The following is a 72,089-nucleotide window of genomic DNA, read 5'->3' as shown; positions in this document are numbered from 1 at the left end:
GGCATTGAGGGGCTGTTACGCCGAGGAGTGAAATTACTCTGAAATGGTGAGTTTCACAAAGTAATTAAGTGAGTGTTTGTCTAAACTTGTTTTTCGCTGTATAATTCAGAATTGACAACCAAGTGCATTTGCTCGAATACAAGGATAACTTCACATTCACGCAGCGGAACCTGACAGAAAACACACACTTTCGACTCCGCACACCCACCCAGGGAAGTTTAAGAGTTAATTCCGGTGCAGCTTTCCAATCTCAAGATTCAGTGGATGGGTAAAACAGGGCCTGAATTATAAATCAAGGGAATTTAAATGCTTATGTAGATTACCATGCTGTCGTGTTTGGTGTCCTCAATAATTAATTACTTGTTTGTACCGGAGTGGACCTTGCTCTGTTTTTTTGTATGGCCCAGTGTGTCTATAAACATATACACTCAGTGGCATACAGTTTAGAACTGTTAGGGGTTTGAACAGGGCTCCTGAAGAAAGAGCACACACACACACACACACACACACACACACACACACACACACACACACACACACACACACACACACACTAATGAAAGGTCACAGATGGAGGTGGGCATGCTCATCAGGTGATACCGTGTTTATTTTCAAACTTCTGAGAATCAAATATCTCAGAAAATTCAGACAAAGAGATGATTTACTTTTCCACTTTTCTAATTTTGCTCGTCATCAGCATAAATTTATGGTTTTAATTAGGAATAGTTAGGGATCCCATCAATAGTTGAGATTTGAGAAAGAGATTTGTGAAATGAACAACAAATATTTATGCCAATATTTAGAAAGAAGTGATTTTTTTGGCAGGAATAATGCAACTTTTTGTATTGCTGATTCATGCTTCGTTTTGTGACTTCTCAAATTGTGTGGTAATTACGCACCAAGATCATTTTATTGTTTCTTTTTCAGTGCTGTTTTATTGTTTCTTTTTCAGTGCTGTTCTGATGAGTCTTTAAAAAGAAAAAAAGGTGTCCCTTTGATGATTCACTCATTACAGTTTCACAGGATTTTGAAATTAATTTATTGAGGAAGGAAAATGTTGGGATGTAGAAAGCCAAATCATGTGTCACAGTTTATACAGGGCTCAGCCGTAAGCACTCACATATTAGCAGAAATAAATGCTAAATGAGTTCCATCACTTTCTGAGCATGTGGCTCGCTCTCACTCCACAGCAGCCTGACACAACACAGCATCCAGCACCACCTCTCATTTGGCTCCTGTAAACAATGCTTTAGTCGATGTTCTCCCCTTAGGTCGGCCCCCTTGCCATCTCTCCATGATTGCCCTAAAAATGCCCTGTAAGCAGGCTAAAGACAAGTGGGAGGATGGAATAGCATCTCCTTCTCCCATGTGAGCAAGCAAAATGATGAATTGTGTAAAATCATAGTTGACACCTCATATTAAAGATGTCAGAGATTAAGCCCGGCAAAGCAAAAGATAGAAAAGAGCTGATGCAGACAGAGAAGAGGAAGGTCCATTAGAGAGAGGCTCTGGTCGGTCTTTCTGTCCGACTGTGTGATACCTCTCTCCTTAATGAGCTGTCTGAAGTCAAACAAGTGAAATACCAACAAAATAAATTACCAGGCTCATTGCTTCCTGTTTGCCTCGGCTCTGATACGGCTGAGTAATCTTTCTATCTGGTCTCATAGCGTCCAGAATGAGATTCTGTCAAATCACATTCTTCTATTCTTGGGTCAATTTGCATAACTACATTCGATGTTTCCAGGCAAATTGGTGACATGTTTTTTTTTTTCTGAAGTCAATTAAATTCTGGAATTAGTTCTCAAAAAAAAACACATCTACCAAAAAAAGCCAAGATGGTTTCTACTCTGCTCAGTCTTTTATTCTCATTTAGAAGTGACAAGATAAATTTGTGCATAAGGGTAATTGTGTGGCAGTGTCGGAATTAGAACTGGGGATAGAAAGTATTCTTGGTGTTACAACGTTAATACTCTTTTCCAATTTCAGTCTGTTTAGCATGCAGGCTCTGAACTGCTCCCTCTGACATGGCAAACCTCATTAAGATAGAGCAAACTCATTCACTTGAGAACGAAAGCTAATTCTTCATATCTTTTTCTCACTTAGAGATATAGAGACAACCCTAAATTGGGTCTTAGGGGATAGACACATATGAAGGTGGAGCTCACTTCTGGCCCTTATCATTATATATTTACGGTGAATTAAAGTGAAGAAGGGCAAACAACTCCGTCTTAACTGGAGCGATCACAGATGGAGGGAGGGCTGAAACTGCACCGGACAAACAGTCGGGTTGCAAAGATGTCGAAGCATTTGTAATCACTCTTTTGAGTCAATTTTCGCTGATGAAAGCACAAGTGACCTTTCTGAGGATAGAGCAGAAGATAGGGTCGATAGAAAAAAAAAAAAAACAGCAAGGAGAGAATGTCTGAGCGAAAAAACGGAAGGATAGGTTGTGGGCCTGCTATGAGCCGGCATCCATTAACTGAGAGCTCAGCATGGGATATGGCATTTAGGTATAACAGTCAAATGTCATGGCAATTAATCAGGGTCGTGAATGCCAGCCATATCAATAGCCCTGGTTCACTGGCAACAGCACGCGCCAACGTGCAAAGTGAAACACACACAAACACATACACACACGCACACGTGTGCTTTCCAGGGTAAAACACAATATACATAAGTGTTTTAGTTCATCTCTCACCTTAATTCAATTTCTGCATCTCAAAGCTGGACCTGCATATGGTATGAGCCACATTCAGAGATTAAGGCCTTTGAAAAGCATATATTTTACTCTACAGGGAGCTGGGAATTGCTTTTGAATAACCCGGGTCTAATTGACAGGGAAAAAATGTGCTGTCACTTAGCTAGCGTGACTGTCATTAACACATTTTTCATTTTGTTCCTGCTCCAAGGCTTATTGTTCTGTTGGCCTCAATCCATCCCCGGTGCAGTGAATATGTTTTAAAATGGTTGTGAGGATAATATTGTTAGCTACACAACACTCCCGGAGGAGGAAGGAAAAAAAAAAAACAACAAAACAACAACTCAAGAACAATTGGCTCATTAGGAGCAGAAACACTTCAAACCACAATATTGCTGGAACACACTCCGAGGAGAGACAAAATCATGAAGGGAGAGTACAGATGGAAGGATATAAGAGCTTGGGAGAGAGACAAAGGCACATCAGCAGAGGAGACACAACCTTCTGCTCAAGGCAGTGAGCTCAAATAACATGGGAGAACTCCACTGCCGGGAGGAGATGAACTTAAAAAACATATATTAGGAGGCTGGAAAAGAAGGTAGTGCACATAATTTGATTACAGTAATCTGATCATTTTTCTACCAGCAAAGTTACATTGTACACTTTGAACAAGTTTACTGTGCTGAAGTAATCACATTACAGATATGGACATATGTTTGCAAATTTCATTGCTACATTGTGAAAAGTTGATCATTTTGATACGGGATAAAGGATGCAAGACAGCAACAAATTTCTTTATCGAGGTCACGTTTTCAGGTAATTGAAAGGTACAACCACTAAATTACACTCTGGTGAATTTCTACTGAAAATATTTTAGTTCAGCATTTTGTGATCACTGCTCTGTTCCTTCCATTTAAAGCTTAATCACAATATCAAGCTGCTGCTTCTATTTGGAAAATAAGCATGAGACTCTCCTCACACTGACCGCTGTAATGTCTACATTTGTAATATGCCTCATTTTGGATGCAAACCTTTTAAGATAAGATAAGATAAACTATATCGAACCCCATAAGGGAAATTCCTTGTCACAGCAGCGTAACAGTGATAGCATCAAAAAAAAGGAATAAATGTGAATATAAATATAAATAGAGAGACAGACGACGAAAGCTTATATTGCACTATTTTCCTGCAGCACATATAATGAAAAGAGTCAAGTATCCTGCCTTGCTCCTGCTCGACGTGAACAGCTCAGTCACTCTTTACGGTGCCGTAAAATATCTGACAGGACATTCATAAGACCAGTGTATTCAATGAAAGACTTGTGCATGTCTGTGTGTGTGTGTGTGTGTGTGTGTGTGTGTGTGTGTGTGTGTGTGTGTGTGTGTGTCAGAAACATTTTATGACAGGCACATCTTTTTTGAAATGCCTGAGATTACAGTGATATATTCCAAGATATATCATCTATAATTCACTCGGCCGGCTGAATCGCAAAACAGTCACAGTCTGTTAATATCGCAGCCTGATGGCATTGCTCCCTGATGACAACTTGGCTGACAAAGTCATGAAATAGGCAAAGACATAAGAGATAAAGAGGAAAGTGTTTTTTTTCCACCTGACCTCAATGATCCCCAACACTTACCCCAGAATTCCTTCAATTGTCTCGTATGGCAAATATTCATGGGGGACTTGAACACTCGAATGACACAGAGTTCCATACCCGTATTAAAAAAAAAAAAAAGGACGTTTTATTTATTTATTTATTTTTACCTATGAAAACACTTTTCGGGGGAGGGGTCAAGAAAAGATAACAGAGAGAGGCTGAATTTCGCCTGAGGCGTGTTCAGAATAGCCCACATGGGGCTCCATCATTTAATCGCCAGTTGTTTTCTCGCAGCGCCATCTAGTGACACTTTAGTGAGCAACCACTGGTGCTTAAACCCTAGTAATTAAAAAGAGCTTCGACTTACCCTTAAAGGAACACCTAATTTAAGCTTTTATTATCTACTTTCTTTCATTTTATTTTTCACTTTAGCAATATTTTAAATGTATTTTCCACTGCAAGGTCACAGTCGGATGATTTGATAAACTCAAACGAGGTCACTGGTGTTCATTATACAAATTAAGGGCATCCGGTTACGGAAACCGGTCGCCCGGAAGTACAGATATAAGAATAAGAATAAGAATAAGAACAACTTTATTAATCCCGAAGGAAATTGCAGTGCCAGAGTTACAGAATATAAAACAGTAATAAATAATAAAAGAAAGGCAGAATTAGAAATAAAAATAAACTATAAACTATAAAGTGTTTCAGTGAAACTATAAAGTGTCTTAGTTAGCAGTGATAAACCTATAAGTGTCTTAACATTATAATGTAGCAGTTATGAGATGAGATGAAATATTGCACAGTGTAGCTGTTATGAGATGAAATAATGCACAGTTCCGAATATTGCACAGAAATGAGATATTGCACATATTATAATTTTTCTATCGCGTTAAAAACACAGATAGTGACATTTGAAAATACTCCATAGGCTACAGCAGATTGAAAAAAACTCTCGACTGTGAAATAACTTAATGTATTTGAGCTAAATTATTTTCAAACTCCACGCCGTTGTCATGTAGCACCATTTTCGACGCAAGAGGGCGCCACTCGTTCAGCTAATTCTTACAGTTAGCATCTACGCTGATTCTGGGTCAGTCATACTGTATCTGGTAAAAAAAGACTTGCACTGTCCTGGATCGTGTAACAGTTACAGTGAGTATTTATACATTCAAAATCGATGTTAAATGTTAAACATACCATTTTATGTGGTCAGTGAATGGTACCATACTGATAGCCATTCATATTCATACATACATATAGATACCTACCTACCTACCTACCTACCTACCTACCTACCTACCTACCTACATACATACATACATACATACATACATACATACCATTCTGTAAATGCCTTTGGGCTAGCAATATGTTTCTTTCTTATATATTATGGGTTACAATTCTCATTGTCCTTGGATTAAAGTACAGTACTGCCTTAATATGACCACATTATCATTCACGGGGCCCTGAAGCGACCAAACACAGATACAACAGCCAGCTACAACATTTCAGTGAGTTTTAATCCCTTCAGATCTTTCTTTTGTGTGCAAGAAGTAAAAAAACAAAGGAAATTCATGCATATTCAAAAAATCTGGTTGTGACTATAATGAATTCATGAAGATTTTAGGATTTCTTTCAATCTGATTAGACCAGTAGACCCCAACCTTAATAAATGACCTCAGCTCAGAAAGATTGGTATCATAAACAGCCTTGTTCTATCTATTACAGCTGCGTAGCAAATGGTGTAAATGAGAAATGACAGCGGCATCTGACATCTATTGCCCCAAGGCCGAAGGGGGTGTATTCACGGAGGGGGTGATGGGGAACAATCTGCTTAGATTAGATAAACTCATCCCAGAGTCATGGGAGAGCAATGGGGATAGGAGTGCTGCAATAACCTGCGGATCACTTCTCCCCCAGTCCACTTCAAAGCTTTGTGTTTATTTTTCATTATTTCCTAAACCACGGAAGCCCTGGAAATGAGGACTGATACATGTGAATAGCAACTCATCCTTACAATAAACTCTTCCCCGGTGCACCTATTTTTAGTCCAAAAACAGTAACCTTTGGAACTAACCTGAGATTCTAACTGTGTTTTACGCAAAATGTGATCAAGTCTTTGTAGATGAAACAACAGCCTCCCACTCTAACGCTGAAAAGCCCTTAATCTTTTTAAATATGTCTTTAACAGTTGCTGTTGTGATTACCAATAGAGTTATTACAGGCCTTACAGTGAGCTTGACAAGTATGCCTTGGCAATAGTTTAGCTTACTGTTATAGGCAAAGTGAGATCACCGACAGCAGCACGAGCTAGATGATAGACTGATATGTAGTGAGAAGTGGGATTCTTCCAGGGTTCCATCAAAGTGAGGAAATCAAAAGTATGATGACACACACTGTTGGGAGACAAGAAGGAAAGAGAGGTTGAGTTAAAAGGTTAAGTGACACCTGCAGACCTCTGGACCACTTGGAACGTCATAACAGAGTCGTAAAAATCCTCTTAAGGCAGCTTGTTACAAACCAAGTTAACACACTTGGAGTAGTTTACGGCTGCAGCTCATACACAGTAAAACACTTTACACAGTCACTGTGACTGACAGTTTTGCAGATGCCAACAAAGATGTGCTACCACAATTGTAACCATGCGGAAATATAGACTTTGGCCTTAATTTAATATTTAGTACCATAAATGTACGTGGTTTTATGTGGCTAGTCAAATCACAGAGGCTACCTTCAGTATCTCCATTAATGTTAATGTTATTTGCAATTTGTGAAACTAATCATCCTAATGTTAAAACTGGAAAAAAAAATCCTTTTCTTTATCTGTCACTGACCATATTAGGTCAACCTCTGAGCAGAAATAATGAACAGATTAGCCATGTTGTTTCATTCAGCCGCATGAGCAGAACAGTAAACCTGGACTTGATGTTTTACCAAATTTCCTGTGAGGGAGTACAAGTTTCATGCATCACTGCCAAGAACAGGCGCAAGAGCTGCTAACATTACGGAAGGTAAAACATTATTTAATTTTGGGTCCAGATCTCTGCTTTTGTTGCGATGTAATTCTTCTTGGATATTTCCAACACAATTCGATCATTGAGACAAGAAATTACGTTACATTGATTGTTGCTTAGCCGGGGTCATTAAAGAATACAGCAAAGTAGCAAGTAAGACGTCCATTACTTAAATATTCTTGTCAGAATCCTCTTGTCGTGGCAACTGGACTTCATTTTCTTCATCTTTTTTCCCTTCCATCCAGTTGGCCCGACAAGAAGATTTTGACATTAATTCACCATGACCTGGATGACTAGAGCCCCCACAAACTTCAAGCAAATTAAAAAAAAAATCTAGGTGCCCATAACCTGATACATATCAGTGACACAGAGAACACTGAAAGTCTACTGAAGGTACAATGAAGATGGCCTCCCAACATGGGAATTGCTTGTGGAATTAAAAGTTGCAGGAAAGAACTTTTGTAGACAGAATTTGTTTGACATCAATGGATATTTCACCGGTTTGAATTTTTATATCCTTTCAGCCCTCAACTATTAGGTTGTTTTGGAATTTTGGACCCCAACTGATCAAAAGCAGGAAATCCCGGGCCGGCGATGTGCATTTTTGAGAGTTACGGAGCAAAAGAGGCAGGGGCACTCAAAGCAGGAGGGATGGAGAACTCTGGAGGAAAATGGCGGTGATTGAAATGAAAGTAGGTCTCTTCAAGAGGACAAAACCTCAAAAACGTGACAACAAAGAGCTGCCCCTAAGAACACTTGTGTTGCAGACGCAAAGAGGATTCACCCATGGAAGCCCTTTGGGGCCAGGAGGATGGATGGATGACAACTTGCTCCGACTGAGATGGCCATAGAGCTACATAAACACGATCGGCCTTCCAGAGGGTTGTGACTCCAACCCCCAGCCTGCATAGGAGGTATAACTTTGTTGTTATTAAAAGCACACAGAATCGCTTCCACTTCAAATTTGGTTTCTAATGGATATATTATATATTTAAGCATGCAATATGAGATTGAGAGACGCAGAATTTAAAAACCTATATACTTTTCAGTGGGTGTAGTGAATTACCAATTTGGCGTTCTAGTTAAGATGTTATATGGCGCCCCCTCCCATCTGTGATTTACATAGGCTTTCAACAGAAATCAAATAGTGTTGTTTTTACCAGTGTATTTAATCTATAAGTCAACATGTTGCCCTATATACATGCTTAACAAATCACAAATAACAAAAGAAAAATCTGGAATACTACATAAACAAAATAAAAGTCCTGTAATATTTAAGTACATAATAATAATATTAATAATAATAAAAATATTTTTTATTATTATTATTATAAATCTAATAAGGGTTCGCGTCAATAACCTGGAGGAGAAGGGGTGGGTGGGCAAGTGGAGACTTCTTTGGTATTATCATTTGTAGTAATATTGATTATGGCATCACTTTATATTTGAATCAATGTGAATCAATTTTAAGAGCTAATACTAATAACTAGTTTTAAAATAATTACATTGACAGTGACTTTTTTCCTAATTTGCCAATTTGTGGTGCCCCCTGGAGGCCCCCCTACATTGCCTACATTGCCTAACAGGCCAGCCAGCTATGAGAAATCATAATCTAATTACCTGAAAAATAGATTATGACTTTGTCAGCAGAGCTGTTGCTTAAACCCGGTAGAACTTATTTAAAGGCGCTTGGATAAACGGTTAAGCCCATGTTTACCCATGTTTTACTCTCGGTGTCCAATAATGGTTATTATCAGTCTGGTCGAGCCTCACCCTTTAGGATGTGGTGCTGTTTTATTTTGCTGCAACGCCCGAGAGTCCGATGATTCCCTTACACTTGTGCCAATCTGCAGGTCTTGACGAACAGCAGTGATAAACACACCCAGCCCACCAGCTGGTGGCTAATTATGCAATGAAATGACACCAGAAACATTTCTTCATCTCTTAATTCATACGGATGGAGGATGACTGAACTTTTCATTGCGAAAAATGAATGAGTTGCACTCGGACAGTATGATTCAGCGACATGAATCATGATGGAAATAACAAGACTTATCAAGCTCCGTCCCAACCTCAGTTCGCCAAGATTTAAATGTGGCTGTCGGTCGTTTGAGTTGTTGCAAGGGGTCGAAAATGTCAAGAAGATCGGTTATTTCAATTCGGGTCATTAAAATAGCAAAACACAGTGATGCCAAAGACTAGTGAAAGCCTGTCATCTCGACCTTTCCCATGTGTGATACATAAACACGAAACTCACCCGGCGCCGTCCGGACAGTCAGAGCCTGCGATCTGTAAGCCGAGAACATCTCTGGCCCTCAGAGAATACTCGCCCTTTCTCCCGCAACACAATCCCTATTCTCTGTTGTGTTTGTTACCTTTCCCCCACGCCTTCGTTCACACTTCATATCTGTCCTTCCTTGTTTTCGGCAACAGAAAAACACTGGTGGAAACTCAAGTTGATACAGGTGGCGAGAGGATGTGCGAGGTTCAACTGGAGTTAAACGTGAGATTGAGAGAAAACCATTCAAACCGGGATCTCGGTGCGTTCTAATGGCTTCCAGAGAAGGCAAACACCAACTGGTGCAATCCAGATGTTTTTTTTTCTTTTTTTTGTCGTCCTTTCTAAAATGAATATCGCCTATTTTACCCAAGTCGCGGGATAATTTCTTCCATTTGAGGGGTGGGGCGGGGAGTCTTGCGACAGTCAGGCGAGAAGCCGCACAGGTTCGGGCCTTGTTGGGGAGTATCACGTAGCCGTCTTTTATGGCCTGTTTAACACCCGAAAGCTGAACGAAGCCATTTATCCTTCGGTGTATGACACAGTGTGAATGCGATAGGGTGAACACAGTGGTAGAAAAAAAAAAAAACATGTTCACTACCAGGAGAAGAAGTTAGGCAACATGGAAAGAAAGAGAGGTCTCTGTTTGCCTGCAGTAACTTACAGTGACGCTCTTGACAGAGTTTATTTCTGCGACAACTTTCCACTGTTTAAAAGAAGGCATTATTGTGATCTAAGCAGTGTGCCAAAGGGAAACCCTGATGTGAGCTGTTTGTTGTAGACACGGCAATAAAAACTTGAAACAGCCACTGGGACGAGATTGCCCTACTGTGCGATTCCGTCTGACCAACCAAGTGTTATGCTGTAAGGTAAAGCATAAAAAACAGCTTCTGTGTGAGAAGATGCGTGTTTGTATTTGTGAAGCAATAGCAACCCGGAGAACGGATTGGAATACGTGCGTGAAGATTGCAGAAAAAAAGTGGACAATGCTGACGGCGACTCGGAATAAGGACTAAAAGTGTCAAACGGGACAGCCGGCTTTATCTTTACAAGCTCCTCAGCTAAACAAGGGACATTTGTTCTAACGGCAACCAACAGAGAAAGGGATAGAGGGGGAGAGAGAGAGAGAAAGAGGTAGAGAGAGTAAATATTTGAGATATAATGTTAATCACACCGCTGTTTATTATGTATGTCAGAGCCAATATGTTTATATGACCGATCTTTGGCTCACAAGCCTGATCCTCAATTCCTTGAAAGATCACTGGAGGGTCCCCCTGTGAACACTTAAGCTCCAGCTTTCAGAGGGAGAGGAATAACAATCTCCACTATGATTTCTTCCACATGGGCTTCATGACACACACTTATTTTTTTCTGATCATTGCGTCCTTCATCAGAATGTGTTAGAAATCGGGCGAGAGAAAGAGGGGAAACGCCGAAGGAAAATGAGTGGCGCGAGGAAAAAGTGAGTGCCGATCTTATGTTTCAATTGCACTCCGGCAGCTACACAAACAGTGCATGGAGGTGGCGGGGTTGAGGGAGTGGGGGGGTGGAGGGGGGTGAGACAGCAGCTGAGGCAGAGGGATGGATGGATAGATGTGGATGTGGAGAGGGAAGAAGGGAGGGAGCGAGGCGCTCAGCAGAGCCACTCAGTCTAGACTCCAGATGTTCAGGCAGCAGTGGAGTGGCTGTTTTGGCCCCCACCAGGCTGCTCTGGGAGTATCCCCGGCACATGTCCCCACGCCGCCTGTAAATCAGTCCAGCAAGGCCTAAGGCAGCACCGCAGCCACAAAATCCCTCTGCCCGGACCCCCTAAATGGGCTGGCCGGCGACAGGCGGACGCCAAAGAGCCCGCTGTGCTTCATTCTGTATGTAATAGACTCCCTTGCTCCCTATATGAGATAAACTGGGCTCCAAGTTTTTAAGTATTGCCACCCTTTTCCATGTCAAACTTTTTCAACAGTTTTTTGTATGCGTGTGGCCGCATGTTTACACACATGTGCAAGTGTTCTTCTAATTGAAGATGTTGCCCATCGGGGTGCCGCCGCCTATAGATCAGAGAAGAATGCTGCACGGTGTCATAAACGCTGCCTTTTTTCTCCTCATTTAGCTCCGCCGCGGTTCGTCTGCCGCATTGCTCCCCAGTCTCGCTGGCACCAGGGATTCCTTCAATAGAACACTGCTTCCCATGCTTCACGTGTGCTCCAACATCTACAGACTGCATTCACACAATTACAGATTATTGCTGGATGTTAGTGTGTGTCTGTGTGTCTGTGGAATCCTTTCCCATCAGTGCTCAACGCATAATTAGATGTTGGACTGGGAGGCATAGACCATATATAGTAAGCAATGCAGACCACAAACACGCACTTAAAAACCAGATTTCTTATTGTACTCAATCAGACCATAGTGAGCTATTTTAAAGGGGGAAGAAGAAAAAAAAAGCTTATTTCAGTGGGTTAGCATTAAAACACATCCAAGTCCATGCAAGTTTGAGGAGATGAAGAGGAGGAGGCCACTCCACACTGTTTGTGTGTGTGTGTATGTGTGTGTGTCCTAACCCATCCTGTGCTATTGTGCAAAGTGCTAAAGTCAACGCTTCACTCAGCTGTTCAAACAGGTAGCGTGGAAACATTGGAGCTGTGTTTAAGTTGATCAAGCTGCAGACATCCTCTGAACAAACAGGTGATCGCAGGGAAAAAAATGTGGAGGCCAGGATGCTGTGTGTGTGTGTGTGTGTGTGTGTGTGTGTGTGTTTGTGTGTGTGTGTGTGTGTTTGTGTGCGTTTGTGTGCTTGTTTGTGTGTTCACTACTCAGCCGTGACTGTGGCCTCGGGAAAAGAGGCGTCTTTCTGTCGTCTGTGTGTCTATGGGTGTGTGTGTGTGTGCGTGTGTGTGTGTGTGTGTGTGTGTGTGTGTGTGTGTCTGTGCATGGGCACATGTATTTATGTGTGTGTGTGTGTGTGTGTGTGAACAGGTGAGCAAGCCACCATTTCTTACCAACAGACTCATACATAGCCAATGAAACACACAAATACACTTATTTGCATTCACACAAACCCCCAGGTGATACTCTTAAACCAACAATTCCCACATTTTTCCGAAGACACTTAAAAACCTGCAGTCTCTACGTGAGCATGTGTGTGCACCTTGTGATTGGTCAAAAAACTTTGTGTTCCTATCGCAGAGACACACACACATAAATTTCCCTGCGTCAAGGCCCTGACCCTTGACGGGAGGAGCTAGGAAAAAAGAGTTAAGACATAAGATTAACTTGTTTTAACCTCTGCACTGCGTGAGGGGAGCATTGCGAATGTCCACCGGGAACCGTCACTAGAAGCTTTTGGCTCGAGCAAAAAAGTCAAGACAATTATATCATGAAAAGATAACCAAGAAACATTTGCAATTTATTCTGATATAAGTTTTCAGTGGGAGAAGGTTTTGCACAACACGACTTACTTCCACAACAACTGCATTTTTTATGAAAGCACATTTAAGGACGATATAGTAATGTTATTGCCAAAGTGTTTTTTTTTGTTCATTCCTTTTGTAGCAGTTTCTAAAAGTGTTCACTGTGGACATAGAGTGCAGTAATTGTGAAATCCTTGAGCAATAATAAAAACCAGGGTTTACAATAACAACTGGGCAGACAAGAAATGCTTGTAACACTGGTTTATTTGATTTGTTTAATCAGTAATTGTGGTTTCTTTATCTTTTTCTTCAAATAAAACCATTTGATGTTAATGATAAAACAAACAGCATCCTTAAGCGTTTTAACCCCTCGTCTCACTAAGGTGAATCGAGTAAAGCTATCGGAAAGTCTCAGATGTGGAGTTACACATTGACATCTCCGGGTGCTGTCATTGGTTGAGACAATTTTGCAGTATTTGCAGTTGAGCCAATGGCTTTCAACAAGATAAACATCTGCCAGTATCTTTGAAACATTCTTGTTTTGGTGCATACCTTATATTTACACCTTTGACCCTCATCGACTATCTGTCACTCGAATGATATGTGAAATTCGTCCGTGGTGCGCTTGGCTTGCGACTTGTTAAAAAAAGAAGGTGTCTGGTTCAATTCTGCCTCTCTGTGAGAAGTTCACCCCCCCTCAGGCCTGCGCTTGTTTTCTTCTGGTTCTCTGGTTTCCTCCCACAACCCAAAAACACGCAATAGGTTAATTGAAGGCTCCAATGGCCCAGACGTGTGGATGAGAGACGGAATGGTTGTATGTCTCCATGTGGCTCTGTGATCGACTGGTGACTGAGTCCAGGGTTTTCCCCAACCTCTTGCCCAGCGTCAACACTCTCCAGCCCCGGCTGTGACCCTGCGTGCAGAAAAAGCAGTATAGACACCGAATGAGTAGCAGCACCAGCTTCGCAACGATCGGGAACTTTTTGTGTGCAAACTTCAAGTAAAGTATGTATGCTCAAGTCAAGATAATAACAAAATTGCGTTGTTACCTTTGACACACATCTCTCCATCAGGGGCGATTTAGGATGGGTGTGATGAGGCGTCCCTGAAAAACATCCACTTCATCTGGCCCACTTCAAACACGCCGCATTGTGGAAAAGCAACATTTTATATGTAACCTTAAGTCAGTCGTGGATCATTATATCTAGGTTGTTACTGGCCCGTTGGCAAGTTATAAAACCAGAATCAGGTCTGGCTTGTCACGTCTGGACCCAAGGAGGCTGAAGCAACATTTCAGTGTCATTAATGCCCAAACTGAAAAACTATATTGTGACAATGTTACGAGGGCATAATGCCACCTTTCTGTCTCTGAAGTGGAGGTATATAATGACTAGGCTCATCCTTGACAGGCAGTTTTATCTTCTTGAACTGCTCTTGTTGGAACCTGAACTGGACCTATCACGACGCCTTTTCTCGGGTTCAGTGGGGGAAACACAGGGGTTCAAAAGTTCAAAAATACAATTCAGTGGAGGGAGATCTATAATAATCTCCATGAGGCGCTTTGTACCACAAGAGGGCCACCTACACCATTCAAGATCCTCTCAGGCTTTTCAACAGATGGAGAGTTGGTGTGTGGATATGTGTGTTTCTGCGAGTGTCTGTTGTCATGCATGCATGAGCAATCCTGAGTTGGGGGGATTGCGAGAGACAAGGCAGTCAGTCAGGGCTCTGGGCTCTCCCTGATAATTAGTAGCAGAGGCTAGGCCGCAAATAAGCCAGAAGCAGACGCCTGGCCAGCAGTCGTCATGTGAAACGGCTGGAGGGGGAGAACGTCTCCCTGACACTGCAGATAGAGCCGTTCAAAGAGCTTATCTGAGGCTGTCTGGCCTTGCTTTATCTGATCTGACCCCGGCTCATACGCCTCCTGTTACACGATGTTTCATCTGCTCTGCACGTTCCCGTCTGTGTTAATTCGAGGGCTGAATGTGACTTTAATCAGGTTATAATGTTATTTTGCGTGATTTTCGGATGACGACCGGGCGCGAGCTGCGAGGTCGATACCAGTTGTGACGTGGTAAGGAAAAAAAAGCAGATAGTGGAAGGGGGGGGCCCTGCACATGAAGTCATCTCCAGGTAACCATTGGGAGGGAGGTCTGAAATCAATTAAATGTTCACCGGTGCTGTGATTTACGAAGCCCTTTATGAAGAGTTACTGTAAAGCTGCTGGATACATTCGGGAGCTCTTTTTTTCAACGTGTGGAGCCACGCGGAGTAGACAGATATAGAAAATGTGTGGCAGCCACCCAGCGATCTGCGCGAAAACACATTCTCCGAATGACCACCTGAGCACGGAGTTTGTACTCGTTGCATAGGCGATCAATTATTTTCTATTTCTGTGTTGTATTTCTCAAAACATGCGTCTGCCAGATAATTAGGTAGTGACTCCGGGCCCATCCCTCCTGGCACCAGCGGGTTGTGGGCCGGGACCAACAATTTATCCACAATGCCGCGGTAATTGTTGTTGCCCACTGTCTCCCCCCCTTCTCCTCTGGGGTGACCCTCGCTTCCCGAAGCACAAACACACACACAGATACAGATGCACATACTCACACACATTAACACACAATGTTGACACAGCTTCAGCAGGGACACCCCCTCTATGACCTCCCCCCTCCTACTCCCCCCTTTTTGCCTTCTTGATCCCTCATCCCATCATACCTCCCCACACACACACGAACACATGCATTCACACATGTGGATGCGCACGCACACATGTGCGCGCACACACACACACAAAACGCTGTGTTTGGTGGAGATCAGAAGCCCAGCTCGGAGGCCCCACACCTGGGCATGTTTGTGGAGGAAGCGGGCCCTGGGCGGGCTGCGCTCCATGCGCCTGTCGACTGGCTCCACCAAGTCTGGCCAGCTGTGCTCCTGGCCTGGCCTCGTGCTGTGGGGGCTGTGCAGCTGGGAAAGGCATGTTTCCCAAAAGAGGAGAAAAAAGGACAGGGAGGGGAGGAGGGAGGGAGGACACAGAAAAGAGAGAAAAAAAGGAGCTCTTTGGTTATTTCAAGCTCATTACACATTCATCCCTGAGCTTTTCTAAGGCATCTCCTTTTCTATGAAAAAAACATACTTCAACGGAATCTTAGTTAGGCTAGTTCATAGTTTGGAATTGTAAAATATACTGTTGGATTTTTTTTTATCAGAATGATCAAGCATATTCCGAGCAAATAAACAGATGTTTTATCTTAAGTATAACTAAGTATATCTAAACGTTCAGATTTTCGTAATACTGGGTAACATGTGATGTATATATTTAAAAAATGAAGACTGTTACCACATTCTAAGAAAATTTAAAGAAATCTCAATTTTATGTGTTGCAAAGCATCCTCTCATAAAAACTAGATTTAAATTTTCAAAGTCACATATACTTCTGTGTGTGTATGTGTATGTGTGTGTGTGTGTGTGTGTGTGTGCGTGTGTGTGTATCTCCCAGGGGGCAGCTGTATCTCAGGAAGTGGAGGACACGTGGAGAGGCCACCGTGTTCTCCTGTCACTCAGCACTCTGAGGAACGGCAAGTCAAGCCGAGCCACACAGACCAGAGCCAAATCTTGTCAGAGCATCCAGTCAGAACATGCCCACGGCACAGGCCTCATTCCCGGGCGATCACCCTTTACCTCTTTCGTTCATCCCTCAGGATAAATCCCAAAATCTACATAGCCTTAATCATGATTGATTGAGATTGTATTGTCTGTTTGTTATCTCTGCAGAACCTTCACTCGTTCGCGAGCCCTTTGCGTCTGTTTGCATTGTTCAGATTTTTAGATATCTCCATGCTATCCCTTCTAGCTGTTAACTGAGGCAATAAAATCCGCACTGAGCCGTCCCTCCGGCTTGCTAGACTCCAGATTCGCTGTTCAGGTGAAACAATTCAAGCTATTCGGCCCAAACTATTTACTGCCCCCCGCCAGGTTCCTCCAACCTCAAAGAACCTCGAACCTATCTGAGCAGCCAGTCAAACAGGGGCAAGGCTCTCAGACCCATTTGTCTTCCTCGCTGACACACAGTATGGTGTGTGTCTGTCTGTTTGGAGCCCACATGTTTGCCGCATCACAAAATGTGCAAACACCACTTGTGCATTTTGACCCGAGGAGATGTTGCAGTGGCACACTGGGTCTCAGTGACCTGTGGCCTCTCCTGAGGTTAGCTTGGCCAACACAGCAGGATCTCCCACTTTCCATCTATTTATCCTCCGCTCTTTTGGCCTCCTCGGGCCTAACCCTCTCTCTCCTGTAACCAGATGGGTCCGTGGAGTGGAAGCGCCACATGACGAACATGTGCCAGCAAAAAAAGGGGGTTGACACTCTGCGCCCGGTTTATTTGCACAGTGAGACAGATAAAAAAGCGATAAAATAACATTTGTGGATGATGGGTGATGTGTTGCAAGATGGGAAACACCAATGGCTCGGCAGAAGACTCCTCCATGCTCACTAACTTCGGCACGTTTGGCTCCTGTGTTTTCTCCTCCGGCGAGGCCTCGTCTTGGCAGATTACACATACCAACCATTCCCTGTAGATATGTAACAAGAAGGTAAAAATGTATGGGTTTTACTGAGTTGAAAAATGTCTTGTGCAATGCTCGGGGCAAAATATCAAGCCTTGTTTTGTGAACTTTTTTGCAAATTTTTCAACTATTGTAGCCACAGGAAGCAGCAGGCGCAGATGGACATGCCAGAAAATGAGCACAATGCTACACTATATAACCCCGCAACAATATAAAGGCACGTGATAAGAATCTGCTCTCGGCTCCAGCACAATTTTTTATTATTAATAATTAACAGATGGCTGAAAATGATCCCAATGGGGTGAAGTTGTTCCGACTCTATGAAGCGATCTGTAAAAGAAACCATCGGCCACATATTCAGTGGGAGTACGACTTGCAGAATTTATTTTTAGACATATATATGAATCACCATCTGCGACTACAATCCAATGTCCATCACCCCCTTTAAAGAAATGCAAAAAAAGGGCCCTGGCTTCAGAATAACCCATCTTTTTCGAGGTGTGCTCGACAGACACGGGTGAAATTCAACTGAATCGATGATAAAGCAGATCTAGCTGATTACATGTACATTCTCTGTTGCTGAAAAAGCAGCATACTGTTAAAGTACCTTTTTAGTCCGAGGTTAATGTCATTCAAAGCAGAAATAATTAAATGTAAATTCTGTATTGGATGTGAAAGAGCGATGAACTGCGCTGAGTGCAATGACAAAGTATGAGAATTAGCATTGCCCTCTGCTCGTTTTAAGGAAAAGGTTGAAAAGTTTGTAATATGTTAAGTCAGCTGCAACTGCAGATTTTACTTGACCTGTGGGAAAGGGGTGTTTCGGTGTCAGTCACCCTTGATGATAATCAGATGGCTACCGAGCAGTCAGATTTACCATGAACTTTCGGCATATGTCCGTATCCATCACATTGCTCCACTTGCAGAGAGAGAGGTGAAGTTAAAGTGCCAATCCAGATGGATCGAAAGCCTGCAGGAGTGAGGTGCCTCTTTGTTATTCAAGATTCAAACTTTCGGAGTCAAAGTGTTTATTATCGTGTGCATGGTCAGAAAACGTGAAATTCTTACTTTGCTGTCCACAGTGAGGCCAGAGAGTTTGATAGGGTGTGAGTAGAAGAGGAAGAGGTAAGTTAGTAGTGATGAAACAATAAATAATAAGCATGATAGGACAGTATCATCGTGCAAATTGAGACATGCAAAATGAAATGTAGTTATATTCACTGCATTTATAAGTTTGAAAAAAGTGTGGAAGACAGTTAAACATTTTTTTTATTTTTTTGTTCGATTCTCGTCCGACTCGTTCGCTTCACACTGAATCTGTAGAAACTCCCAGCTCAGCAATGCAAATGGAAAAAAATAGAACAGAGGGAAAATAGGGTCTTTGCATGGATGCGGAAAGAATAGAGAGGAAAAAAAAAAAAGGAAAAAAAAAAACCTGACAAAGGCAGAAAGAGAGCATTATCTGTGCAGCTGTCTCTGCGTCAGGAAGTTGCTCCTGGTGTCAGCTCTGACCGGCCCGATCACAGCGGCAGGACGGGAAGTCACACAGAAAAGCAGAGGAAGCCAGCACCAGCGAAAGGAAGTCGTTTTTTTTTTTTTTTTTGCAGCCTCGGCTCCACAAAGTCTGGACTCAGAAGGGAGGGCGGAGGAAGGGAGGCCGTCCAGCTGAATGCCAGAGTGTGTAGAGAGAAGAAGGTACGAAGGGAGGGAGACAGATTGGCACGACGACAGCGGTGACATCTGTCTCCGTGGGGGCCAGCTGTGTGTCATTTAGTCGGTGCCAATAAAAATTGAGCCTAGCACTGGGGAGCGATGTGGCTCATGTTGAAATGGGGCACCATCCCCTAACACTGCTACAACACACACACGCTAAAGCTTGAGGGAATGCAGCTGTGTGTTTATGAGAGCCATATTTTCAATGCCCGGCTCCTGATTTCTGCTCAGATCGGAAAAACAAAACGACATAAGATTCCACAAACACCTATTTGTGCGTGATTGCGACTCAACGGCGTCAGAGCAAAACAGATGGCATGGGGACAAACAGATCAGCAGCCCCGTCGGTGACAACATCTCCACTCACACACACACACACACACACACACCTGTGTTCACACATTTAAAAGGCTGACGTTTTGCATGTGAATGCTGCATGGAGGAGGCTCTAACCTCTGCATTGCACCTGGGCTGAGCTCTCATCTGCATAAAGAGAGACCCAGAGAATGAAAGAGAGCGCCTAGGCTGCGGAGGAAAGGAGGACATCAGAGGTGTTAATGGGATAAAACCTGGTAATTGGGGGGTACTTAGTCAGCTATTGTCACCGTAAGGCCCAGAGGAACAACAGATGAAGCCTCATTTGGATTTCTTAGAGTTCACACGTTACCTTGAGTGGCGATACCTCACTATATCACTTGCCACACTGCTCCTTTCAGTCTTTGGCCCCTTCACATCTCGACTATCCCAGGAACCCCATTCAGAGCCCAAAAGTCACGCAAAAAAGTCACACCTTTGGCAGAGCCAAGGACTGTGGGAAGATGTGAGGGAATCTTGTAGCAGCAAAAATCCCCATCATTCAAATAGCATGAGCCTAAGGAAAGATAGCACGAAGGAACTTACCCCTCCACTGTGTAAAATAAAATGAAAACAAGTTGATAATAATAATAATAATAATAATAATAATAATAATAATGTGAGGAGTTTATATGCTCTCCCAGTGTCCGTGGGGTCCCTCTAGGTTCTCCGGATCCCTCCTAAAGTTAAAAAAAAAACATTCATCAGGATAATTTGAATACATTGGAAAAATTGCCCAGATGTGTGAATGAGAGTAAAATGGTTTTCTGTCTCTATATGAGGCCTTGTGATCAACTGGCAACCAGACCAGTGTGTGACAGCTGGGGTAGACTCTAGCTTCTCTGTGACCATAAATACAGGAAAAGAGTAGATACTGGATGAATGGATCATAATGATAATAATGTGGACTGGATAAACCCAAACTGAGATAACGTGACAAGTTTCTCACTTTATGACAAGTTTCGTTTTTAATATTTTCTTAACAAAGCAAACCATTCCTCGACAGAGAATCTAAAGATACGACTGGAGAAACATTTACCAAAAGGAATTCTAAAGCAGGGGAATGTTTATTTTACACTGTTCTATCATCAGCATTATAATCTCAATACCGCAATTAGAGACAACTGTGTATTATTGAAGTACATTGTGTTACATTGTGATACAATACAGCACTGCCCTTGTCATTAAAGGTGTACTTTTGCAGTCCATAATATATACTGCTTAAAAGAATTGAAGGGAACATTTAAACAGCACAATGTAACTCCAAGTAAATCACACTTCTGTGAAATTGAACTGTCCACTTTGGAAGCAACACTGATTCCTTTTGACTTGTTTTAAGGAAATAGCATCAAAGTTGGATCAGCCTGTAGTGTGTTTCTCCACCTTAATTTTGAGTCTGACTCCAAATCAAGACCTCTATTGGCTAATAAATTTGATTTCCATTGATAATTTTTGCGTGATTTTGTTGTCAGCACATTCAACTATGTAAAGAACAAAATGATAATATATAAATAAGATTAAGAAATAGGAATATGTCATTCATTCAGATCAAGGATGTGTTATGTTAGTGTTCCATTTATTTTTTAAAGCAGTTTATATCAACTTATTTCAGTCTGTGTGGTCCATTTCCTGATTTTATTTTCACAAATTCTCTAAACCAAGTTGTATTATGATACCAATCATAATCTCCCCACAATTACCTGCTAATGCCATAACAATTTCTTATTTCCTGACAGGGGTTTGCAGATGGATTCCCCTATTCTATCTTTTCTCTACATATTCTTTACAAGCTAACCGGGATACATTCACATTTGTTGCTGTGATTCACGGTCGTGCACGTGTTTGATTTTCACGTGACCCGCCAGTATTTGTGTTTCCAGTGTTTGGAGCGACATTTGCATTTTCACGAATGGCACGGGTGAGCAGCTCGACTTCATACAAACACTGATAAGTCGGAGTCATCATGTCTTGACGCAGGCGGTGCGACCTGGGCAATATCTTCGCGTCCTCCTGCTCGTCCTTTACCTCTAATTCTGCTCATTCCTCCCTGATAAATGATGAAGCAGAAAACAATATCGTCATTCTCTATCAGAGACTATCAGGTCCTTACGACAGTATCTCCTCAGTCTCCATCAAGGCCAGACCGCAGCTCATCCCGAAAACCCCTCCGGGGGGCCGGCGACTCCTTTTCAGATCCGACTCTGCCGTCTTGGAGTCAGCTTGGAAACACACAGCCATAACATTGGGGTTGGATCCTTCCAACAGACATAATTCAGCGCCGCTTTAAAACGCAAAAGCTGATAATATTCAAAACGACGTCTGTCATCATACTAGAAAAAGAGAGAGAGCAAGAGTGAGTGTTTTGGTCCGGTGCCAGGCAAACCAGTGCTCTATATTTGGTAATTTCTCGAGCTTTCGGTGACTTCACCAGCGCAATTTTAGCCCCCAGGGGCCCGTGTGTTGTTTCAGTCTCATTTTAAGTTAACTCTGTGATCACCTTGCCTTTGCGTTCCACGGTCTTTTCAGCGGGAACACAATGAGAGAGAGGGGCATTAGCCTGCCAGAAAAGCCCGGCTTTGGCTTCTTTAAGAAAGCAGAGGTTTTAGCTCTTTCACTTCCACTGCATTGTTATGCTAAGGCATGGCTTGGGAATAAGAGTTAACCATTAGCATCTGAAGAAGAGCCAACATCTGAGGGAAACATGTCTTTAAGCCCTCCTCCCCCCCGGCCCCAAATGAAAAGAATCCACGCTGTCTCTCCCTCTCATTTTCTCATTCTCCAACTCATTCGCTCGTTCCTCGACTCGGCTCTCATTCCTCACCGCTCCAAGACCCGTCCTCTTTTCATTCGCTTTCACCTGCTGGCTCTTTTCGGCGCGAAATAGGGATAGAGATGTGTGCACAAGCGTGTGTGTGTGTGTGTGTGTGTGTGTGTGCGACGGGGGTAGGTTGAAGAAGGGGATTAGAGTTTGAAATAGTTAATGACACACTGAATGCAGCTCTCAGCAGTGAGCGTGTATCTATATCGGACTGATTATATTCATTGACAACGGTGGCCATTAAGCAAGGTGGCTGAGTAGGGTTTTGCGGGTGGCTGGGATGCGAAAACATGCCCAGCTTGATGTTTTCCGTCAATTCCGTCGTGTCGAACCCATACCTCTCTCCTCCCAGTCCCCCTGATCCGGGCTGTTTATCCCCATGCATGCTAACAGGGATCCATAACCGTCCGAATTACACTTTGAGGGTTCAAGATCCAACTTTCGTGTTTCTACACATGAAGCCAGCAGGCATGGCGTGAATTTGATTGTCCGAGTTACGCAAACATAAAGAAAAGAAAAAGAAAACTTCATTTCACTTACTTTGATTTCTTGCACAGGTTAATGTATTTTGGTGAAATGTTCTTTAGTATCACTCTTGTCTTTTAAACACACAAGCTGGGTTTCATGTGGTTTAGAGGATATTTTGGACTCTGTAAAGTTTTGCAATCTCGTTGCTGTGGTATCTCCCAATGTACGACAATGATACCAATGAATTCAGATGTTATGCAAGTTATAAGGAAGCACCTGCAGGATGAAACAAATCTTATCAGGTAAAATCCACAGAAGACAAACCCGTCATTATTATCATCAGGCATGACAGTGAAAAGTTTGTGAGCTCCAGCTATTTATTTTGTGCAAAATTGCAAAGGTGATCCACTTTACTGCAAAAAAACAAATTGATATGAAAACACAACTCATTGAAATTTATGGTTTGCATAGATTTTTGTTTTTGCAGAGCTGAAGATATCAGCTGAGGAGTTTATTGCATTGACACCTGATGGGCTTTGCACTCCCGTCTCACGTCAATTGGCTTCTGTCTCTGGTCTCCAGTCTGTGATCTCCAGGTGCGTGGGGAACAACTCTGGTGTACCATCTGTGGTCCCCGGATGTGAGGAGACAAATGAGGGTTCGCACTCTGGTCTCTGGTCAGTTGTCTCCTGCGTAAGGAACAGGCAGGATTACGTAAAACCTATGGAACAAATTAGGATACATGAGTAGCAAATGAGGATACATAAGGGCTCAACCTGACAGGGTTTTGCACTCGGGTTTTCAATCACCCGGATACAGTCACTGGTCATTCCCCACCGGTTGCATAGGGGCATGTATGGAAGGATTGAGTGAACTATGACCCAGAAACCAGTGAGACTGTGGCTCTCGCTTCTGAATCCTCACTGATTGTCAACGTCCTCAATCCACTGCTTCAGTGGGACAAACCCTCTTATGCGTGACGTGAAACAAGTTTCATAAAGATGGCCTGGGTACAACGCAACTCGTGTGCGGATCGGTTTATGGCAGCTTAAATCCCATGAATGAATTTTTCTTTAAAAAGGCTGGCATAAAGCGTTGTTCGTACAGTGTAAAAATGCTACGTTATGTCGATAATGCAGGGCGTATTCATGTGGAAGCATTGTGACACTACTTCAGCCTAATCTGCCTGGATTAAATAAATCTCTTGGATAATTGAACGTGGCATCAGTACAGTTTTCAGGGTGTGTGTGTGTTTGTGTGTGTGTGGGGAGGGGGTGAATCACTACCCTGCCGTACACGTCATCCTGGGAGGGAACATGCAGATGTTCCTTCGAGCCACAACTGGACATGGCGCGATTCAAAATCCTAGAAAGAGAGTATAACTGTAAACAAACAATGGCTGCAGGGGCCGGAGAGAGAGACATAGAGAGAGAGAGAGAGAGAGAGAGATGCTGAGTCACTGGAGTTTCTCGGGCTGAGGCGGTGCAATCCATGCCAGCTGGCGCTTGACATTTAAAGGGAGCTGCGATGAGCCGTGTGACAACAACACCATCACTGGCAGCACTGTGTAGCTTACCGGACGATCAAACATGTGACCGGGTTCAAGTCCTTAAAGCTGACCGGAGCTTCAGTGAAGCACATAGCCAGATCGGGAAAGAGCATGATGACTCAGTCGTGCACCTGCCTCTTCTTTAGGAGAACCACGCTGACAGGAGGGAAGAGGGTGAGAAGTTTGAATGAGGAAAAAAAAATTCCAAGGACAGGCAATATGTTGTGAAATCATATTGCGCATGTGGCTCGCACAGCTGCAGAGGGAGTGTGTGTGCGTAACAGCATGAATCACCAGAAAAGTTCCTCAGAAGTCAGATCACACTTCGTCTCTCTCTCTCTCTCTGTCTTGAATACACACACACACACACACACACATACATACACACACACACACACTCCCCCCCTACCCTGTTTTGTTCTCTTCTGGTTTCCATACCTTGCCTACTTTACCACAGGTGCACGCGGTGTGCTTGTGGTGAAGTAAGCTGACTAGATTAACCACATGTGCTGGAATATCGCGCGCACACACAAGCACACACACACACACACACACACACACACACACACACACACACCACCAGACACTCCAGTGATCACAATGAACAATGCCGGAGCAATCCGAAGTTTCTTCATCAGCATGAGATCATGTGGCACATATAACACACATCCTTCCTCCTCCTGCCCCCGCCGCTCTATAATGCAGGTGGCCGCCTGCAGCCGCCAGAGCAACATTCCTGCTCCGTTGTTAAGTGACATCTCCTCATCCAGGAAAAATCAGATGTCTCACAAAGTTATTTACACCACAGGACGACCACTGCTTATATATGGAAACCCTAAGTAGAATCACCTGCAGGATATTGCTATACTCAACATTACATGTTTGTGTGTGCTTGAATATGCGCAGTACGTGATGTGTGGTTGTTGTTTTGAGGGATTTTTTTGTTCCATGATTGATCACCATGATTGCGATTGTTTCAGTAAATCGAAGACTGAAATTGTGGGAAAAAAGGGACACATCTTTATATTTTAATCTCAGAAACCGATCAAGGGAATGTTTGACGGTGCGATTAGCAGAATTCCTCGGAAATCTTTATAAAACAGGTTGGGGGTGTGGCGGGGAGACCGACATCTTCATCAGCGCGGGTCTTTGGATTCCGGCGCTGAATTGACAGCTTCAGAATGCATCTTTTATGCTAATTCAATGGGTAAATCCAACAACCGGGGTAGGTGTAGTGGCCCGCAGGGCAGGGTCCCTGAGGACTGTCCAGTGTTTCCCTGTGTGGTCCAGCCCCCCGCCCCCCCTTAAGCGAGGGCTTGGGGCGTGGGGGGGGGGGGGGGGGGGGTATGTTGGACTCCTTTTGCTTCTTTGATATAAGGAGTGCTGGAATGGAGGGGTATGGATGTGGGTTAGAGGGGTTGGGGATGGGGGGTGGATCTCCCTAGTTGCCAAGCGAAAGCCATATGGGCAGCTCACTGGTGTTCCTGGGGGCCCAGGGCAGTTCCCAGAATTCACATGATAATGAAGCCCGGGGCCATTCAGAATACTAGCCTAAAGCTGGGCCTAAGAGCTTTTGATAGCCCCCAGCAGCCTGCGGGCCTGCCCACCCCGGGCCCGGCCAGCTTTCCTGCCAGGCCCAAACCACCTGTTTGATTTTCCCAGGGCCCCGCCGAGGCGCAGGGAGAGGGGAGAGAGGGAGCTGGGAGGGGCGGCAAAGGAATGTCTCCCACTTATTTTGTCACCAAGAGCGTGCACTTCCCATTTGCTTCCTCTTTATAATCCTCCGGCCCTCCCCTCACGTGCACACACATACACACACAATGTCACATAAACATGTGAGTGCGAACACTCGTGAGTATAACCTAGATGCGCACACAGTCCCCTGCTGACCCGCACAGAGGATCCTTTGCCCTTTTGTTGAAGCCCCAGAAACAGTGCCGGGGGGGAGAAGAATGAAGTTTAAAAGTAGGGCGCCTTCTGCCGCGCCGAGGCGAACGCAGACGGATTCCTGGAAGTGGGCCCTGGGTTAAAATCCAGGCGCCCATCTTTAGCCGTGTCTGTCAGCGCTACGTGGGAACCGGGGGAGGATCTTCCCAAGGGGCATGCAAGTCACCCGGCAATCGAAGGACCCGGCGGGGGTGGAGGGGAGAGGGTGATGGAGACAGTTAGATCGGTTAGAAAAGGGATGGGAGTGACCAGGGGAAAAGGGAGTGGAGCTTCTGGCGCTTGCGGGGGGTCGATGGATGTTTACAACGAGGGCGCATTCCTTTATCGTGAGAATTGCTGGTCAATGCACAGCAATGACACCTCGACAAAAAAGGGCAGATGGCCCTGGGCCTGCCTGCAACTGTACAAGAAAACAAATGTTTAATTCTGCCATGCTGTTTTTCAGCCGAGGTTATGACGGAGGGTTTATCTGAGTTTTTTTTTTTTTTTACAACAATGTGGCTCGAAGCGACACCTGAATATGTAATGCGGGTTTAAAGCTTTCCATTTTTTTTATTTTCCTCTTTCTGACAAGCTTTCGCAATGAATATTCCCTTTTCTTTCTTTTTTTTTCGTGTTGTGAAATCATATGCTGTAGCGAAAACACACAACCAGGGCACAGGTGTGCAGGTGTGGCACTGTGTACTCTGCAGGCACCTCCAGTTCCCAGTGCGAAGGCGGGGCCGCGTTCCTACAGTTTAACCCGAAATGCAGCTTTGCTGGGGGCTAAACACCTGTGCAACGCTCACACTCACCAGGATAGCTAAACCAGATGAGGTCTCCTGTTGCTCCCATCCCCCGGCCGCCGCTGCCTCTTTTGAAAGAGCATTCGGGTCAGGTGCTGAGGGGACGTCGGCAGAGACAACACACACACACACACACACAATAACACCGCGCTATCGCTCTATTGACTGCGATAAGAATACACCTACACCTGTTGCACCTGTGCTGGTGTGTGAATAGTTAGGTGGATTCCCACACCCCGAGTCAATTAACTTCCTACTGTCGCAGCGCCCTCCATACAGCGCCGATAAATAGAAACAACAAACAAGAGGGGAAACTCGAGCGGGGCTCAGATCACAGCGGAGCCCGCCGAGACTGTTAAGGTGGGACTTAAGTGTCAAGAGCATCGGGAGAGAGAAACAAAAACTCTCCAAGGCCCAAATAACTTGATTATTCCCGCTCCACAATCAAAACAAAAGTGGCAGGCCCAATCTGTTCACCGTCAATGGTGGCTCTCATTTGTCAAGCCCATCCAAGAGGTTGGTTCTCAGGCGATTCGCACAATGCCCAGTGACAAACAGGAGGGCTCTCCTTTTAGCCCTGCCTGCCACCGGGAAGCCCATCTGAAGTATTAATCTTTGGGTGGAAGAGTGGAGGAGAGGGCTCAGCCTGGCCCAGCCATTGTCCCCAGGCCTGGGCCCTCTGAATGGGGCTTTGTCAGCTCCCCAGCTGCCACTGTCCATGCTCCATCACTGGGCTTTGGCTCCCATGTCCCCTGGCCGTGCTGACTGGACGCCTCTGTGCAGCTGTGGGGATGTGCACATTTGTGTGTGCATGTGTGTGTGTGTGTGTGTGTGTGTGGGATGAACAGTGAGGTCAGGTGACAGACTATTCGTCTCTCTCTCTCTCTCTCTCTCTCTCTCTCTCACACACACACACACACACACACACATGCACAAAAAGGCTACATGGCTTTTCTTGGGTTGTGACTTGGCATTTCAAAGTTTTGTTTTCGGTTGCCATGGAATCTTGACAAAAAACAACCAGATTACGTCCTGCATTGATGTTGTTTGTTTGTAAAGGCTCGTATTCTCTGACAGTCTTTTCAACAGATCTGAACTGTTCAATATTCCAAATGATAACCTGCTGACTTTAAAACTTCCCAATAATCAAAATAAAACTGCATATTCCAGCTTTGGCCTTAAAATACTTAAATTACAGTGTGCTTCCATTTCCTGATTAAAAGTTCCACAGGATTGAAATCCATATATTTCCAAACAACATCTCCAAATCCACTACAAATCATTTTCATTGTTTACAACCCGGAGCTTTAACAAATGTTTCCTCATTTGGAGGATACATTTGCAGCCTCCAGTTTTTAAATCTCCAAACATACCCTCCACAACTCAGATTTCCAAAAAAACCAATCAATTCTTATTGTGTAAACATGAACACATATCATTCTTGAATCTCACATATCCAGCTGGAAGAACGAGAAGGAGAACAACATTTCTGACATAAATTGAATTGTATAAACGGCATAATCAAACAATTAAAAAGCCTTCATCGGATTGGCTCGGCGACTTCCTTCAAAAAAAAAAAACCCATGAAGCTGATCTGATGGTTTCCCAGAAGGAGAGGCAGCAGTTATTTGTTTGTACTTCTCTTCCCTCCGACAGTGGGGGTGGATGGGGGTGGGGGGGCAGCTGGCCAGCAGCAATCAGCCCTGTCCCCCATAGGCATCTTCTGGCTACCAGCTGGGAACAGCTGGTCTTCCTTCTGCTACCAGTGGACCTGGGCCCTGCTGGAAGTCCCGCGGAGAGGATGACCTTATAGGATCTGACAAACAGGCTGCATTCACAACTAGAATGGTTCAACTAATGAAGAGGCCTCATTAGGCTACTTTTACAGTTTCTATAGAGGTGCGGCCATTGTTCACCGGAGCTGCAGCCACTGGGCTTCTCGGGACAATGGAGAACCTCGGCAGGGTCGAGTTTTTTGTTGTGTTTTTTTCCAACGTGGCCTCGGTGTAAAGTCACTGCAGAGTCACAAACGGTCCGCCGTGTGACGTCACTGGCAAACTGTTACAAAATCCAAAAAGAAAGTTGTGGGATGGGGGTGGTGGGAGGGCGAGGACCAGTTTGCTGGTGGTGGCGGTGGGAGGGTTGGGGGTAGAAGTGATGATCAGCGGACGGAAGGGGACTCGGGCGTTATTAGATTTGCAACAAGCCGTAACACTGTCTCCCATTGTGTATCCCTCCACCCCTGCCCTACCCCCCACCTCCCCAGCCCCTGACCACAGAGAACACTACCCTGCATCCCCTCCTCCTTACCCGAGAACCCCCCACCCCTACGCGCACATATACACACACACACAAACACACATGCACGAACACTTACACACACACGTGCACGAACACACACACACACACAACTAAAGCTCTCTCTCCAGGCAATTGCCACTGGAGTGGAAAGTATTCCAGAGCACAATGTCCATGCTCTCAATGGGTGCTTTAGCATGCCACCAGTGCGCTGTCACCAGCAGATGGGGAGCTAATTAGAAACCATTAAAGGGCTTTGATAGTGTGTGTGGGAACCAGGCAGAGGGAGATGGCCATAGGGGTGTAAAGGAGGGGGTAAAGCATTGGGTCCGGTGAATACACACACACACACACACACACATATACACACACGTACACAAGTGAGAGAAAGAGACCAAGCTGTCCCTGTAAGGGTGAGAGAAAGTAAGCAGCTGCCATCCCGGGCCCGAGGGCGTAGAGCAGAGGACACCTGTAGGGCTTAAGGGATTTCTGTAAAGCTTTGCCGCACGTGGACTATCAGATGGAGATAGCAACCTGCCCACAGCTTCCAGGGAAGGGCTTCCACCTACACCAGTCTGCTGTCTGCACATAGGGAAAAAAAAAAAAAAAAGAAAACAGACGACGAGGCTCCGGCCAGTCTGCGCCGTTCATGACACATGAACCAAGACGCCCACAGGAAGTGACTCCCAACCATGGGTCCTCAGTCATTACAGAGGCTGGGCTGCTCAGGGAGGTGCCAGGCCGCGCCGGGGCGCAGCAGCCGACACAGGAATTCAGGCAGAAACATGCAAAACACACAGGCAGGGGAGCGACGACACACACTGTTACGCACTCACACATTTGACATTACTGTCAAGAGTCAGCCGCTACCTCCGGCGGATCTTCGCCCATTGCGGTGTAGAAAAATTTCTGTTCTTCAAACACACAAACACAAACCGCAGACACACACACAAGCACACACTCACACTCTTCCAGTCCCACATGAACCTCCCCACACACCTGCACACAGGTGTGATCATTATCAAGAAAACAGGAAGAACCAGACTGGGAACTGGAAACTAACCCTACAGCTGTGAGAAGATGACCTGTATGTATGTGTGTGTGTGTAAAAAGGGGAAAAAAAAACGTCCATGTGATGCACTTCTCCATTATTCAAATTCCTGCCCATGTCTTTTCAGCGGCGTCTCAATAATCCCAGTGAAGTAAAACCCTCTCTCTAAGAATTCATTTATTCTCGTCGCCCGCTATCGGAGTTTTGGTCACTTTCGTGTTCAGGAAGTAGTCTGAGCGCTACTTATTGTTCCCTTAGTAATAAAAACAGCGGCAAAAGCGTGTTGGAATGTCCTATTTCCTCTAAATGAATTCCTCCATCGACGTTTCCCCCGATGGCTTCCTGTAATGTGTTTTATTTGCTGTAGTGATAAGGGGAGGAAGGTGTATTAGCTATTAAGTTTCCGTTTAACCAAACGTAACAGGCCAACATGAACAAGAACGAGATACACGGCGTTCCCAGCGTAAAAAAAAAAAAAATTGATGGATGCAGAAAAACAACTCCCGGCGCAGTCTGTCGTCGTTGGTGCGAAACGCTAAAGGCTTACGCGAAGAAAAAAAAAAGGTCCGCTGAGAAATTAATTCTGCGCTGGCAATAAATGGAGAGGGCATCGTCAGTCTGTCAGTTAAAATCAGGAGCTAATATGTTTCACTTTTCTTTCCCCTCCTCTGCCTCTTTTCCTCTGTCTTCTCTCTCTCGCCTTGATGTGCTGTAAACAGGCTAAAAAGGGCCCAGCTGTGTGGAGTTATTGTTGGTGTCAGTAGGAAGTGCTGATAGCTTTTGCAGCTGAACAAAAGCTGGATGAGGGGAGTGGAGGGGCGCTCCAGACACTGTGGCTCCAGCCTAGATTCTCTCCCACAATCCCTGCATCGTGCTCCCATTGTTCTGCCCACCCGGCCCTCCCTCCGCCCTGTCAGCTGCGACCTAGGACAGAGGGCAAAAAAAAAGAAAAAGAAAAAAAAGGAAAAAGGGGGAAAAAAGAAAGTTTTGAAAAAAAGTTTTTACAGGCTACTGCAACAGACCTGGTGGTAGTTAACTTTGTTACAAGAGAGCAATAGTGAAGTTATTTTTGGTCTGGGGGGGGGGGCGTTGGTAAATAAAACACTGTCTCTTTGAAGGGCTTTTTAAAATATTGAATAAATTGTTGACAAAATTCCTTTAAGACCATTCTTTTTCTTCCCTTTTTTTGTTATTTTAATCTGGGACTTTCCCATCGAAATCAATGGAACGTTTCCGAAAATGTGACGAGATCTCACCGATTAATCTGATCAAGAGTATAAAAAACAGCTTTGTGATCATGCATCAGTCACGATAATCCAGTATTTTAAGAGAAATATATTTAGTAAGTTCATTAAAAGCCTTCAAATGTAAATGTTATCTGTCTAAAAGCTTCATAATTTTGTTGTTTGATTAAATTCATTTACCAAACGATGACGTACAAATAAGCCACTACAAGATGATGTAAGACAGTACCGTTTTTATGCAATAATAGGTATTAAACAGAGAATGTAAATATTATGTTCATTTTTATTTCCATATCTATTTGATAAGTGAATTTAAGAAACTTACCTGCAATGTAACATCTCTTTCAACTGAAGATTATCATGTGCTGTCACAAATTAATTACCCTTTCACAATGCGGTAAATGATGGTATTTTCCAACCACACGATCTCAAGTGGGATATAATGGCTCCTTAACAAACTAGTGCATTTTGAGAGAACATTTTTCTCTGTGTGTGTTTTAAGGGGAAGTATTTCATGCAATGTGAGATTTGATATTTGGGTGGGGGTGTAGCTTTTGCAAACATACCCCTGTGTGTTTTTACTGTAATATTAGAGCGGAAAATTATAACTCTGCGTGCAATGGAGTATCTCGTAGTCATTATTTGTCTAGAGGATGGAAAAATATGGTTACAACAGAACCTGGAATCTGTAGATGAAATTTTGGAGAGGAGGTGGGGGTGGGGTGGGGATGGATTTTCTATGCAAAGTTAGTTTATTTGTGATCAAAAAATTCTTACAGTGTTGCCTCTGCTTCGGCATTTGCGTGTGATCTCAGAGCCCACATTAATATGTGAAATGAGAAATATGTTAATAACAGGACCTCGAGTCTCTAAATTAGATTTTTTTTTTTTAAATCCTGGGAGTTACATTTGGATAACAAACTGTCAGGGTTTGCTTTTTTTTTCTTCTTCTTCTTCTTCTTTTTCCTCTTGGAGCAGTAATTACAACGTTATAAATGCTCCAAAAGAACGTACAGCGGTGAGAGCGGCCGTCTGCAGGAATGTAACGGTTGTTTGGTTCGTAAGGGGAAAAAAAAAAAAAAAATGTCCGCGGCGCGACGAGCAGGCGGCGGGGGCGCGCAGGTGCGCGGGGGCGCGCATCCCCCCCCCCCCCCTTCCCGCGCCGCCTCAAAGGTGATAAATGAACGGTGGGGAGCTCGAGCCCGGAGCCGGCTCGTTCTCAGGCTCCCGCGCGCCACGCAGGTGAATGGAGGAGTGCGAGCTCCCTTGTTTGACGTCTCCATGGAGACCGCCCGAGCGGCGCCAGGCTGACAGGCGTCAGGGCCCGGATGAATGGGTGACGTCACCGCGCTGGCGCCTGCCAGTCTGCTCCAGCTTGTTTGGACAATCTGGGGGGAAGATTCGGAACAGAGCGATGTGATCCGAGTGTGAGCGCGCGCACACACGCACACACACGCACACACACACACACACTGCAGGGACATGTGAAGGAATCCGACGAGCTGCCGCGCACGCTGGGGGAAGGGGAAGGGGGGATCTGTGCTGCTATGAAAGTGCACTTTGGAGCGTAAATAAAAGTTACGTTTTCCGGGAACTGTTCTGTTTTTTTTTTCTTCTTCCAATCTATAGCGATCATCGGGGCGCCCTTAAGTAATAACGTTGTAATTACAGTGTACTAAATGATCTATAACACGATAGTGACTCTACAGTGACAAAACTCCCATCACGTCGGACAGATGAAAAGACGTCGGAAAGATGAAAAGATGTGGGACACGGTGACCGATCTGTGCGTCTTCGCTTCATTTTTTTTTTTTTTTTACTACCGTCTTGCACATCTGCAACGCGCCTCCACAATGGTAAAAGAGGGAAACTGGGGCGCCGCGGTAGCCTCATTATCATTTGCCATTCATTCGGTCCCCGTCCCACACACACACACACACATACACACACATTCTCACACACCCCGTGACTGTCCCCGGGCAATCTACACCTGCAGAGTCCCCAAGCCACGGACAGCTGGATTCCCTCATATTACCCATAAAAGACACACATTTGTTTCCATTTGTAACGCCATCCCTCAAACAGATTGTAAATCCCGATAACCGGTCGAGGGCGCGGATTGGCTGAGGGGCCGACCCATCGAGCCCGACGCGGCACTGGGATTGGCTGCCCGCCTTCAAACGGGGCCACCAGGCCACGGCTCCTCCCAGCTTCGCTATAAAGCTGAGGAGGTTTCGCCCATGTGGGATGTTGCGAACTGTCAACATCGCTACGCAGCAATCCCAGAGCGTTTTTTGCGCGATCGTTTCCACGTCACGTGTTTTTGGGTTTCCCCCACTTTCTCTGGAAGCTACGCATCCCGAACTTATCGAGATGAAGGTTGTCGGATCTACCTGCGCCCTGAAGAGCAAGGTGGGCGGCGAGGATGTGGTGCGCTGCCTGTCCGAGCAGAGCCTCGCCATCTCCAAGTGCAAGATCCCGCTGCTGGACGAGCAGATGAGCGTCTTCCTCCAGGACATGAACAGCTGCTACAGCAAGCTGAAGGAGCTCGTACCCACCCTGCCCACTAACAAGAAGGCCAGCAAGGTGGAGATCCTCCAGCACGTCATCGACTACATCTGGGACCTGCAGGTCGAGCTGGACGAGCCGGAGAGGAGCCGCCAGCACACCGCCGGCAACGTCCCACGCACGCCGCTGACCACCTTGAACTCAGAGCTCGCCAGCATCACAGTGGAGGTGAATATCACGACTCACTCGCTCTTTCTCTCTCACAATCGGGGTTGCCTCGAACAACTCTCTTCGATAAAAGCATTATGCTGTGCGTAATTGGTAACTTGGTCTGTGCGTAATAGCGCACCGTCGCCATTGCTCCTTGTACTAATCGTGCTTTTTTCCCTCTCTTTCCCCCGCAGAACGGTTGCTCGGACGACAGGATTATGTGTCGTTAAGACCCCACGCAGCACACGAACACACACTCAAACACACACACACACATACATTCACACACCCTCCACAAACTCCAATCGCCCGCAGCACCGGGAAGAACGAACAAGGGCTACTTCATGCCAAGGTCTCGAAAAGACAAAAAGGAGAAGAAGGAGAAGAAAAAGAAGAACCTTGAAAACAGTCGGGATGTTTCCGGTGACTAGGAATCTTCGTCACTCGTGGGGGTGGGTTCCTCAATTCACCTGAGGCCCCTCCACCCCACCCTAGGAGAGAAGAAAACCAGTAGGGTTCAGATCTGAGAATGGACCAATATGAGTTCAGTGCAAACAGCATCGCCTGTTGCATGTAGACTTTCTAAAGAACTGTTTCTGTCACACTCTTGTATCTTGTGCAGACTATATATATATACATATATATATATGGAGAAAAAAAGAAAATCAGTCAGCATTTTTGTAAAAACTAGTAAATTTCTCAGATTCCTGAGCGACAAACTGTATTGTATATTACAATGCCACATTATGTGAAGATATTGTTTTCTTACAATGTACTTTATTGGTGTTTTTATTAAAACAAGACCATTATTTTTGAACATGAAAACTGCTGTGTCAGTGTGTTGCTCGTGTCAAAAGGGTGTGTGTGTCTGCTCAACATCCCATCATGTCATTTGGGGGGGGGGTGCTGATTTATTCACATATCTGTATAGATGGGGTAAAATAACATGCTGGTTATTAGGGTTTTATTAGGATGAGTGGGTAACCAAGGGTTGGGGGGCGTGTAAAGTCGTTACACTCAGGAGAAGCTGTTAAGTCATTCACTGTTACCCTTGGTAACATAAAACCAGAGCCGGTGGTCAACATAATGGCTCTTGGCCAGTTAAATTGGTAATTTGCCTCCGTATGGGTCATTAAAATCTCACATTACAAGAGGAAGTCTCCCTTTTAAAAATCGTCAGGACTAAGGGGTTCCTCGAATGCATCATAGAACACAACCGCGAGCGAACTGAGTTGGGACGCTGTGAAAAATGCAAATAAATACAGAACGCGATGATTTGCAAATCTCATGAACCAATGTTTTTATTCCCAATGGAATATAAACAACACATGGGGTGGAGCCAGAGGATGGTGTCCATGGTTTTGTGCGTCCTTTTCTTCATTTCCGTACTCTGCTCCCCCGAGGCCATGCCGTTGCGATGGACGCCGTATGCGGTTAAGCGCGGTCCCACTGAAATATGCAAGGCCTCCCCCTGACAGAGATGGCGCTGGGATGGGAGCACGTGTTGCTCTAAACCCCCCACGCAGCATCCACGCCGTCTTCACAGATATGTAAGCTGCTGGGCCAAAGACACTAATGCAACCCGACCCGTACCATCAGAGTTGCAGGCTTACGAAACTTTTCCTCTTTAGTTGGCAGAATTCCAAAAAAAAAGTAGAATATCAAAATTTCATTAATCTGACAACAAAAAACTTTTCCATTTCACCTCAGACTGTCCTAAACAAGTTTTGGCCCGTTGGCATTTCCGTATCTTGTTCGTATACGGCGTCTCCTTTGTGCAACACAGCTAGCAACCTCTGGAAGCGTTCCAGATCACGTCCAGTGATGTCCAGCATAGGAACTTCCCTGTTTTTAAAGCAGCGCCACCCCAGGGCCCGGAGATCACTAGTGACCAGTTTCGACCTTCAACCTTATCCCTTGCGCACAGAGACCCCTCTTTGATTCTCTGGACCTTTTGATGATATCAAACTCCATAGATGGTAAACTTTTCAAAGTCTTCCCAATTTTAAATTCTGGAACACATTTCTGGAACGACTCCACACCTTTTTGGATACCGTTTGTCAGAGATGGGTGAACTGAGAGCCTCCGCACTTCTGTATGATATATTCCTTTTATACTCAGTCGTGTGACCTGATTTGTTGCCAGTTCACCAAATTAGTTGTCAAATGCTCCGTCTGTTGTTTTTGATTTCAGTTGATTTTACTTTTCCAGCCTTTTGCTAACCCCCCCAGCCCGTTCCAACTTCTTAGTGCTGACGCCAAATTCAAAGTGAGTCAATATCTTCCATGACACCGTTAAAACATGTCTCAGTTTCGTGTGATATGTTACCCAACACTCGCACCACCTCTGATTCTATCACTCTCTTGCTTTCGATCTCCGGTCGAGACAGAAAGCCGTCCCATGATTCCACCCAAAAATTGCTGGTAGGGCACTGAATTTCTGTGAATCATTTTAATGAGTGACCCAGACCTGCTTTTAATGTAAAAGTATCACCAGACAACTCTTTCAAGATTTGTCAGTATACAAATGTACTTGTCTGTGACATATGCAAATTACACTCTGTTTTTTATTTACTTTTTTACGGGGCTGTAAAGTGGAGACAGATTACCACACATCTAAAAAAAAAAAAAAAAAAAAAAAAAACAAACAACAAAAAAAGCCTGAAATGAATCATGAGTCGTTGTTTTCGCTTGATAAAGTAACCTTTAAGTTGAAACTGCCTTTCTGGAAGTCGGCGCTCCGCTCGGCAACGCAAGGGTTAAAATGGCTTTGGCGAGGCGAATCGTTATAAGATTTATTCTGTCTCCCTGGTGCAATGTTTTTCCCATTTCCCTGCGGTGCGATGCGCACAGCTGCAGCCCCGGCGTGGCCAGTGTGTGATTGTGTTTGTGTGATAGCTTTGTGCCAAGGGCAGGGGAGGGCGGCGGGGCCCAGACTGAGCGGCGCCTCGGCACACCTGGGGAAGTTCAGGTTAAATAGCTCCACATTCCTCAACACACAGCTGATTGAAACATTAACAAACAGTAATCCACAGGCCAGGCCGCAGATGGGCCGGGAACCACGCCAACACACTCACACACACACACACACACACACACACATACAGAAAGAGAGAGGGAGAGAGAGAGAGAGAGAGAGAGAGAGAGCGAGCGAGGCTGCTCTTTGAGATTCCCACAGTGCACTCCTATGTTATAACCCTGCTATTAATATACATGCGTCAGTTAATAAGACGACCACGCCGCTGCAACTGAGACAGTCATCGCATTTAAATGAATGTAAAAGTTGAGTATTCCCTATGTGCACCCCCGCCTCTATAAAAAAAAAAAAAACAGCCAGTGATGCGTTTTAGGTTTGTTTATGTATGTTTCTTTAATGAATTATCGCCACTGCAGATGGATATCTTTCTCTTTATCCGCATGATTTTTTTTTAATTCGGAAATGTTGCTTGTAGAATCAAATATTTTGGTCATGTTGAATATATTTTCAGTGTAAAATGCATGATTGAAAGTTTGAAGAGAATGAGGCGAAACCTCATGTCGCCTTCTCCAGTTCTCATATTAAATACAGCCCCATCTAGCGATGGGTAAAAGGAACTGCAGTCTCTTGTTGCCTCCGCGGCCAATATTTCCTCTTCGGCAAGGGATTCCTATGTGGACAACAGCGCCACCGTGTGGTCACATTGAGACTTGCTGAATACACGTCCAATAAAACATGGTCACTTGCAAAGATCTGTCGATACTAGATTTAAATTATGTACTCACTACACATTTAGTTCAGGATTCGGAGAATTGCTAATTTCACCGCTTCATATTACAGTTACTACATACTCCAATTTACTACTGATACACAATTTGTGTGGGGTTGATTGATCAAAGTTTAGAGTTTAAAGGTATACATTTATGTATTGAAGATTTGGGTTATTCAATTTTGTGAAGATCATATTTTTTTTAAATATGGCTTGGTGATATGTACAGGAGACTATGCATTAATACCGACATGGCATTTACACACCACTGTTACAAATATACAATTATTTCTTAGTGGAAATTGATTTGTTTTTTTCTAATTTCACATTAAAAATCCATAACAATGTTACACAATGTTCATAATAGGAATATCTCCTTGTGATTCACCAGTTGAGGGAAACATATTTGGCAAGAATGAGAGTCAGTCAACAGTGTTTAAATAGAAATTTGTATTTACATCAATATCAACATCAACAGAAAAATCTGTAATATACATCCTGTAAAATGACAGCTTATCATACCTCAAAAGAAAGAAAAAAACTAAATGATCTCTTGCATCTTTTTGCACTTCGTTCAAACTACAAAGTTTCTTTTTCCTGAAGTAACAAAATCTGGGCATAAAATGAAGTTGTTTCCTGAAAAATAGAGATATCGATTCGCCTTGAGGTGGCTATCATTCAATCGGTGTTTCTCTTTCACAGCAAATCATGCCTCCTTTGTTTCCTGTTTCGAGCGTAAAAACATGATGAAGCAGGGTGGAGACTCTCCAGTCTTCACACAGCGCCGTTGGCTTCGTCGTCTCATGGTACGACGAACGTAACCCTACACCCTTTAGAACTACAGTACATAACCATCATACGCTTTTACAGATCCATGATACAGTATGTACCCATCGCCCGTCAGAATAATATAACGCATGTCATAAAATGTACACCAGAAACCTTAGGAAATATACAAAGATGTGAAAAAATATCTTTGGATTGCGCATGTTGTAAAGGTAGACTCAGCAAGTTGAGAGTAACAGTCAACAAAAATGGTTTGACTTAATATACACTCGACAAACTGAGCAGACGGAAACACCGGGGGGGGGGGGGGGTGGGGGGGGGGCATGGTGTTTGTTCCCGTCGCTGTTGCACTGCAGTGAAACATGAACACACAAACCGATAAAAATAACTGTACGTGATTACTTGTACGAACAGAACACAAATGCGCCTCTTTCCGAAAAAATCTCAGACGACTTGAAGGCCGAAAACCTTCAGTTTGTCAGATTCCCGTCAGAATTAAAAGTGCCTCGCTATAAAACATGAAATATGTTTTCTTTTTTTTCTCCCGAGAAACAAACAAAAACAGAAAGAGGAAGGAAATACAGCATTCAGAAAATAACAAATGAGGAAAGTTAAACCCGAACACGGCTGTTATATTCGCAAGGGCATAGAAAAAAAAATAAAATAAAAAGGCGAAATCAACCAAACCAGTATCGACCATCTAAACACAAAAATACAACCAGGTCTCAAACTTGTGCAATAATGGGCCTTTAAAAAACATGTTTGATATAATTTGTAGCATATTTACAAGTCATATTCACAGGGGACACTGGGGGAGGGCATCTAATACTGCAGTACCATTTGTTTGCTTCTAACAGGGGGTTTGAATGCTCAGTTTACAGTCAAAAGCATAGAGAAGAGTTATTGCTCTAATCTGCATAAAATAGTTTACTGTGTGCTTATAGCTTCCAGCGACTTTCAGAATGAGGCGCATCCAAACGACAAGAGGGAAAAAAAAAAGAAGAAGAACAAAATTAACTGTTGTGAAGGCATTGAATTTCTAGTAAGGCTGTAATGATGAGGAATATTGCATCAAATCGTTTTCCACACAGAAACCTCCTGGTAAAGTGCGGCCACAGCCAGTTGTACCGTCGTCCCACCCTGCTGAGTTCTCCCCACCGGCTCCGGGTTAATCGTGACAATGAGGGCTGCACTTCGGCCCTTCTCTTTGAGCCACGCTCACAAGGGTTACAACGTGCAATGCTTCAGTTGAGATAGAAAAGCCTGGCAACAAGAGTCACCTTTCCAGCTGATTCCCTCCACGATGGAGCGTTCGGTGTCACTTTTGATGCTGTAGAAGTGTGTGTTGTGTGTGCGCAGAGGTGCAGCTCTCCTCACGGCTCGGACCAATCTGGCCAAGGCTAGAAAGGCTCTGTATTCTGCTGTCGGGCAGAGTCCTCAGCAGTACTTCTGCAATGACAGAGAGAGAGAGAGAGAGACGCTTTAGATGCAATGATGTCTGAGCATGACGTGTGAGACAGACAGGACAGACAGACAGACAGACAGACAGACAGACAGACAGACAGACAGGCACGCGCACACGCATGCGCACACATGCACACAGACACCATAAGATCAATTACCTGATCGGGTGCCATCGGCATCCTGCCCATTCCCATTGGGTTCATTCCCATCTGGCTGGGCATTTGGCCTGGCATCTGGCCCGACATCTGGCCCGACATCTGGCCTGACATCTGGCCCGACATCTGGCCCGACATCTGGCCTGACATCTGGCCCATTTGTCCCAAACTGGCCCCACCGACTGGACCAGGTCTGCCAATGGAGTTGTTCATCATCATGGATCCGAGCTGGCCCTGGTTGCCCTGCTGGGGGAACTGCTGCTGAGGGTATGAGCTGGGGAACAGGTGACAGCGACTTGTCAGTTACAACACCAAGAACCTTTTCACTCGTTTTTCTTTAATATATCTTTTTTCTGACGCACTGTGTGCTGTTATGAAACATTTTTTAGAGATTTGTTTGCCGCAATAAATCATGTTCAATTGTAATCCCGTTTTTCTTGTTCACTTAAATAGCGATTTCTGTGAGTTTGAAGATTTTTTCTTTTTTTTTTAAATCAATTTTTTCATCTGTGTGGCTACTGATATAGTTAACAATACTATACACCACTGTAATTGCAATGATACAGTTGAGTAGAGACAAATCTACAGGGAATTGGATGCTTCATACTTCCGAGGAATGCCACCCTGCGGCCAGCCCTTCATATCTCTAGACGGGTACATGGGTCCTCCTTGGGGATTTCCCTGCATCCCTGGCATCATGTTGTTCTGAGCGGGACCGCCCATGCGCCCTGCCATCATCGTTCCCGGCGTGCTGCTGCCTGGAGCCATAAACGTTGGCTCCCCCTGTTGGTTCATTCCTGCACACGCGAGAAGAGAGTGGGCGAGTGTCACACTGACACCGCCTGAGAGAGAGAGAGGGAAGCGAAGGTAGCCGGGTCTTGCGAAGACTCACCATAATTACCTCCGTAGTTAAATCCCTGCTGTCCGGGCTGGCTCATGGAGGGGCTCCCCATGGCATTTTCCATACCTCCAGGCGCTGTGACGTTTGGAGGCGGGCTGAATCCGCCTGCAGCGCCCTGCTGCGCCTGCTGCTGTTGCTGCATCATCGTCATCATCCGATGCCTCCTCATGTGCATGGTCATCATCTCCCTGCTGCGCTGGGCCATCATCTGGGCGTTCAGCAAACCGGGCTGCGGCACAAAGAGTCATCACAGTGACTTGCGTTTTATTTGCGAGAGCTCTGACTTAGCCGACTTCATTCGAAGTGACAACACATGACCGTGATTTGCGGAGGATGACGTACCTGGCCACCCATGCCTGAGGGCTGCATGCCTGGGCGCATGGGAGGGTTTCCTCCTGGGGCACTTTCAATCTTCATGCCTTGTCGGGCCTGATTCATGAACTACAAAGAAATTGACAAAATGAAGCGGTGATTCCGAAAACTGGGTATTGTCATCCGCGATCATGATCACCTGTTGTCCTTGCAGTCTCTGCTGCAGCTGCAGCCGGAGGGGCTTGGTGGCCGTCATCATGCGGGGCCTCATCATGTTGGCGCGAGGGTTACCCATAGCCCCCATGCTTGCCATGCCTGGAAAGCTCCCCGTCTGGCCCATTTGATTCATCATGGGGTTGAAGCCGCCATGTGGCTGGCCTTGCATGGTGTTGCCACTGTAGCCCGACTGCATCCCCATTGAGGCAGGCCCGGACGCCCCGGGATAGCCTTGGTTGTAAAGGGGTTTTTGCTCGATGCCAATGGAGGAGTCTGGGCCTTGGAAAGAATCTGGCGGCTGGCACTGACCCTGGCCCTGATCCTGGTTCTGCTGGTGGCCCTCAGGGCCCTGGGTCTAGAGCACAAACAGGTTGCACATCATTCTAGCAGTGACATTCCTTTTTTTTAATTTTGATGTAGCACTCTTACTATGTCTTCCCCCTCTTAGCAAATAATTTTGTGGTATCTTCTTATTTTTACATGTTTTTGTTTAAGACAAATTCAGTGAGATTAGCTTGACACCAGCACCAAATCATCCAGTATCGAAACTTAAGATACGAGGAAATCATTTCTGCCCTCGTTTTGACTCGCTTGGCTATTTTTGTTTTAATTTAACACATATTTATGGAGAATCTTCTTGTTTTATTACATGCTGAATAGTCGTAGGATGTGCTCTTGTACCTGGCCTACGATTTCAGGGATGCCTAAGGCACGGTCGATTTCTTGCAGGGCGATGACATCTGCAGTGTTCAGCAGGGAGTCCAGCTGGTCCAGGAGTGCCCGCTCATCAGTCGGGCCCTCGCTGTTGGCCAGGGGCCCGAAAAGCTCATCCAGCGGGTGGACAAATTGGTCCCTAAAACACAACAAATCATATTATTTCGATTTCTATGCACAGTTGACATTCAGGAGCACTGACAAACTGACAGCGACTGCTTTGTTCAAACCCCAAAACACCCTTCCCAATCTGTTATTTAAATCTATTTCGTTAATTCACAGCCTACTACAAGCATGTTTTCAAAATGTATTTCACTTCCACTTCCAAATTCATGAATACAATAAATGATCAGCTAATTGTATCCACTCCACATTCACAGGGCAACTTTTTCCAGAGTTTCAGTTGGACACAAAGGTCTGTGCTGTTGGAATCACTTGCCAGATCATATTAGAAATCCCACCAGTCTAAAAACATTTAAAAAATGAACTAGTCTTCTTGTTGGATCAATTAAATTCAGTAAAGCAGCTGCTCTAATTATTGTATTTTTATGTTGGTAATTTGACTGCGCCCTTGTGTATTGCTTGTTGGTAGTTTGCTTCTTTTATATTTATTGATTCCTTTTTTCAATTTTGACTGTACTTGTTTGTATTTCTTTATCTTTAGGTTTTCAGGGTGTGTGTGTCTGACTATCAGAGGACAAGCCCCAATGGGTTTTATTGGCTCCTCCAGCACATCTCATCTCATCTTCTATGTTGGTTTTGTTACACTTCCCTAACTAATAAAAAACAAACAAACCGGGATGTTTTTTTTTTTGTATCATGATTTTTTTCCCTCTCCTTTTATGTGGAAATAAACTAAACTAATACTAAACTGCAGCCAGTGATGAGTGATGTCGGCATTGAGTGGAAAGCTTTACCTGGTTGTGTTGCCCTGCTGTCTGTCCATTCCAATGGCAGGGTCTGGCCAGGAGGGGGACTGCGGTTGAGGACCCTGTCCCCCAAACGGACTCATACTCATATTGCCTTCATTGGTGCCTAAATGTCAAGAATTGGAGTTAGTTAGTTAATAAATCAATCAATTATAAGTGGTGCATGTTGTAAAAATGTATAATAGAACTAACAGAATAAACTAGGTGTGACGACTTGAACAAGTAAATGTGTGCATTCTGGTATGGGAAAAAAATATCACACACCCATCTCCATAAGTTGCTGCTGCAGTATGGACCTCGGGTTTCCAGGCGCACTGTTGGACCGATTGATCATGGCTCCACCCCTCGGGCCACCACGACTCATGCCCGGGTGGCCCGGTCCGGACATAGGGCTTGCATTAGATCTCGGTGACCCCCAGTCTCCGGGTCCTGCAATGGGGGGGCGCTGTGGCATTCCTATTCCTCTGCCCATGGCTCCTTTACAACACAGGGGCAAGACATAAGTGTTTCATGGGAAGGCTTGGTAGTACTGAATGCTAAACCCATCCACAATAGTGACCCCTGGTACTTCTTTAAAACACAAATAGTAAACAGTCTAGTTACTTGTTGGATTTCCCCGTGGCGAGCAAACACCCGGGCCTCCAGGGAAGCCATTGGGCAGAGCTCCAGGTCTGATTGGAGCATCCATGTTCTCCTGCTTGACCAATGTGGGGCAGGGGATATTCCTTCTGCCAGCTAACCCGCTTCCAACCACCACCTCTCCGCCCATTGGCTTAGCATCTGTTGACAATGCTCTTTGAAAGGTGCCACGCTGACCTGGAGGCATGGGACCTCTTTCTCCGTCTAAAAGAAACAAAATCTCAAGTCAGGTTTTGAAGCGTGAGACAACAACCTTTTAATCTCTTTTTTTTCCCCACTGTAAAGCTTAACATTTGGGTCTTTCATCCCTCTGCTGCATATGACTTTGGAAAAATAACTAAGTGTATTCAATTCCATCTTCCATCCATCTTCTACTACTTATCCTGCATTCAGGGTTGTCGGAGGAGCTGAAGCCTAACTCAGCTGTCATCAGGCGAGAGGCCAGTCAATTGCAGGGCCACATTCATACAAAGACAGACAACATTCACTCACTGACTAATTCGGGGAAATTTTCCGAATTTTTTCAAATTAACCTGCTGCATGTTTTTGGACTTTGGTAGGAAACCTGAGAACCCTGAGAAAACCCACTCAGACACGGGGAGAACATGCAAACTCCACACAGAAAGGTCTCCTTATCGGAATCGAACCAGGGTCCTCTTTGCCTTGAGGCCGAAGCGCTAACCACTTATTTATATTTCTTTAAATGTGAAATTTATCGTGATCTTGTTACGTTATTATTAAACTTGAATTTCTTAATGATCAAAATCTGCACCACAACTGCCAATGTGTGACACCATTTATTGAGCTTTTACATGAATGCGCTGAGGTTCAGGACCAAAAATCACATCAGCTAGGTCAAATAAATATTGTAATAAGCGATTTAATTTGCAAATATACATTTTGCAGTGTTCAATGAAAAAGACATTTTTCTATTTGGGGTGACAGCTGATTGCATACAGAAGAACACACAATAGAACGATGACAGCAGATGGCATTTTTCGTTTGCTCCAGGAGGATTATACAAGGTCGGAATGCGAGGGCGACTCAAAGGTAGTGAGTATTTTATATGAGCATAACCTTCAACCCAGCATCTTTTTTTGGTTTTCAGAGTTCAAGATGTTTTTTTTGCATGCAGAAATGGAATTTAATTTTCTGTCTCTTAATATCATAATTGCAATACACTGGTTACTTAAGACATAATATAAAGAGATAAATGACTCACGCTGGTTTATTTCAATTTTAGATGTCAAAAGTGTTTGTGGGTCCAAGTTTTTCTTTTCCTAATCAAATAGCTCTTTGAGCATTGAAGGTTGCCGACCCCTGAGCTATAGCTTAAATAACAGACACATCACTCTGTTGTTGTATCTGTATGATTGTGGGGTTGTTTGTGCAGTTGAAACTCGTTATTTGCATTACTGCTCATCTTGGTCAGGTCACTCTTGATAAAGAAATTATTCATCTTAATTAGCTTTTTTTTTCCCTGGTCAAATAAAATTAAACAAATAAATCCAATGAAATGAGCTGGCTCACCGTGTAAACTGTCAGGCATGTTTCCTGGTTTATTTCCTCCATCCTTTCCTGCTCTGGAGTCAGGTTCAGGGTAGAACCCGGAGCTTGTTCTTGGGACACCCAGAATGGTCTCTAGCGTCTCCGTCTGAAACGTTTGCACGCCGAATTACAACGATGTTTTAACGTGCATTGCTCATCGCCTTTTCTGCAAAAAAAAATAACCTTACTTCATCAGATGGCTCCAACTTGACCGTGCCATCCATTGAGTGGGGCTCCGAACTTGTGACCCCTGCCGCCTGAGCTCCCCTTCCCTCCAATTCCTCCAGACTGGGCTTGATGTCAACAGTCTCTTTGGAGTCATCCTTATTGAGGAGGTAGTGGAGGAGCGCATGCGGCTTCTCCTTCTTGGGGCTGTGCTGCTCCTGCTTGGTTTCAGACCCCCTAATCCCTGTAGTTGCTGCGGAGCCTGCCTCTGGCCCCCCTATGTCCAGGCTGCTCTTCCCAGTGGCCTCGGCCGTGATGCGGGCCACCTCATCTGGAGTGTTGCCGTTCTTCAGCAGCTTGTGGAGGATCTTGTGCTTCTCCTTTAGCGACTGACTTGTGAAATGCCCCGAACCGCCAGAGGAGGACACTGTGCCATGATTACTGCCCGTAGAGGAGGACACACCCGTTGAGGAGGAGGGGCTGGTGACACCCGCTGTTCCGTCTTTAACATCCGGAGTGGAACTTGGCCCGGAATTCGCTGCGTGATTGGGAGGGACCAGCTCTTCAGTAGGGGAGGTGAGGAGCTGCAAAAGCTTCTTGTGGCACTTGTTGTCAGGGGCTCGTCTGTTGGAATCTCCACCTACTGGCCCTGACTCTCTGCTAGCCTGACTGTCTGGTTTATCTTGAGGGCCCTCACCGGTGGGAGTATGCGGGTGCGGCTGGGACTGTTGCTCTCCGGGACCCCCAAGTGAGCTTCCTGGACTTTTGATGTCACAGTGGGTCGGCAGGACAGGTTTGCATGGGCCCCCCGCTACTTGCATGGTGGAATTAATGCTGGGTGAGCTGTCTGGCTTGAGCGTGGAAGGAGAGGAGAGGGGTGAAGCCAATGGATTGCCAACTCCCTCGCTGATGGCTTGTAGGGCATTCAAGGAGCTGCTGGAAAAAGTGGAGCTTCCTCCACCCCCAGCTCCAGTGTTACCAGGGTGACTGGAGCTCATCGGGGAGTTCATACCTACAAAGGACATGCATCCATCAAGACAAAGAAACAAGTAGATAGGAAAGCGCATAGTGCAATTTGATGTTCCCTATTGTGAATCTGAAACAGAATACTTGAGACATTTGGTTCACACCTCCAGGAGAGAAGGGGCTGGCGCCTAGCTTGGGACTTCCTCGGACCCGCGGCGAACCTATGACATTGTGGGCGGGCCCGTTCATCCCTGGATTTGCCTGAGGCGGGCTGGTCATTCCCATGCCGTATCCCCCAGATCCAGGTCCACCACTGCCTCCATGGAACTGACTCATCTGTTGATGCTGGTGCTGCTGGTGCTGCTGGTGCTGCTGGTGCTGCTGCGGATGCATACCATGGTGACCCATCTGATTCATAGGCCCCATTTGGGTCATGTTGTTCATGGGATGCATGGAATTCATTTGACCCATGTTGTTCATCTGATGCATGGGATTCATCTGGTTCATCTGATGCATGGGATTCATTCGGTTGCCCACAGAGTAGGGAGGCACTCCTCTCTGCGCCATGTTGCCCTGTTCAGGCATGCCGTAGCCCATGTTCATGCCCATGCCCCCTCCAGGGCCCATGTTCATCTGCTGGTTGGGGTTATTTATGCCAATGTTTTGAGGTCTCATACCTCCACCTTGGTTTCCACGATAGCCATTCTGCTCCCTAAAAACAATGCGTGTGTTAAATAAAAATGAATACAGAGAAACGAAACAAATTTGTCCTACATTAAATACAAAAGCCATCATAATCTTCCTTGTCAGGTCTACGAATAGGGCAACATTTTATACATTTGGGGAGACATTTGGTTGTTTTTCTGGGATTCGCCCAAAATAAATAAATAAATAAAAAAATAAAAAAATTTAAAAAAAAACTCATACCCTTACAACAGGGTTGAAATGTAGCACATTTATGAAAGAAGTGTGTTTTAATTTTATTGAGCAAACAAAAAATCACTTCCCCCGACAGAAAGGTCATGGGAATTTTTTACTTCAGTTTCTCAGGGAATCATTAAATTTCAGGATATTGACCTTTGAAGCAAGTGTGTGGAGAGGAAAGAGTGGGGTTCATTGGTATTGGGATTCCTGCAGAGGTCACTCCTGGTCTGGGCAGTGACTGGTGTGCCGTCAGACAGCGAGAAGCGGTAGAGCGGGGTCTCAGCGTGGCCATTATGGAAAGCTGTCGTAGGAAACATTACAGAACAAGGTGACAAAACATAGTTAGCATAAATATGTTTGGGGGGATGATGTGAGTGATGACTGCCTTTTTGAATGGATATTTATTTTGAAACAATCTTGACATGTCTTTATCATCAGTCAGTCATTTTTTTCACTAGCTCTTGCGATCAGATCTCAATATGCATCACTGTTTGTCAGGATAGGAGAATTTAACAACGTGGTGTACAAAAGGGAGCGAAGGAAAGGATGTGCATTTTTTTGACCCACTCAAAACCAAGCCTATGATGATTTTGATACTTTATGATACTTCTTTTTGTGCCAGTGTATCTGACATTCTCTATGGATTATATTTGCAATCTTCTGACATCCTATTCCGCTGCAACCCTTGTTGGTTTAACCACAAAATGTTGCATGTCTGGTCAAAGTAAAAAAAATAGGTAATAAGCATGAGAAGTCAAAAGAGTAAAAAGAAACCGCATACCATCTTGGTAGTGGCGTTTATAGGACCACGGTTGTCCCTCACTTCGATGGAGGAACATCTGTATGCAGCGTCTCACCAGGTCCTCCCAACCAGGACGCATGGTCGTGTGTAGAGAGCTTTGCTGTTCAATTTCTATCAGTTTGCCTGTCGGTTTAATGAAGTCAAGTTACAAATACGCAGAGGTACAGCACAAAGTGAGTCAGCCACAAATGAATGATGAGTGTTACATTAACCGTTGACTCCACAAAAACATAATGAGATTCCTTGAGCATGTCACACATGCAATTAACATAATATTTTAATAACCACAGCGTGTATGACTGAGGCCATTTTACGAATTCATACGAAACAAAATTCCTAAAAGGTCATTTCAAACGTTTGCAAAGTCAATACAGCTGAGAAATGTGTGTATTTGGAAGAGTGGGTGCTTACCAGAGAGTTCATGGCGGGTGCTAAACCTCTCTGTCCTCTCTACTGCTGTGATACGTCGTGCGACGCAGATCATGCATGACTGCAAATCTGAGTTAAGAGACAACCTAAGGTTATACTTAAGGTTCTGGTTTTTATTTTGCAATTAATTAAACAATAAAATGGGCAAGCTATCACTTTTCCTTAACTACCTTCTCCTTCTTCTATAATGGCACGAGGCTGAGTGAGGGCAAAACACTGCATGGTCTCATAGCGTGGTCCACCAGCCCTGTCTTCTGACAGCCCGTGGGCCTGGCCATGAACAAAGTTCACCAACATTCGGCAGTTGAAAGTGTGGCTCTTCTGCCGGGGGGCCTCTCCGCCCCATGGTGCCCCATTTGGAGCTATAAGAAAAACAAATTTCAAGTCATGTTTTGCAGTGAATGAATAATGATTAATGTTTATGCATTTTTTTTTTAGATTGATCAGATGTCCCCCAGTCATTCCTGCAAAGGTAAATGTTAAAACAAGAAAATGTCAAAACAAGGAGGAGTAGATGTGTCTCTCACCGCCGGACTTAGGTAGATTCTTGTGAAACTCTTCCCGGTCGTCGTCATGGATGATGTTGTACACACTGGTGTTGATCAGCTCCTCTTGTTTGTACTGCAGGTACTGCGTCACGTTGTCTGACACAAATACGATAGTACCATCTCGATTCACCACAAATAGAAATCCATCCAGGGCCTGCAAAGAGGAGAAAATAGGGCCCTTGAATAGATGCAGATAAATGACTTTTACAACCTTATTTGGTTGCAAATGAGTCTTTCAAAAATACAACTGATACTCTTCTGTCCACTACATGTAAGAAGTCATTAGGTGACGCGGCATATGGATTGGACGCTAATTGGTGTTAGCCTTTAGCCTTTGAGTGACTGTCCCCTGTCTGACCTGAAGGAGCAGTGGTCCCAGATGGTCCTTGTCGATGACCCCTTGACCAGTGGAGGACACATCCGCCTTCTGAACATCATCAGCACTACATGAGCTTTTACCTGAGGACATAACAAAGCACTGATAAATAATAGCTGCCATTAAATAAGCCTAAGTAAATGTTTATTACTTCATCATGTTCGTAACTGACTGATATGTGGGAATCGGAAGGGCAAATTAATTTACCAGGCTTAAATTATGTTTTTCATCATTTTTTAAGAACATGGTGGATTATTTTATTGGTGATTGCTTGTTACTGAATTGAAGTGAAATCACTTTTTATTGGTGATTGCTTGTTACTGAATTGAAGTGAAAAAACATACTTCTTGTCACCAGGTGGCAGCACAAGGAGTGTATGAGTGGTTGACATGCCTTTCTATTTTTAAAATTAGCATGTGTCTGAGGCTTTGTTAGATACCACATGATATAGCAGGGTTATCTCCCTTGTGAACACATTTAAGTAAGAGGACAAATAGCATGACAGTGACAATTCTGCTGTTTCAAATCAAACCAGCTGTGCGAGGTGAGGTGGAACAGGGTCACATAAAAGGAAAGGTCCTCAGAAACCGACCGCAACACATGGGAGATGTGTGAAGTGGGGAGGGATGACTACATTAAAGGGTTGACAGAAAAAAACAAGAAAAAAAAAGAGATCCACTATCATTTCCATCCTATCACTATGGTAACCAGGCTGCACAATGCTGTGGCCAGCAATAACCAGCTGTGACCCTCTGGCGAGATTCCATAATGATTGCTCTTTCTCCTTTTGCTACCCACTTAACCCTACATTTGATCTCGACAGAGCATAAACAGGTGGATGAAAATACCCTCTTTTTTCCATCTTGTCTAAGAATGACTTAAAAACAGCCGGGATTTCCGCGGGACAGCTTATCCGCAAGGACCCCAGTTTTGGGCGGACAGTCTGTCCAGCTGCCTTGAGCCACAACCACTGAGGTTTGGTCTCGATTACTGGTATTCATTAACCTTGTGTAATACAAATGGCATAACCTTTCTAATGCGGCGTGGACATGAACCGAATGCAGCTTCATCACCGACATCAACTGCTCTGTGGTGGGGTGCTGGAGCTGCCTGGATGTTATGCAGTGCTAAGTCAGGTCCAGGTACTAATAAGGTGGAGAAAAAAGATCTCTTCCCCTACATAGGTGAGTATCATGTATCGTGCGTGCGCGCGCGCGTGTGTGTGTGTGTGTGTGTGTGTGTGTGTGTGTAAGCGCGTCACTTGCAGGGGTGGTACCTTGCTCTTTGATTTGCCTGATCTGTCTCACGGTCTCCTTGAGGATGGCACATTTGTCGGGCTTCACGTTGAAGCTGTCGATGTTGGAGAGGTTAGCAGAGATCAGCTCAGCAAGCTCCTCAATATATTTGCTCTCTTGTTCCCTTCGACGCTTGTCACACCTGCTGGGGGGAACCAAAGGGATTAGCCATGTTGCAGAGGGAAGCTAACCTTCAAATATGATGCATACAGATAGATTCAGATGGTCCTGAGGGGCCGCACGCTTTTGAATCACTGGTGTAAGGGCATTGCAGAGAAGAAGCCCCGCTTGAGTTGTGAACATTCACACCAAATACAGAAGAAGGGAGTGTGTTAATCAATGAATGAATGGCCCTTATCAAGAGGTGGCGACACTCACCCAATGCCTGGCGTGTCACAAGTGAACAGTTTACGTTTGCGGTCAGAGCACAGCGGCTCCAACGTGTTGTCTCCTATGCCACTCATCCTCAGCTCATATCAGCACCTGCAAACGCAATGACCACACGTTATGAATGTACACACGCATCTTGTTGACAAGAGTGCCGTATTAATGCAATAAAAGGGTTGGCATTAGCTGTCTGACATAAACCTCGCTTGAGGTTTATGCAATAAATTCCTTGCCCGGTATTAAGTGACTTCTATAGGAGGAGTAGATTGTGACTCCTACTGATTCATATGGGAAGAAAATCCGGTTAGAAAAGCAGCCTTGGTTTGTGATGGGAGTGAAATCTCATCTGTTCCACTGCGAGGAGCGACTGATGATGATGTAGTGATTTGGAGCCTCGGGGGAGATGGGTCATTCTGCGTTCAGCGAGCCCGCCTGCTAGAGTGATACCACTCTGCTGGCAGCAGCAAAGCATGCATGAACTGCTTATACAAACCCTTCTCGGTACACACGCGTGCTCGGGCATGTCGCGGAGCAGTCTATGAGCGAGACGATTGCTAGCTGCTACTGTCTCGGCGAGGCACTGATTCAACTGGCCTTGTCTTTTGTCTGCTGGGGACTGCAGAGAGCAAAACACACGTTCAGTTCAGGCTTGTGCAGCTGAGGAACAACTTAGGCAAGGCTCCCAACTGTATTCTAGGGACTGGTCAGAATATCCCTCTTCCACAATCTATTTTCTATGCATTCTCATACAAGACTCTAGGCGTCCTCCCTTCCAAAAGGACTTTATTCCCAACCCTGGATATATGAGAACTATGTCTGACCCCTTACATAGGAAGGAAGCCTCTGTGACCAACTTCTAAGGTCATTGCTCTTTCCTATTACTGCGGACGAACAAACACAAAGCGCCGCCTTTCTACAAAAGCGCATGCCTTTTTTGCCCCCTCGACGTAGGGTAGTGAGCTCATACCAGAGTGGAAAAGTATAGAACGGATGAGAGCCATTATGCAACTTCACTACCACAATTGCAGGCTAGGACATGCAGCTCAGTCCCCCCCACCACCACTTCTTCTACGTAAAGTAGGAACGCAACAAGTCTCAGACACACACACACTTCATGCTGTAAATCTGCCCTGTGTGCTTCAAGTCCCTCTGCCTATCGCCGCCCCTCTCTAAATCTGCTTGTCCTGCTCTGGCTGTGACTCCTTTCCCCCTTCCTTCCTTCCTTCCTTCCTTCCTTCCTTGCTTGCCTGCCTGCTTCTGTCTTAAGTCTCACCTCTGCAGCAGTGGAGAAAGATGACATCAGCCCTAAGCGAGCATCACATCCTGAAACTGACAAACAGGGTTGGGGTGTGCGGAGCTTTTCTGAGAACATGGAATGTATACAGTAATGAGGATTCAGTTTAATTCATACGGGGGGGGGGGGGGCAATGCTCAAGTTATATGTAAACTTGTTCAAATATGGCACTGTCTTTCTCTTGGGGAAAAAAAATCTGGATAAAGAAAAAGTAAAGAATTACCTGATTCTTTACTTTTATACTTTTAGCCTGAAGTGCTGTAACTTTAGCAAAATGAAACAAACGCATCATTAACAATGAAAAATGACCAACCAGGGGGACAACACCCTTGCGGGGAAAAAAAAAACTGCGACAGTCCATGAGCGTGCAGAAAACTTAGTAACAGGCCCAGCAACATGCCACTGGTCTGATTAACTGACAGAAAGTTTGCAATGCAACGTCACAAGACAGACTGTGCCTTGGGTATCGTGGTAAGAAATCAACTCTTATTTACAACAGTCAAAAAGAAAATGTTTGACTTTAACAGGATAGTGCTCTCAAACCACACACCCCCAAATACCAGATGCTCACCTTGGTCTGTACAAGCCTAAGTCAATGCTCCATTCAGATTTGAGTGTCAATTCAATTTCTCATGTCTCCTGAAAGAGAAGGGGAAAATGCAATAGTCACTAAGTGTGGCGCCGTAAAAGTCGTGTCATAATTACATGATATGGCGCTAATTGGGCGACCACGACGCTAGTTTCCATACATTTTGCTTTGAAATAAATTCATGTGGGGGGGGGGATCTAAAATTACACAGGAAGCCAGAGTAGATTACATCCTGTTTGCGTCCTCCCCCAATCTGTTCCACTGCATCACCACTTCCCTTTCCTGGAAATGTGGCCACTCATCCACCCTATTTACATATTCTGTTTATCAGGCTGTTCCCTTCTTGTTTTGGTTCATACTAGAGTATTCTTTATTTGCTCTCCGATGGCCTTTAGAAGCTTCCCTAATTCAGCAGAAACTTAACTTGTTAGCATTCAGTTTGAATCCTTCTGAAAAACGATGGCAGTAATCTAGAACTTGGAAGACACATGGGAATTTCTGACAGATTTCAGAAAGTGCTGTGACAATAGCAGACCAGGTGAAAGGTGGAGAACAACTCAGTTCTATAAAGAGGCACTGAGAATTATCGCTCAGACTACATTCAGAAACGGAGTAGCACATGGCCGCTGTCCTCTCGCAGTTGTGACCGCCAACATGACCCGGCACGTCATCAAGTGAGCACACACACCCATTCTTGATCCAAGAACGTGATTTTTACTACTTTACTTCACTATGTGAAGTCAGCAGATGTCGTAGAGACGCACCGAGCCATGCCTGCAACACACAAAGTAATAGTACTTGTCTCAGTTGTTTCGGTTTCTTCTTTTTAAAAACCACATAACAGGGAAAGAGAACTGGTGCCTGCGAAGCTTTGTGCGATTCACAACGTCGCCTTCAAGCAGTTGTGTACGAAACACATCTGGTCAAATGGAAATGATGAACATGTAAAATTGAATCTAAGTCACACAGACTCAAACTCAAATGCTTCTGTTCTTTAGTTGTGTACTTGTGACTGGATCGCAGAGACAGTTAATACCAGGCCTGAAGAGTGCCTCTGTGTTTTCCTCATTGCGTGCATCATACCTCAGTAGGAAACGTGTGTTTTTGTTATTGTTCTTGGTACCAAAGAGAATCTCATGTCACATCTTTCTTTTTTCATCTTCCACTTCGCACACCTTGGATACCTTTTCATTTTTAGAGACACTGCATCCGTGAACTATGGTTGTGTTTATAATCACAGTAGAGGCGCCCCTCTGTGGTCATGTGTTTCCTCGTCACAGCGATTGGACAAGCTCACATCACAGCAAAACAAATGGATCTCCCTTGAGCTGCTGTGCAGTTATGTGATTTTAAAATAGAGGTTTACTCTCGTTGAATTACTCTTTTATTTGCTTCAGATTGTGGAAGCCAGTTTTTTTTTCTGCTACCAGACTTCTCAGATCTGACTGCTGAAACTGGAACCGCTGAGCTCCTACAAATTCATTGCTCATTGCCAAAAGCCAAACCAGTCAAATGCTCATTCTGCTTCGGTCAGAAACCCTTAAACGTGGGAGTATCAAAAACATGAGCCTTTGAGATTAATAGTTTGACAGCTGTGACCACTTTTACAAAATTAACAAAGTAAATATATAGGTTTCTGAGGATGCACAGACTAAAAAAAAGCAACAAATTTTTGCAAAACTTCATTCAACATTCAAACTTTAAAAATTGTTGTTTCAAGTCCCATTGTTGTTGTTGTGCTTTGTCGTCTTTTGTGCTTTAATTGTCAAATTGACGAATTGATCATTACCATTCATACTGTGTTTTCCCCTCTCCCTTCTAACCTTCAAGTGTTTTTTTTTTGTTTCATCATGATAGGCATAAGTGATGGGTGGTTCTTTGTCAATGGTTAGATGAGAGTTGTGAGTAAGTAATTGAATAAATAAATAAACAAACAAACAAACAAAAAGTCAAAATATATGACATAAATCACCAACCTCTGTCATTCGCTCCACCATCACTACAACACAAAACCACACACAAGGCAGTATTACCAGCTCGCTAACTACTCCCTCCATGTGTGTGTGAGATCATTCGGCCATCATGGATGAATGATCACGTTGGTTTTGAACGTTGGCCTGCCACCGAGCCAATGGTGCAGCTGAATAATTGAAAAATGCTCCCACTAACAAAGAGACATGACGGACCAACATGTGACGTTAAAAGCATCTTTTTCCTTACACCTTGATTTCTTCTGACCCCCACAGGGGCTACTTATATTTACTGTCAGTCTAGAATAATTATTGTTATTTAACAGTGTTTGCTCCTCTGCTCGTTCACTGTCAGATGCATACAAACAAGCAAGGAGCTTCATGGACCAAAACCAAGAGATGCATGGATATCTGTATACAACATTCATACCCATATTACATACATATCATATTCATACACATTTTATTTTTTGCATTTAATATTTCACACTTAATCCAATTTTGGTCACTTTCATTTGCGCTCCTAGACACCTGAATGTCTTTTGTGATCAATTAAGTATGTATCTATCTGTGGGTATGGAAATATTAGGTCGATCGAGAAAATACAGCCGTGGTCAGGGTTACAATTCAAATTATGACACGATAAACAGAGAAAAAGAGAAGAAAAAACACTTTAGTGTGACACTATTGCTGCATTTGATTAGTAGATCACGCTGGCGTCTTTACGCTCAAGTTGGGTTGACACTGCAAGAAGCTGCATGCCAATAATGTTTACATGAAATATGTCCATTTTGGTCAGACGGAATAGAATATTGAAACCATTAACTAGAAAAATTACGTCTTACAAGGGCAGTGCGAGACCCTTGACCAATGACGATCACAGGCCATGGTGAGTGGTGGAAGGACAATTTCTTCTGTAGCGCAAGCACATTCTTGTGTCTTAATCAAAACCCAGTAGCATCAAACCACTGCCGAAAACTTTCTCTGACCTCAATATATCAGCAACAGCTGCCTGACTGTTTTGAAAGCCTACCAGATGTAACCTCAAGAGCCAACCATTCACATTAAATTCAGAGCAAAATGTATTATCCTCAAGACTCGACGATGATGAGGTTACCCATTGAGTGGTATAATATCAAAGTCTTGCAGCTAGTATAATGAAGGCATTATTTTGACACACGGTCCTTGGCTAACACCCAGAACGGCAGCAGTGTAAGTCAGTCAGGACCAGAATAGTGATGAGGGCATTCCTGCTTAGCCCGAAAATAAAAGGCTGCAATCTGAGCTCCCTGAGACAATGACTGGTAGGGCCAACAATAAACAATGACCCACCCAAAACAAAGATCATACAAAGTGGGGCACACAGACACACAATTACCATCACCACCCCAACATACATGTGCCAAAATAGAGATTTTCAAGCACTCCAACACCGGGAAGTGAAGCAAAACATTTACAATAGATGTAATTTCCATTTTTTGCAGGGTCAGATGTTAGCCATAAGCATCATACAGTGTAGATACACCTGTGAGGCAAGATTTGATTGGGTGAAAAATACACACACACACACACACACACACACACACACACACACACACACACACACACACACACACACACACACACACACACACACACACACACACACACACACACACACACACACACACACACACACACACACTTTGCCTACATACAATTTCAAGTACATTTAAGAAACAAACTTCCAACTGACAATAAATACTCTTGGTGTTCTAGGGGCCAACAATGACATCACCCCCTTTGGTATGCTAAAAGACTCCAAAACAGAGAGTCATGCAGAGTGGAGAATACTAAGCTATGACTGAACACAAAAACATCGTGGGAGGGGCTTGAGCTTCATACCACACCCACTGTCGGGTTCCTCCGCTGATGCGAATCATCGCATCTAACCCTCCAGATTTACCCGCAGGTTTTTGGCACATAGACAGGACATCAATTCTAGCAGTCCTGCAATGAATGCGAGTTCCTCTTTTGATTCAGAGAGTTTGTACAGTTGCTTTGAAATTGAGAATGCTAAGCCACTTTTTTCTCTGTCAGGTTGTAGTGAAACCACAAGGAAACCACTGGTGTACTAAGTGGTTTTGGTGTAACATAATGTTGATATTAAGGTCCAATTGTAACTAAACAGAAAAAAAACAACGGTAGTACTATACCAGAGAGACGGGGCGGTGCTATCTTGGTGATGATCACCTGCACAGAATGCCTAGATCAGACCTGGGCATTTTACGTCCCGTTTCTCTTTTTCATCCGTCCCACCAAACCCTTTCCTTTAAATATTATAGTATTTTCAATCAATATTGAAATTGGAAATAATGGAAATAATAATACATAGGGAATGATGTCGGCATATTTATATCATCATGAATAATTTTAAAAGTTGAAATAAAATGCCAGAATGTTTAAATATTTAAATAACAATTTTCATTTTGTTAAATCTAATTGATACCTTGTTGGCCCGCAGATAAAAAATTAAACAAGAAATGTGGCCCGAAAGCCAAAATAATTGCCTACCCAAGGCCTAGACATATGTCTGCAGTGAGCTACTGTGATTAGCTCCCAGCAAAGGAGGCCGATTAGACAAACACTTCTGAAGTTCACACAGTTTGATTAACATTTAAAAACTCTTAATGGACAGAGGTGATATCTCTCCTGACACACCGCATTGTATTTTACAATTGGTGGGGTGCATCTTTGCTGATACCGTGACTTAATTACAACCTACTGTTCAGAGGCAATCTCATTCCCTGCCTTCCCATCTGATTATATATTATGGAGCTCTATGCTTCCTCTTTGAGTTCTTGACAGAGTAACAACACAGCAAACAACAAGCAATTGGTTGATATTCAGAAGAGGAGGCAGAGTCATCTTCATTGCAATAAATACACCACAATTACTATATACAGAGTTGGACAAAGAAGGGAAAAATGTGGGAGGTAATTTTTTATTTTTTTTTTATTTTGGGGGGGCAAAACTAACTGAGATATGACTGTATTTCCCTTTTTTTCCTTGGAGTATTTTGCTGAAAAAAAATGTGATCAGCAAATGTGCAAAAAAATGAACTGACAATGTTGCATATATGTAAATAAGGTGCTGCCCTATCATCCTGACAGTTTGTGGATCTCTCTAAACTTTCTTGCAGAAAAGCATTCTGAGACGCTCACTGAACCCAAATGCACCAATTTAGGGCTGATGTTCATGTCACACAAGGAGCTGTTCACAGTGGAATAAAGCACACCTTTCAAGACTGCGGCAGTGACGCAAATGTAAAAAAAAAAAAAAAAAAAAAAGAGTGCAGAGAGGTGGAAAGCCAACAGAAACAGCCTCAGAAAAAAAGACGATTGGAGTTGGTGCTGCTTCCCGAAAAACCAGCAGCAAAGCAGGAAGCCTCAGTTTTTCAAGTATTATGACCCAAAAATACAGGCCGAACTTCCGACGGTTCGCGAAATGGGTGAAAGGTCAACCATGGCTGATGCACTTGTATAGTTTGCCAATTAAAAGATCAATCTTGAGTAAAACCTGTGGGTGAAGCGGACTTCGGGATAAATTGTCAGTAAATAGAACTGTTCAAAACATCTGCAACCCATTTATGCTGACAGCGAGAGCGCAAACTAACTGCTGCCTTATATGAAAAGAGTGGCACATTCAATCTTAAAAAAACCAAATATAAAACTGTTATTTGTCCTGGTGGCTTTTCCCATGCATGTGTAATGCATTGGATGAAAAGGTAAGAAGCTAGGGAGGGAGAGGAGATTTTTAAAAGCAGAGAGGGAAAACTGCCTTCAGAGGAGTAGTTTTCTCTTCGTGAAAAAAAACATCCTCCACCCCTTGACCAGAGCACACAATGCGCAAATGTAGTTTGACCAGGCCGTGTGAGCATCACCCCGTTCCTCTTGCACAAAATGCAGCACTCGGAGAAAACTGGGAAAATAAATGAAAGTGGAAACAAAGAGGTGGTGGATTCCTCTGTGTGTGTGCGTGCGCGCGCGTCACCCAATGCGCCCTCCATGACTATCCATCATTAATACGGACAAAGAGCAGGAAGAAACAGGAAAGGACCCAAGTGGACGATGATTCACACGGCAAGCTTCACCGAACAGCGACTTTAATAGCTTTAATAAACCCTTCAATTTCTATACAGGCGGTATATATAGTAAGGTGATAAGGATGAGGCTCCTGCATTATTTAGGAGGAAAACAAATGAGGAAACCGGTGAGGAAACCGTGGCCGAAGAAAATGTGGGCGGCTGCGATCACATGAGGCTAATATTATGGAAATTAGTTCATTAATCAATGGCTAACAGCGTCAGCGCCTGATCAGCCTGCATGCTGCCCAGTGTGATAAAAAACATCTTCAATTGCGAGTGACGCAAATGTGCCGTGATGGGGAGGATAAATAAATATATCTCGTGTAGGCAGAGATAATTCAGCGTGAAGATGTGTGCCAATTTACTTTGCTGATATGTTTTAATGACCGCATTTTTTAAAACAAAAGACCGGAAGCGGCGGTGTGCCTACATGTTTCAACTATACGACTCGGGAAGAAAAATAATACTAAGAAAGACAGCAGATATTCATTTTCAGACCAAGGCACTGACGATTCCTTTTCTACCTCGCTTGTCTTTTTCTCCTCCCACTCTGTGCGCCCTCCCCCTCCTGCCTCCCTCCTCTCCCCGCCGTTCCTGTTGGATTGGTGGAGTAAACACAGGAAGAGAGCGGGCTCTGTTCCACCACGCCAGAGCTGAGGCTGGGCGTTCCTGCAGAGCTCCTGCGCCGGGGTCAAAAGTTTACTGTGGTTTTCATTTCACCTTTTCTAAGCCAATCACAGTGCCACACTGCAGCGCCTGAACTCTGACCCCTGCTAAGAATTTCGCTAAAAAGATGGTCTGACGCCAGTTTCACAACTGCACCCCCCCCCCCCCTCCACAGCTCCCATTTTTCCCCTTACTACTCCCTTTTTCCCCTTTCTGTTGACTGGCCGGTTTCATGTCTTGATAGAGGCTTGGGGGAAAGAGATTCCAGAAATGAGGTACAAGGGGTAACGGAGAACCCCTCATACTTCAGAAAGGAAGAAAAGACTTGAGTTTTAAATTCAGCATTAGGAAACTACCAATAAATCATTGTTTTCTCTACAACAGCACAGGACTGTAAATATTTGAAAATAATAATAACTTTGGATTTCACAAATGAATAGAGTCAGCCTGAACCTCACGCGATTGACAAGTTCTTTTCTTTTTCAGACTTCCAGCTTCATGATGCCGTCCACACAACTATTAGATGTTTATATGACCAGGGAACACAAGATACGGAGGTCACAAGAACCAAATGCAGATGGAGAGAGCACGCTAATGTTGAGGGGGGAAAAAAATAAAGGTTTTGTGAACACTCGGGAGTCTGTTTAGGAATCAAATTAGGGTTGATTGCCGAGTCTGACAGAACACACACAGACGCGCACGCTGAGCAATAATCCAACCGCGGGTTTGTTTTTGTCTTGGTGACATTGCGCTCCGTTCCCATCTGCAGAGTGATTAAGCCTGTGCTGCTAATCAAGTGTGTCCCTTAAAACCAGAGAGCGACAAGCCATGATCTAGCGTGATCTCCTAAATCCAGCACGCAAGGGAGAATAACTCAGCTAGTAAGAGGAGAAAGAGGAAATTTTAAATGCGGGCCAGGGGGAGGCACCCGAACTTGACCAAGACGACGGGGAAGAGCATGTCATCAGTTAAGTATCGAAGTTTCAATAAAGAGAAAAATATGGGTTCCAATTATTGATAAATTCACAAAACCATATTGGGTAACTGAAAGATATAAAAGGAATTTAGGCCATTAAAGTCACTCAAATCGGCATATGAATCAAATGAGCCTTTATTTTGCTTTTACTTTTGATATCGTTGCTGCGTTTAGAGGACACGAGTTCGCTGAGTAAAGTCAAACTTGCTTGGAAAGAACAATAAAAAATCCACCGACATCACCGCCCCAGTTTCAGTCAGACTTGATTGGCAAACAACAGATTTTTTTCTTGTAAAACAAGCAAAAATTAGATTTTACATTGCTATGTTACTGCCTCAGAATGTTTCATTTGAGGGAGTTTGTACTGATTAAACTGTATTACATTCCAAGCTGCTGTTAAAAAAAAAAAAAAAAAAAATCACAAAAATTGTTAATATTCTCATTTTTGGATGAATTTAGAAATTCTGAAGCAATCAGGACTTTTCCTAGTTATTAATTTCTTTTTTTTATTTTGTGCTGTGACCTGCCACAAGAACTACACATAACCACGAGACAAGCATTCATTGATTGGGTAAGGCCTGATGTGCTGAGGAGTGTGGCTAAGAATCTAACAAACCATGAAAATCACCTGGATACACCACACTTTTTCAAGCATTCCTCACGATCTATAGTGAGCCATGAAAGTGAGCCACAATGGACACACTGTTTGTACTGTACCAATCAAGTTATTGGAGCTCTCTAAGCAAACAACTTCAATTCATCTAAACTGAGCCCAAGGCACAAGACACATGTGGATGGCTCTACAAATGGTCCGGGTCTCTGGACCACGACAACCAATGCTTTAAATGTCCTAATTAGAAACCCAATCTCGTTCAGGGTCAGAGGTGGATACATGTGAAAGGATAAAACTGGTCAGTTAGTTTGAGCAGGGCCTTTCTCTATCCTTACAAGGGCTATATGGCCAAACGGATAAGATAGGACTGCTAACTCAAAAATTTGTGCTGCAGAATATGACAGTAAACCATCTGGCATATTCCGTGCCAGTATACACACACTGCGCAGTACGTCTGGAGACATTAACAATGTGGGATTTGTTCATAACTTGATTTTCATTTTAACTACAGGCAGCAAATAAAAGTAGAGAATTGAGCTTGAAAAAAAAAAAAATCAAAATGCAGTTATGAGAACAACTGCACCAATAACCTCAATGGATGAAAGGAGCATTTGAATGTGCAAAATCGCTCAATGATTTTTTCCTTTTCCCACAGAACCCAAAAATCACCTGCCTCACAATCCTAAAAATGACACCCCTATGTCACATTATTCCATCATTAACTGTTGGCACACAGTCTAAGTAAATAAATCCAACTAACCACAAGGCCTTGCTAAATTAAAGTTGACTTTTCGCAGTGAAATGACTTTTGGGGAAAAATATTAAGTGCAGATTGCTGTTGTCGACTGTCTGTTAAATATTTCCCAGCTGCAAGGTGAAGTATAAAATCAAGGAGACAAGAGAAGAGATGGAGAGTGTGCTTGTCGCCTTTGAGAAGTTCATCCAGACCTGACAGTCTCTCACTCTTCGCAAGCCTCTTTCTCCCTCTCTCTCTCCTCCTTTTAACCCTGCCAAACAGACAGAAAGCAAGCATCTGGTTGCAGTTATCTCACAAACTTGTTTTCACCCTTTCTGTTTCTCCCCCAAAGCATTTTTATAAAAAGGGGCCCTAAACAAAACACAAACAAGGTCTTGCTAAGATTTTACAATGGTAACAAAACTAGGCCAGGGAGCTACCCTCCCACTGACTTGTTCAGGTGAACCCATTTTATGAGCATTCTTCAGCTGGGGGGAGAGAAAGTTAGAAGGAGTTGAAGTTAAAGAGGAAGGGCAAGGAGGGGAGGGCGACAAAGCTCTGGGCAGCCCCTTCCCCAATAAACTTTTGCCTTGCACCAATCAGCAGAGGCTACAGAGAGTGAACTGTTCCAAATCGTTGCTGGTTATAAACTGGAATTGGGTGCAATGATTGCTTCAGGCTGCCTGTTTAGCTTTAAGAAGTGTGCATGGTTCACATATGTCTCAGCTAGCCTAACACTTGGGTATTACCACAGGGTTGAAGGAGAGGGGATGAATGTGAAGCACCTTCAAATAAGAGTTGGGGCACAAGCGGCCCTGCTTGACTTGTCTTGGGAAGCTGTTGTCTTGGCTTCCTCTCGAAAGTGAACAACAATCCGGTTTCGGCAGCCCTCTGTCTACTCTCGCTCATTCGGGCGAAGAAGCCGTAAATATTTTAGCAGTGGAAACCCGCCAGTCTTGTCAAGCAGAGTTTTCTATATTTAGCCAAATAGAGGAGGACTGAAGAAGCCGACCTACCTGTTGACTGCAACCAAGATCACCAGTGGAATGTATCCTCAGACAAATGCGACTACAGAACACTGTACTTGCAGGAGACCTTGACATCCTGGGTGTTTTTTCAAGTATTAGCAATAAAAGATGACGTTCTTGAAGTTTCAGTCACAAATCTTACTTCGAATCAATGCCTAACCATTGCAGAGGAAAACTTCAGAGAAACCTGAGAAGCTTCCAACAAATCTTAACTCACCAGAAAGAGGAAGTAATATGGCTAATTACTGTTAATATCAAAATGCTTGGGCGTTTAAAGCCGCACTGGGACCCTTCATGCCTGGTCCTTGGGATAAGTTATCTGTGATCAGTAGAATTTTTGGGTGTTTTCCTTGAATAACTTGTGCTTTAAGCGCTACTGTTGTTAAGAGCGCTACCTAAACCAAGGAGTCACATTTCAATTAGGGGAAACAATCACACTTTCTTTTCAGTTTTTCTAATTATCAGGACCCCAGTGAAAGTTTCCATTCATGTCTTCAAACTTTGGATGCAGATCTGGGATATTGAGGTGAAATTTTAACTTCACAGTTTTCACGATAAACCCCCGACTGAAAAAATTTACTGACCACATTACATATTCAAAATCAAAATAGAACAAGAACAGAGCAGAAAAACCCACAGTGATTACCGCACGTTCAACCATCAGCCAATGTTAGAGACAGTCTCGAGAAGGGATGGGTCATGATGTTTGAACGCCGGATTAGTCATTAAATCATAAAAACTGCACATGTTATGTCACCATCATTTCTATACAAAAACAGTCACCTTGTAGAAAGGAAGTAGGATTGTCCTAGCAGAAATTCAATGCTATATAATCAAAAATGGATTGGAAGAGATCTTTTACTGTCTAAATGTGAACCTGAACAAGCCTACATGTTTAACTTTTATGTTGCTTAAGTCCATTTACCTGTCAGTGAAATGGACTACATCAGTTCCTGTAAAAGCTTCTTTGCACAGCGCTCTGGACTCTAGCTGCCCCGTGAAAACTGTGTGGCTGTGAGCCTCGGTAGTGCTGTACTCAAAGTTACAATTATTTCAACTTAAAGCTGTCAAAGCAAAAATCAGTGAGATAACAGCTACACTGGCCAGAAGAAACATGTGCAAAGTGAGAGAATAGAAAAGGGATAAACGCTCATTGTCTGATTCAGAGATTTCCGAACATTCAGAATCCCATTTAAAACTTATCACGATCTCTGCAGCCTACTTGGCAGGAAGACAAAGCTACCAGCTTTATGAAAAGCATATGATTTACAGCCCCGGTTAAAGCATTTTTTTAATGTAACTCTTTATGTAGCCATCACTGGCGTCCAGAAATCTTCCACAATTCTAAATGTTTTATCTGTCTGCTACTGAAAATATTTTGTCATCAGTAAAGGCTGCCCTAAAACAAAAAAATTGGAAAAAAAATCCACAGACTTGATGTGGGTCACAAGTGGATTATCACTCAAAAAACTCACAACCAGGCCCACAGAGCGTGACAGCACAGAGTGGAGAAGTCCCTTGTGTCAAAAGGGAGTTTTGTGACTCTCTGCTCAGCGGTGTTGGTGATTCTGAGGTCAGACTGGCCAGACTGGAATGTGAATGTAATATTTCATTTGTACATATGATCTAGAATTCACCACATTCAGAATGACATGGGAACTTGTTTGTGCCATGATCTTGTCAAAGAATTAGAAAAGAAAAACACATGCACAATCGCTGCCCAGTTAGGGATGGGTGTTGGATAAAAGAAAATTTTAAATATTCAACTTAGTAGAGTTTGGAAAAAATCTGCACACCAAAAATATACTTCAAAAAGAAAAAATGATTTATTTTACATAGAACACAAAACACTTATTCTCGCATGCATTATGTTTCAAGCAAAAAATAGTCTCTTCCTCGGATGATTACTGGAAATAAATAAATACATACATTCATATTTCCGGTCACGATCTTGCCCTGGAACACTGAGTTTTGATGCCATAGTTAAGGCTGGATTAGTAATATTTCTAGCCTAAAGTGCTTTAAACTACAGATGATGAAATATAGACCAAAAGTGTTGCTAGTCTTAATTACAAAATGGATTCTAGTGCAGTTTTAGAAATAATAGAACAGTGGAAAGTTTGACAGAGAATGGTCACACTGGCTGAAGTACATACAGAAAGGAAACTGCTGTGAAAGCACTTTGAGGTGACTACTACATTTATGCAAACAGAAACATGCATATTGTTGACAGTTTTATTGGTGGAATTCCTTAACAACTCTAATTATTGTATGATTCAGAACTTTTGAGCATGATAAATGTAACAAGTCAGTAATAATGTGTATTTCAAGGATTCATTTGTTTTTAATGCTTCATGTATTTGTATATGATGGAAATGCATTGATAAACTTAATATTGTTAAAATGTTTTTGTTTTCATGAACATAGAGAAAACTGAAATTAAACATATCTGAGATATTACCTTGAAGAGGCAGTATGAATTTTTGAGCAAAAATATGCAGATTAATATGAAATTTAAAGAGAAGATTAACGATGGTGCATGCTAAACTCTTTGTGTTGAGGAAGTTTCTTTTTTGTTGCTATTTTTGGAAAAGGAAAAAAAAGGGTGTCTATCATACAGTGGGTGCCCCACATTATTATTCCACCAACTTTCCCAATTCCAGCCCTGGGGGCTAATGTAGTTATTAAGGAAAAGCACCTGGATTGACATAACGTCCAGAAGAGATTTTTAAGTTAGACTGAGGTAAAATGCAGGTTACAGATAAAATCTTAAGTGCACCTTAACAAAGGGAAAGCTACGTGATCCGTCATTTTTCAGACCACACAGGTGGACAACAGAACAACTGTCAAGAAAGAATCCAACTTACCAGATGCCACCATTGCTTTACATATTTATCATATAATATCTAATCTGTCTAATGAAATATGAGTACATTACACAAATACCACTGAGTCATCCATTGTGGAGCATTTTAAGAATTCAAACTTCTATGGTAATCCTATGTTAACCATGCAATCTGCCACCACAGAGAAACTTTGCCGGGTCCCATGAGAAAAAGTGATAAGTTAATGAATTATTGAGAGCGCAGGGGTTGACAGACAAAGAACGAACACTATGCATCCCAGTCACTTCTTCACCCCATCTGCAGTCAAAGAATCCCTCCAAAGATTGATTCATTGTTAACACAGCCTGACACTCTGTGTGAGGGAGAAAGAAAGTAGTAGATAAAGGGACAGAGAATAGGGGGACAGGGGGCTCCATTTGCTAAGAATATGAGCAGAACCAGTTAATTGGACAGGTTCCCACAGTGATCATTCTACCACTTACAAAAATACCACATATGTGGGCTTGAGCGATGGCATTCCATCAGACTCAACTTAAAAAATTAAGTCAAGTTAGCTCATCTGACAGTGAAAGACTGTCGGCAGAACCTATATTGCATATTCCTTCCCCAATTCAAAAGCGCGGGCACCATGATCATATCACAGCGTATTTAATTTGACTGTATGTAAGCAATGATCACATTTTCCTGGAGACAGCAACCAAATAATTAGCAGGCAACAAGCACCATGTCATTGTAATTGTCAAAGATGGCAACACTTATTAAAGACCATTAAATATCTACATGTATGATACACCTAGCCTTAATATCTTCTTAAAGGAGTGCTCAAACCAAACTCTCCATTGTTGGCCCTCAACCCAGACACAACGCCACAGGTTCCTATTCGACCTGCAATGAGCATTCTAAGTCCTACTTTATGGTTTTGACCCAAGTCATGACTTTTCAAGATGATTTGGCATGTTGAATTTAATATAAGAAATATGCATGTGCTGCTTCCCTGGTCAACAGTTTAACAAGATGTTCCTTCAACATGGGAAAATAAGAGTATACTCATTGCTTGACATTGATTCTCCCCATTTATTAGACGTGACACTGACACGCCTCACTAGTTAATGAATTCAGTTTCTCCTCTTGACATATTTTTTGAGAAATTATTATTATACTGATTGACAAAAGACTGCCCTTATTTAAATTTGAAGTTTTTTTTTTAACTTCAGACGTGAAATCAGCCAGATGGGTCAAAATTCCCAAACCAAGTTGGACTGGTGTGAAACCAAAAAGCTTAAGTTATTTGGTTTGGCTGACTGTTCAGATCTTCTGGTTAGCCTTTTTGAATGAGGAGTAGCGACTGCAGCCACCAGCTTCTCACACCACGCCAGCACAGAAAGTAAGTGCCGGTCAAATGTTGGTTGTTTGCGGTCCGTAAGTGCAACTTTTTTACCCAAACAAATGTGACGTGGGACAATGCAATGGCTAGCCATTGTAGGCACTTATTCAGAAACACTGTGGAATTTCAGTTCAGTTTCTAATGACTTTGAGCTCCTTAATTCATTAAAACGCAACAAATAAATAGATAAAATCAATGTCCAAATTGTATTTTGCTTTACAAGACATGGCGCCGATTTACAAAGAATGCTTACATTAGCGCTAACTATTATGTCTTTTGACTCATACAGTCAAATGTGTGTATAAAAAAATAAGCACACACATCTCTCTGCTTGCAGTCTTCTTGACATTGCACACAAGTGTTGATGCCCTGGAAGTGATCAGCAGTTTCATTGCAGACAGTAAATATGACACAGTGTACCGTCCCTTCAAATACAACAGCTAAAACAAAAAATTAACTTCATACACTTCTCTTATTCCAAACACTTTTGTGTCCATAAGCTCCTTGCATGGGAAATATATTGACATAAATGGCACTGGCAAGGCGAATTGTCATCCAAGAAAGGGTATGTGAAATAGTGACACTGTGCAAACGTGATGTTTGTAGAAACACTTTTGCCCTTTTTTCCCCCTGAAGATAAACTATCATAACCTAGTAAACAGATATCACAGTCATTCCAATTGATGGATGTGTAAATTAAATTCTGCAGAATAATAGAACAATAAGATGAACGTATGAAGCAACCGGGATCAATGCAACGTTATACATTCTGATCTGCCAGTATTCAGAGGATGTTGTTTTGAAAAACAGACCTCGGGATGCAGGGACACATCAAACCTGGACCTGAACCCTGTAGTGTGTTTCACGCCCCCCTTGATCCTGCACCCTAAAACGTCCACTCGGGTCTCCCACTGTGTCTTTGTCTCTTTAACACACACGTGTCTCTAAATGTGATTAATCAGCGGTGAAAACCCGGCATTGGATGCACCGGGACGGATCATGATATCCTCCCTATTGCCATCACGCACAAGCAATCGAGCTTTTGCCACGCAAATAAATAACAGATGCTGTGGGTCCTACTGAGCAGGGCTCCGTCCGTGTGGATGTCAGCATGCGATACGATGCAAAGCTGCGTGCCGATCGCCTTTCCCCCTGCTGTTTTGTCTTCAAATACAAGTACATAATACGTGTATGGGGCTATTCCAGAATTCAACGAGTTTCGGTAAGTGTGTTTCATCTACAACTGGCGATCTCACAACTAAAACGTGGGTAACACTTTCCCCCAAAGTGAGATTTCTCCCTCCCTGGTGGGGAACAGACAACCCCCCTTATGGCAATCTTTATACCTATTTAGTAGCATAGCTCTTTGCACTGAGGTGGAACTGGTTGCGAGCACGGACGATCCCTCCACCCCCCACCCCCCTCCACCTCCGGTTCAAGCGACTCTGATAAGGTCAAAAATATTGTTGTCCTGTGTTATTTAGTTGTGCTCGAGGGAATGTCCATGACCTCGCGCTGGGACAAACTTTTAACGTTATTTCGTGAAAACAGACGGAATTGAACTCACAGGGCTGTAACAGCTAGGCTAGAGCTCCCAAACGAACAAGAAAGCTCGAATCTTTTCTCTTTCTCTCTAAAGTTTGCACCAAATAGATAAAATACTAAAATAGATCCAATTATCTGGGTAGTTATTTATGAAAAGTCGTGTGTTGTTTACAACAAAACAGCTGATAAGATCCCGACCGGGATCCCATAACAAACAGCGAGTGGTGAGGAGGCTCGTTGTATCACGGCGGCTTAAAAAAAACCACAGCCTGCTCGGAAACGCAACAACACCAACTGCCTCCGTGACAAAACCGCACGTTCAAACACACACTAGCCTCCCTATTCTAAAGTTGGTTGTAACGAAATTTCAAAACAGCCCCGGAAAACTCACCTGCTTCGACGCTTTCATTGAGTGGAGCAGTTTCTTTAACGCCTCTACAAACTCTCCGCCATCTTCAACAGGACCGTGTTTGTTTAAATGGGAAACACTCCCAGAGCGGAGAGAGCCAGCTTGTAAGCAGAGCGACAAGCCCTCTGGGTAATGTAGTTTATATCGCTCATAATCCAGTTTAAAGTGAACGAAGCGTTCTGCTAATGAACTACACACACACAATACCCATAAATGATTTTAGCAGGAGTCACTGATATTATTAGTGGAGAGATTTAAAAATGTATTTATAGCCTGGCAGAAAATCAACTTCACGCAAATGACTAACCCAAGCAGTGCCACATTTTTATTTTAAAAACACATTTTTATTTTTTTTTATCCCTGCAAGGACACAATATTTTAACATTGTTTGAAATATTACAATTTAAACATATTTCCAAAAAGAAACATGACTAGTGACTAGAGTCATGTTTCTTTTTGACAGACTAGACTCGTTGACTAGTAGACTCTAGTCTACTCTGTCAGTTTAAACATGTACTTTTTACTCCATATATTTAATATTATTTAGTGCACCCCAGATAGGCACATCTATAAGACGAGGGAGACATTGAATGATTGATTTGTTGTGATTCTTCCCTGTAATGTGGATTGGAATTATTGTTTGTCATTATAATTTAGACCCTCATAATACATTCAACAGTCAGATATTAAAGGAAGTAAAGTGATATTGAAGGCAAAGTTGTCAAAATGCAAGTCTGACTTTATATAGGTCCACATGGTGTCAAGATGTTGCGGATTTTATTTGGCGAGACATTTTAGTCTTGAGAGGGGTTGAAATGAGGGTAATATTTATCATATTTATTTATATGAATTCCAGTATTTTTGCCACAAAGCAGTCTAGTTTGTAACTTGAAATTTACAAGACCCATGTGCTGGATACATTTGTCATTGTTTAAGTCCCGGTTTTATATCTGCTAATACACAGCAGTCTGCTGTGTTGGCTCAAACCCATTCCGTTGTCCCAGAACAACAAAACTGTGAGGATCTCCTTTATCCTGCTTTCATAATGCAATATGTATGTATGTATGTATGTATGTATGTATATATGTGTTTTTGTTTTTATGTTTGCCTTGATTTTGAATATGTTTCCAGGGTCATTTTGCAGGCTATCAATGAACACTCAGCTCATATATGGTTCGTATCCCTTCTCTGCTCAATTCTCTTCTTACTCGCATTTGACCTTAATTGCAGCTTAATTTCACTCACGCAAATTTACCTTATATGGCCAAGGATTTGCAAGCAACATGCTTTTCTCTATTACACTTTAACTACATGATAATGTCTAAAACAGGAAAAGGGGAGCTATTTGGGAATTAGTTAATGTCTTAATCATTGTCACTTGTCGTATAATTACAGAATTGGTGATGATGACTCTTTTTTAAAAGGAACTATTATAGTGTGAAACCAGTTCTGAAGCAAGTATCCTTACACAGAATGGCAAGCAATCGAGTGATTTCCTTTATGTGGTATATATGTCCTAAAGAGAACACAGCCCACCTTTTTGAAACACCTGGCATTACAGATTTTGCATTTAGGTCAGTGTGGCACACTTGTTTGCTAGCAGATCTGAGCAATGAGTCCTAACATAAGGAGAAAAAAAGTCTCAGAGCTTTCTCACTCAAGCACACTGGTAGTGATTTTTTATTACCAAGGGGGGAATGACGTTCAAGGAGGGAGAGCAGCAAGATGGGGGTAAGAGGGCGAAGAAGAGGCAATAAAATACTGGGTAACTAGCGTAACTAGCCCTATACTTTTTAACGTCTGTACACTACCCCCTTTAAAATCTGCATTGTGCACAGTGAGATGCAAAAAGCTAGATTGCAGAATAGGTAGAATTCACCGTACATTCAGTTGTTAAAACATGAAAAGAATGTTGTGAAGTTCATTGCCATAACATGTTGTTTGCAAAATCTCACGCAAACGATGCATGAAATGCACTCATGTTTCTAGTATTTATGTAATTACATGTTAGGACAAAGATTTGATCGTCCCAGTAGTTTTGTGAATTGAATCATCACTGTGATCACTCTACATACAGAAAGAGTACATTCTTC

At 43.6% G+C, this 72,089-nt stretch overlaps 2 protein-coding genes and 1 long non-coding RNA gene across 9 annotated transcripts; 1 reads left to right on the top strand and 2 right to left on the bottom strand.

Moving 5' to 3' along the window:
• Window positions 1-23,457: 23,457 nt before the first annotated feature.
• On the bottom strand, window positions 23,458-24,787 carry LOC147222116 (uncharacterized). Its single transcript, XR_015107809.1, has 3 exons — window positions 24,498-24,787; window positions 24,208-24,286; window positions 23,458-23,610 (listed from the first exon to the last, which is right to left on the bottom strand). It is a non-coding gene; the product is annotated as an uncharacterized LOC147222116 (long non-coding RNA).
• Window positions 24,788-34,026: 9,239 nt separating this feature from the next.
• Window positions 34,027-35,338, top strand: id1 (inhibitor of DNA binding 1, HLH protein). The gene is made up of 2 exons (XM_086168395.1): window positions 34,027-34,531; window positions 34,708-35,338. Exons 1-2 carry the CDS (start codon window positions 34,043-34,045, stop codon window positions 34,741-34,743), a joined length of 525 nt encoding a protein of 174 aa, XP_086024521.1. The 5' UTR covers window positions 34,027-34,042; the 3' UTR covers window positions 34,744-35,338.
• Window positions 35,339-38,691: 3,353 nt separating this feature from the next.
• LOC147222114 (nuclear receptor coactivator 3-like) lies at window positions 38,692-70,054 on the bottom strand. Of its 7 annotated transcripts, none has more exons than XM_086168323.1 (24): window positions 69,979-70,054; window positions 53,680-53,747; window positions 53,088-53,143; window positions 51,806-51,910; window positions 51,409-51,572; window positions 50,115-50,215; window positions 49,736-49,910; window positions 49,379-49,570; window positions 49,191-49,277; window positions 48,759-48,902; window positions 48,131-48,278; window positions 47,218-47,765; window positions 46,111-47,099; window positions 45,905-46,028; window positions 44,339-44,578; window positions 44,000-44,212; window positions 43,724-43,841; window positions 42,774-42,945; window positions 42,076-42,447; window positions 41,907-42,005; window positions 41,556-41,793; window positions 41,271-41,460; window positions 40,667-40,937; window positions 38,692-40,493 (listed from the first exon to the last, which is right to left on the bottom strand). In XM_086168323.1, exons 4-24 carry the CDS (start codon window positions 51,889-51,891, stop codon window positions 40,482-40,484), a joined length of 4,683 nt encoding a protein of 1,560 aa, XP_086024449.1. In that variant the 5' UTR covers window positions 51,892-51,910; window positions 53,088-53,143; window positions 53,680-53,747; window positions 69,979-70,054; the 3' UTR covers window positions 38,692-40,481. The 7 variants fall into 7 exon arrangements, with proteins under 7 accessions (XP_086024449.1, XP_086024452.1, XP_086024448.1 ...); XM_086168326.1 differs by having other exon boundaries at window positions 51,409-51,569; XM_086168322.1 differs by lacking the exon at window positions 53,088-53,143.
• Between the last annotated feature and the right edge of the window lie 2,035 nt (window positions 70,055-72,089).

Source organism: Fistularia commersonii, chromosome 21, assembly GCF_037954325.1.
Source record: "Fistularia commersonii isolate RoL2024-O1a breed Wild chromosome 21, RoL_Fcom_v1.0, whole genome shotgun sequence".
NCBI lineage: Eukaryota > Metazoa > Chordata > Actinopteri > Syngnathiformes > Fistulariidae > Fistularia > Fistularia commersonii.
Note: the sequence above shows the minus strand (reverse complement) of the source record. Positions and strands in the feature narration are given on the sequence as shown.

Bases quoted from the DNA above. Each gene is read 5' to 3' on its own strand.
- id1 (XM_086168395.1), top strand. From the start codon at position 34,043: ATGTTGCGAACTGTCAACATCGCTACGCAGCAATCCCAGAGCGTTTTT. The intron at 34,532-34,707 runs GTGAATATCACG...TTTCCCCCGCAG, and splicing joins TCGCCAGCATCACAGTGGAG to AACGGTTGCTCGGACGACAG.
- LOC147222114 (XM_086168323.1), bottom strand. From the start codon at position 51,891: ATGAGTGGCATAGGAGACAACACGTTGGAGCCGCTGTGCTCTGACCGC. The intron at 49,278-49,378 runs GTAGTTAAGGAA...CTCTTAACTCAG, and splicing joins CATTATAGAAGAAGGAGAAG to ATTTGCAGTCATGCATGATC. The intron at 47,100-47,217 runs GTGTGAACCAAA...TGTCCTTTGTAG, and splicing joins CAGCCCCTTCTCTCCTGGAG to GTATGAACTCCCCGATGAGC.